A 72,089-nucleotide genomic window follows, 5' to 3' on the forward strand; every position below is an offset into this window, starting at 1 on the left:
CCAAGGCAAGCCATTAGGCCCAGGTGAAGTGACTGCTTCTGTCCGTCTGAATCATTCTCCTGCAGCTCGGGTCCGCATCGCGTGACTGGATGTTGTGGATAAGGTCTTATCAAACTTCTCAAAGTCAAAGAGTCAGTTGGCCACGGTAAAATACCTCACCAGATGAAGTGTTGACAGTGTTGTCTCTTTCTCTCTCTCTCTCTCTCTCTCTCTCTCTCTCTCTCTCTCTCTCTCTCTCTCTCTCTCTCTCTCTCTCTCTCTCTCTCTCTCTCTCTCTCTCTCTCTCTCCCTCTCTCTCTATCTCTCTCTCTCTCTCTCTCTCTCTCTCTCTCTCTCTCTCTCTCTCTCTGCTCAGTTATTTTCCTACACGGCGCTGGATATGCTAAATGTTCTTGTTTTACATAATCATAAGCTTGAATTTTAAATCTCAAACACATTCAGGATACAAAATGGATTTGGGCGACGACATCTAAAAAGCTCTCTCCACTCGTAGTTTATATATTTAGACTACTTAGGCTCCTTCTCGCTTAACCCTCGGAGAAAACGATGTGATGCAAGACAACACACAAGGCAGGGCTCAAAGGAGGGACGCGCAGGGGTTCTCACAACAGACTCAGTGGCAAGTAAAAAAAACACGAGAGGTGCCCTCCTTTGATGGAACACATCACAACCGTCGCCTTGATGAGAGGGCCGCCCCACTGGGCCGTCTGCACACAGTGAGCGGCCTTGTCACTCATCCGTTGACCCGCCTCACAACATCAGCCACGCGTGTCACGCCGCCGCCGCACGGCATCCGCAACGTGCATCAAAGGCAAATCACGCAAGGCTGACGAAAGTCTTTAAAGACGGGTTCAAGTGAGTCGACGACAGACAGCCTTCACTGGCAACACGGCCAAAGAGAAGGTACTTCAACTCTGCCCAAGTTCAACACTTTGATTTTAAGGCAATTTTGCTCAGCAACTACATTTTTCAGTCTTTACTTTGAGCTTCTTAAAGTGGGATTCAACTGAGACTTACTTAAGTAGGTTATAATTATGCAAAAGTAGACCTTTTCCTTCCATATGATTAAAAAAAATAGAAAATGTACGAGCTGTCAAAATAAGGACAATTAAATATGATGGTATCATCAAATTGTATTGTATGAATGTTAAGATGTATGTATGTAATGTGTAATGGACTGCATTTATATAATGCTTTTATCCAAAGTACTTGACAACTTATGCCTCATAATTCTCCAAATCACTCACACACATTCACACATGCAAGATGTCAACCTGCTCATCGGGAGCAGTTAGGGGGTTAAGTGTCTTGCTCAAGGACATTTCTTCGACATGCTGCCGGGAGGAGCTGAAATCGAAACCGGGAACCTTCCAATTACCAGACGACCGCTCTTGTCACAGCTCAACGTATTGAACCCAATGTGCAGATAATGAGACTCGGCAGACAGAACTTGTTTAAACCCAGTTTGGGTATATTTAATAATAAAAGAATAGTCAGGTCTTGAGGCAGAGGTCGATACATGGGGGGAATACTCGTACAGTCCAGGGGCGTGCATGGGACAGGAGAGTCAGACAGGCAGGAGTCGATACACGGGTACAGGATAGTCAGCCTGGCAGGGATCAAAACCGGTGCAGGTCCTCATACGTTCCGGGAAAAGGCAAGGAGAGTTGTCAGGCAGGCAGGGGTCAGAGCATGTCTTATCGGGAGCCAGAGAACAGGGTGAAGAGCCAGGTAGGACTGCGCCGGGGAAGGAGGACAACAAGGGTTAGACACGGTCGAAGAACAATGGACTAGAGAACAATACGAGAGAGCAGTATAACACGACTAACTGGGAAATACGAAGTTATATACCTACCTGGGTTCCATCCTAGAGGCTAATCTTTCCTGTGACAAAATGGCATCCAATGTAATAAAAAAAGTCAACCAACGAACTTGATTCTTGTACCGGATCTCCTCTCTGGTAAATAAGAATACCCTGAAGACTCTGGCAGGAGCACTCATTCAAGGGTACTACGACTATCCTTGCACCTCATGGTACCAAAGCACCTCAAAGGCACTAACAACCAAATTACAAACATCTCAAAACAAACTAGTCAGACTACTGCTTGACCTGACTCCTAGAACCCACCTCACCCCTGCCCACTTTGACAACCTAGGATGGCTTAGAGTAGACGACAGAGTACAGCAACTTGCAATGGGCCTGGTCTACAAGATACACTACACGACCAAGGTACCCATGTACATGTCAAAATACTTCCCAAAGGTCAGTGAATACCACGATCACAACACCAGAGGGAGCTAAACAAATCATGTTAAACCCAGATTCGGCTCGAACAAGGGACTAAACACGTTTCGCAATTATGCCACATCAATGTGGAATGCCCTACCCAAAGCTGTAAAGGAATGTGAATCACTACCCACTTTCAAAAACACTCTCAAAGAACACCTACGGGAGACTGCAATTTGAAACTGGCCCCTACAAATGTCCTAACCCAGTTGTACAGTAAATGACCAAGTATGGCTTTGTAAGTATTCCAATGTACAGTGTACAGTGTGTGTGTCCCCCTACCCACCCCCCCCCCTACTCCAATGTACAGTTCCCCCCCCCCCATCCCACCCAACCCCACCCCACCTACCCAACCTCCTCCAATGTACAGTTTCTACGTCAAATGTATATACACTCTTTTCTGGACACTTTTTGTATCACAAACAGTACTGTATTTGTAAATCTGGTATGTCATAAATGTATAGATGTAGCAGTACTGTCTATCTGTATGTCGTGTGTGTCATATATGTTATGATGAATTGAAAATGGGGGACCCTGATGTAAACAAGACAAAAGTCTTTCTCTGGTCTGCATCCCCTTAACAATTGTATGTATTGAGCTGTACTGTACCCATTCTGCAATCTGTTAATAACGTTTTCAATCAATCAATCAATCAATCAAAATAAAATGCCCAATGTTGAAGTTTTGCTGAAATATAGTTGTCACCATCGACTCAATGTTGTTTCAATGTTGCTTTTCCAACATAGGCTATCAGTTATCAAATTAATTCAACGTTGATTCAATGTTGATTCGAAATCTGGCCAAGAGATAGGGGGTTACATGTTGAGTACATGCCAGTTACAAATTAAAAACGTATTGTCAGGGGGGACAAGAGCACCACATAACTTCAAATGCTTTCCCGCATGTCTGAATTCTGGCATGAATGAAAGGGTGATTCCCAAGCATCCAATGTTATTGCACTTTGATGCTATGCAGCTAATATCTCCCCATGCAATCTGTGTCTTTACCGCCCCTCCTATATCATTCAATGTTTACAGCTTGTCAGGAAGGCAGATATGCGTGACAGACATATCATGATCTCTGATCATTTGGAAGATGAGCCCCTCTCCCCCCCTCTCTCTCTCTGTTCCAGGAGTCACCACTAAGAGAGAAAAATAAGCTACACTTAACAGTGATCAATACTAGCCCTGACCAAAGTAAAATGGACCTGCAACACTTGTTGGAACAAGACTGGGGTCTGCATTGGAGTGCTCATGCAATATGAACCCAAGGAAAAACAGCAACTCGGAAGGAGCACTTGGAGGACACACAGCCCAGGGCACTCAAGAGCAGTTGAAGTCAGCAGAGAAAATGATCCTCTTATGAGGATAATAAAGGTTTTTCTCTTTTGTGTTATGCTTGTTAATACATGCCAATGAATGAGCAGTGGATGTTATTGAAAAAAATAAGATTAGAAGTTGTGTTAGAAGAGGGGAGGAGGGGGCAAGAAGATGACTTAACAGTGAAGGATGTTACCCCTGGGTTCTTTACCCAACACAGCATGGTGGAGACATAAGGCTTCTCAAATGAACCACACTTTAAAATACGCACACACACACACACACACACACACACACACACACACACACACACACACACACACACACACACACACACACCTACACACACACACACACACACACACACACACACACACACACACACACACACACACACACACACACACACACACACACACACACACACACACACACACACACACACACACACACACACACACACACACACACACACACACACACACACACACACACACACACACACACACACACACACACACACAATATAATAACACACTGCTTGACACTCATAATAAACTTAGGGCCAATCTACATACTCATACCCCCTCCCCCGACACTCAACTAACGGCCTCGGCCAGTCCTTCATACTAGCGGCCATCAGGCTCCACAACAGTGGGCAGGGACCGCTGCCAGACATCCAACTACTAGGAACCTCCATCACTCAGTGTGTCTGACTCCCACCTAAAATGACAATATAACGTATGTATATCACGGCATACTTACCTCATGCATACCGCACCTTATGGGTATACTGTATACTTCATCAGAGGATATATTTAGAATATTTGTTTTTATTATATATTAGATTAGATTTAGATTATTAGATTATATATATTGTAACTATATTTATTGTAGGGCAAATATGACTGAGAGGGCATACATACCCTCATCTTGCACATTGTTGCCCATAATGCGCATGTCCAGAGTTAATTATATTGTTATATTGTTTACACTGCCTTTTTTATTACATTTCTATTTTGACACTTTACTATAATTCTATGACCTGTACCATGTTTTCTACTACCTGTACCTCCCCTCCCCCCTCCCCCATACTGCTATGATACCTGCATTTCCCCAAGGGGATCAAAGGAATATCTTATTTTATACACAGGTCAAGCCAGCATTTCTGATGCTTCTTGTCTGTGTGTGTGCGTGTGCGTGTGCGCGTGTGTGTGTGTGTGTGTGTGTTTGTGTGTGTGTGTGTGTGTGTGTGTGTGTGTGTGTGTGTGTGTGTGTGTGTGTGTGTGTGTGTGTGTGTGTGTGTGTGTGTGTGTGTGTGTGTGTGTGTGTGTGTGTGTGTGTGTGTGTGTGTGTGTGTGTGTGTGTGTGTGTGTGTGTGTGTCAAAAAGCCCCCTCTCGAGGTCCAGCATGCTACTAAAAAAGAAGGACCTGTGCCTATTAACTAACCCTGGCTCTGCTCCTGTGAGCCGCTCCCAGCCATCTCCCCCCTGCAGCAGAGCCCAAACCAGGGCCCACTGCCACAACGACCAACTCGGAATTGCGCGCCTTTGATGTTCTTACGGTGTGTTTTTGGAACCTTTCTTTGTCTTGTCATATTAATGTACTAGGTTGCTGGCAGACTATATTATATGTCTGGGGTAATCGTCTCTTAATGAATTTGATGGAGCTTTATTGTGTTCCTTCCATTAAACATCCTCACTGCATTGATCAGGTGGAAGCGTACAATTCCCCTTGCTCTCCCATGGCGGAGGAATCGCTCAGGAGAGACTGTCCTATAATTAAGAAGCTGCTCAACTGGCCTCCTGAGTTTGGACTGCACAAGCCTTCAATAGGCCATTACTTTGATCTACGGGTCACAGAGGAACAGAACTCAATACGGGGGCTTAGACGGCATTATGGGCCATATCAAGATGAGTTTGGCGTCTCACGGAAAACCATGACTTTTCCGTATCGACTCTTAATTTCTCAGTGCGTCGGAGGAAGGAGATAAAATAGCTCAGGACTGTCACAGCACATCAATTCAGTAACACAGTCGAGCGGCCGTATGGTGATGGAACACGTGGATAGGAAGCCTCCAACTCCCAAACAGCTCCATCCAAATCCCCATAAAAAAATAACTGCATTCCTCCACATTTGAATTTCAGAGTGGTATTTGCTGATGGGTTGCCATACTTCAAACGATAAACGGAGAATCTTCCACCATAAGGACATATCTCTGCAAGGCATTTGGAGCTTTATGAAGAATATATGTATAGGTATATGTTGTACCAAGGTTGAACTTTAGTTTATATACTTTTGCTGTAGTAACAAGTTTACTTACTTTTTGTAACTCAAGATATTTCCATCAGTTACAATTTTCTGTGTCTGTGGTGGAAGAAGTACACTTTCACCTAAGTAAAAGTAGAAATACCCAGATCAAATCGTAGTCTTCCATTCAAAATACGGGGGACAGTACCCCTGAAATCGCCTTTTTGCATTTTTTCGACGATATTGAGATTTTGTTATATTTTGCTTCCTTGTTTTCTCAAAAACTGGTTTTTATTAGGGATGTCCGATATTATCGGCCTACCGATATTATCGGCCGATATCGGCATTAAAATGTGATATCGAAAAATATCGGTATCGGTTTTCATTTTTTTTTTTTTTTTTTTTTTTACATTTCTATAACCTTTATTTACCCAGGCAAGCAAGTAAGAACAAATTCAGATTTTATTTATTGTCAAAAGTATGCATAATCTTGTGTTAATTCCACAACAAGAGATATGTAATGTTAATTACCTGAAATTATTCCATTTTTTTGGGGGGGGAACCCTGCATATATCGGTATCGGTTGATATTGGTATCGGAAATTAAGAGTTGGACAATATCGGTATATCGGTATCGGTAAAAATGCCAATATCGAGCATCCCTAGTTTTTATGCATTTTACTTACACACAAAGTCTTGGAACTGCATTTCCCTAGTACCTACCACATTTCTTCCTATCCATATCCTGCTTCTAATTACAAAAGGGTTTATAGTACATTTTATATTATATATTTATATATATTTTTATTTCCTGATGTATGGTTTTGTGTAACGGTTTTCTCCCATCCCAATTTCAACCTCACCAATTCTCCCTTCAATTCTCCCCTCCCCTGTCTCGAACGTTGCTAGACTATGCCTCCCACTGGTCGACTGCAGTGAGGACCAAGCCTTGCATCACGTGTCCCCTCCGGTACACGAGGAGGCAGCTGTCGCATCTTTTCACCTGAACAGCGCTATCTCTCAGTGGCGAGGAGTAACGCGTGGGAGGCTCACGCTGCCCCCGATACTTCCTGATTCTGCTGTACAGGCGCACCGACCGACCTGTAGGAGTCGCTGTCCACAACGTCCAATCCCCACCCACCGGCTTTCCCACCCCTAACACTGCCAATTGTGTTAGTATGATGACCGGCCAAGCCGGTAGCAACGCCGAGAGCTGGGCTCGATACCAGCATCTCCTGCGTTAGTGGCGAGTGCCTTGCCCACTGCGCCACTCAGCCGCCCCTGTCAACTAATATTCTATATTGAAATGAATAATCGACGGGAAAAAAAAATAATTATTATATTAGATTGTGAAAAAAACAGCCCCGGTGGGCAGTCGTTAGTGGTTAACATACCATTGTATTCGTTCTGTACACTACACAGCCGTTCGGTACGGTACGGTACACACTGAAACTTGTTCGGTTCGGTACGGATACGTGTACCTTTACACCCCTAATGGTGAAGGAAATCGGGGATTTTCATTTGGTTTATAACCTATAGATATTAGATAGTATAACTATAAACGCTGAGGAGGACAGCTGCCATGTATGTATGTGTGTGTCTCCAGTCAGACGGCGCAGACAGAGGCCTTTTATCAGCTGAGCTCCCAACCCTCAAAGATAAGACATTGTCCAGGGTCATCCACAGAGGTGCTTTATATCAACATTCTGGAACCACACAGACTCTCCAGAGGGGGGGTAGGGCAGAACACAGGCTGGCGTCGTGTCACTTAGTAACGAGAGAAAGGGCGTGGCTATGGGGCTGGACGCCGTTGCTAGGGGAAAGATGTTATAGCTGTGAGTTTCTTCCGGTTTAAAAAAGAAGACTAACCAGACAAGCAGACAAGCATTTCGAAACAGCAGCTGAGCCCCAGCCCTCCGAACAAGGACTCGGGGGGAGGGGAAAATACCTCCTGAGCCACGAGATAGCTAGCTTCGGCTAACAGGGAAGGCTTTTGGCTAACCACTGGGCCGCAACAACCAGCGAGCTGATAACAGGAGAGATCGATAGAATTAATGAATTTAATAGACTTTTCAAAGAACTTTCAGAACTGTTACCATCTTGAGGATATGTTTAGAATACAGAATACATGGCGCTGGCCGCGACCACGCAAGAGAGTTTATACCTGATACAGTTAATGAATGGGATGGAAAACAATGGTCAATATGCACCAGTGAAAATATTTGAAGATAATCAAGGTGCAATTGCTTTATCAAAAGATCCAGTGTGCCGCCAAAGGTCCAAACATATCGATGTTAGATATAATTTTGTTCGTTCAGCAGTAAATGATGGTAAAGTCATACTTGAGTACTGTCCTTCAGAAGACATGGTGGCGGACGTTATGACTAAACCGATGACCAAGTTCAAGATGGAGAGATTCATGCGATTCATGGGTGTGTGATCAATAAAAGTGCCTGTCAAAGTACCTTGTTCATTACGGTATTGTACAGTCTGAGATCAAGTGGGGGTGTTGAGTGTTGATGTTTAATGTTGATAAGTACCTTGTTCATTACGGTATTATACAGTCTGAGATCAAGTGGGGGTGTTGAGTGTTTGATCTAATTTGCATATTCACACTGTGTGATGTCATACGCATGTTTATGTGTGTTACATTCACGTTCCATATAAATGTAAGAGCGGCAAATAAATCTTTCTCTTTCCGGCAAGTGAACCGATGCGAGCAGTCATGCGTATTCTTTATTACCAAAGACAATTAATCTAGCTAGCAGTTATGGCTGCAACAACCGCCAACATACCTAAAAATTAAGTACAGTACCTGAGTAAAAATACTTACTTACTTTCCACCACTGGTGTCTAAGTATATCATAGCTAATGATTTGCCCTCTCTACTGCTTTGATGTGTACAGTAATTGTAAGGAGATTCTAATGGGGAATCAAGCCCTATTCATCTTTTCAGGTATACATATTTTGTAATGTTTGCTCAGAATTCTGTTTTGGAATTCTAGAACCCTATAGATTTCAATGACCAGTGACCATCATCATTCCAAATTTCAGTTCTCAAAATTCTAATGTCACATGTCAAATTGTAAACCTGAAAGCCTTAAAGTATAATTGGGTCTAGCGTCATCACCAGGGGCGGGGCTAGGGGGTGGCTACTTGGGCTCAAGCCCCGAATGTTTTCTGAAAAGCCCTGAATCTACTAAAATGTTGGACAATTAATCATTGTTACATGAAAATATGTTTGCACCAGATTTAGCAGAAGCTAATTTCCATCTGTAGTCTATCCATTTGAGTATTTGAGTGAGTTAAGTCTTGGTGTTATGGTAGACTCAGACCTAAGCTTTAAATCACAATCAACAAGTTGACAAAAAAATCATTCTTCCACCTTAGAAACATAGCTAAAGTACAGCCATTTATAAATCAAAAGGACGCTGAAAACCAGATCCATGCCTTTATCTCAAGCCGACTTGACTACTGTAATGCACTCCTTACCGGCCTCCCGAAAAAATACGATGATAACTATTTTATTGCAATGCACTATTGCATTATTTTATTCTATTTTACTAACTATTTGATTGCACTGCACTATTTTACTTTGTATCAAACCGTAAACAAACACGCCTATTAACACTTTCAGCGCCAGATGGCGCTGTTTACTGTTACTGTTGAAAGGCCAGCGCCTTTTAACATGGGGATACGTGGCTGTGTTTGCAGGCCTAAAGCTATATTATATATTATAGCTATAGATCTAATAATATAGTCGATCGTCATTGAGTTTCTTCCGGTCAAGATGCAAAAAACAGATCATTTTTCCATCCATACATTTCCGTTTTATACTGTCGTGAATATGAGTGTAGTTTCAGGGTGGTTTGGTGTCATTTCCAAAATGCTTCGTAATGGCCAGCAACGTGTATTCTAGTAAACGCGTTATCGTTTCTTCCCTGGACTAGCTACTGTTCTCAAATCAAATTTAGATTATCGGTATTATGTTTCATCATGGATGCATGAAGGGGGGGGGGGGGGGGGCCTCCGTGCTTTGATCGCAACCAACGGAACACGCCACACACACACAAACGCCCCGATCAGCATGAAGGAATTTTTGGATCAACGCAATATTGATACCATAGTCCTTACCTTGACCAGGATCTGTGCCGAAAAGAATATTCCAATTATCTGATCGCCATTCCAAGTACTGATGTCGATCAAGGTGCCAACATAATCCAGCATTGAACATGAACCCGACCCTCGTCGATGCATGCGTTATAAGCGTTTGGCTTGACCGAGTAGTTAGACCCCGCCCGCAGGCCGCAGCTCGGCCCAGACACCAAGCCACATCGTTTCAAATGGAGTGCAATAGCGGCCGCAAGGCGTTAGGCGGCGGTATTGGACTTTTGAGATCTCAGACCCATCCCCAGTGATAACACAGGCTGCCGGCATGTCTTTATGAATGGAAATATTGAATAAAAGAAACAACGATGAAAACCCGACTATACTCTGGTTTTCAGGGGGTCCTGGCGCTCAACGTTCGGCGAGTTAACCCTAGATCTTAGATCCTAATATGAAAAACGATGTGATTTAATGTTCTATGTCTTACCTTGACTTTGTCTATTTTGCTGCTATCTATTTTATGCTTTATGTCTGCACTTTATGCATTGCTCTTGATCTGCCAATGTTGTGCTCATTTTATGCCTGTCTTTTTTCACTGCTGTGAAGCACTTTGAGCTGCAATTCTTGTATGAAAGGTGCTATACAAATACAGTGTATTATTATTATTATTATTATTATTATTATTATTATTATTATTATTATTATTATTATTATTATTATTATTATTATTATTATTATTATTATTATTATTATTATTATTATTATTATTATTATTATTATTATTATTATTATTAATTATTATTGTTGTTTGCTTCATTAATTAAAGGGTGTGAATTTAAGTGTCTCTAGTGCCTTTTGTCAGCTTTAAGGTGGCGGTATAAGTTAAAGGTTGTGGTGTCGAAGTAAAACAAATCTGTCTGGGCTGAGCCCCGGATTTCCTACAATCCTAAATCCGCCCCTGGTCATCACTACTAATTTCAAAGCAATATTATCACGGTTATGTTTGGAACCCAATGTGCAGGCAAGGAGACACGGTAGGCAGAACTGAGCAAAACCCAATATGTGACTAGGCACAGACTTTAGGTCCTTTAGAGAGGCAAACGTGAATATTTTGTACATGATATGAAAGTACAGGTACTTACCATCAAAATAAGCCATCACTTGTACAATTTGGGTGGTTACTTTTCAACCTACAGTATGTCAATCTATGTCTTATGAATCATGGTGATATCACAGTGCTACTTCCTGAGAAAATACCATTAACTTAATCAAAGGCACTAAGTGGCACATTCCTGAAAAACTACTCGACCCAGAAGCCATTGTAAAGCATTGTAACCCTCCCTTTTGACACCTATTGCCAGGCCATCTACAACAACACCCATTATAAGTATAACTGATTAGTTTAAAAACACTCAAGTGAATAACCACAGGTAATGTGGTTACAAAACAACAAAATAAAGCTGTATTAACAATAGCTCAGATTAATCATACCAAGTCGCTTTGGATAAAAGCGTCAGCTAAATGACAAAATGTAAATGTATTATTATTGTCATGTGGGTGCTGTGGCCTGTGGTATGTTGACTCCAGAGTGTTCACCCTGGTCTTTTTGAAACGCTGCTTTCCTCTCATCCCCATGCAGACATGCTGAATTGTGTCCAGGTATGGCGATGTTACACATCGCTGCGGGCATGACCCCCCCGCATTTCACTGTATGCTTGTATGCCGTGACAAATAAAACTCTTGACTTGACTTGACTTGAAGCAAGCACCTCATTCATTTAAAATAATGTACAAAATAGATTCCAATAATGTACACAATTCCAAAGCTTAGCAGACTTATGAAGTTAGTAAGATAGACTTATCAGAGAGAGAGAGAGAGAGAGAGAGAGAGAGAGAGAGAGAGAGAGAGAGAGAGAGCCCCCCCCCCCCTCATGTGAGTGAGTGAGTGAGTTAACCGTCTGTAGTGTGGTAGTGAAAGGTTAACCTTCTGTAGTGTGGTAGTTGTGTAATATGTATGCATACACGTTTGTTTCCCCATCTCTTAATTACATCAATATGTCATAACTGTCTCATATTTGTAGGTTCTCTCATTTTGTTATCTGCCAGAAAGTTAATAAAGCTAGTGTGATGTATGCATGAAAATTGTTTTTTTTTTCAGCTGGTCTTAGTTAGAACAATAATTGTATTGTATATAAGCAGTGATATTGTGTTGTTATAAGAAATATGAATATAATATAGGTAAGGGAGGTAAGGGATATGTACATATATAGATATAGTAACGAAGAGTAGGCTAGGGATATGTACAGATATATATATAGTAACTAAGAGTAGGTAAGGGATATGTACAGATATAGTAACTAGTAAGAGTAGGTAAGGGATAAGTACAGATATAGATATAGTAGTATATTATTATCTAGTAAGAGTAGCTGTGAATTTGGGCTTTGACACGTTAGCCTAGCTTAAGGTTGCCACCTTTCACTAATAGAAATAAGGGACACCTTTCATCGAGCGTGCGCAAAGCGAATTTTTGGCAGTTTTTTTGGGCGAAAATGGGCGGATTTTGTAAAAAAAAAAATAACTTTATTTCGGTTTCAGGGTTAGGGTTAGAGTTATGTTATTTAATTATTTAGGGGAGCCAGCCCCCCAAACTCCTGAAATGCATAGAAAACAAACAGTCAGCACTGTTGTAGCTGAGGCTGTGTTTAACCGTGTGGTATACCTGTGTCACCTCAGCTGCAGTAACCTAGAGGGGAGGAGTGGGATGATAAAATTGAAATGAAATGAAATTGAACAGTATGACTTTTATATTGTTGTCTGAACACTATTTATTTATTTATTTATTTATTTATTTATTTATTTATTTATTTATTTATTTATTTATTTATTTATTTATTTATTTATTTATTTATTTATTTATTTATTTATTTATTTATTTATTTATTTATTTATTTATTTATTTATTTATTTATTTATTTATTTATTTATTTATTTATTTATTTATTTATTTATTTATTTATTTATTTATTTATTTATTTATTTATTTATTTATTTATTTATTTATTTATTTATTTATTTATTTATTTATTTATTTAAGTATTTCTGCATTTATTTATTTAAGTATTTCTGCATTTATGTATTTATGAATTCTATTATTTATGTATTTATTAATGAACAATCAACCATATTAGTCAACTGAAATAGCCTAGAGTAGACTATGCCCACATCAGCAGCCAATATGTAGGCGGCCCCGTTCCCCGTACCTGGCTAACTGAGTTAGCCGGATAATTTCCAGTATAGCCTGACTTAAGCCAGACCTTTCCATTCCCCGACGCTCGATTGTCTAAATCACCATGGTAACAGATCAGAAAGTTTGAGCCTGGTCGAGAGCAGGGTTAAATTCAGTTAGCTGGATGAACCATGGCCACGCCCCCACAAAGAAATGCCAGCTCGCTTCCTGAAATGATTCTCACAGTATAGTTCAAGTTCTTTAATAGTTGTCATACAGAAGTACAGAATACTTTCATACAAAATGCTTCTTACTGTTACGCTCCAGAGACTGTGCTAGACAAGATAGTATCAAATAACATAATAACATAATATAGCATGAATTTAGAAGAAGAAAAATGAGGTCACAGTGTTCGGTATAGACATATGTACAATGTTCTGAGTTACCATATAATATACAATACACAATACTATGCAGTGTACTAATGTACAGTACTATCTAGTGCAAAGCAGAAATGGGATGAGGTACAATTTTAGGTACAATTTACAGTAAGGTGTCCGAGTTGTAGTGCAATCCTTCATCCATAAATATAAAGTGTGGGGAGTGGGTGCTACAGTGTGTTTGTTTAAAGTGGGTGTGTGCTATAAAGTGTGTGGAGTGGGTGCTACAGTGTGTTTGTTTAAAGTGAGTGTGTGCGTGTGGATGTGTGTGCTATGTGCGTTTGGTGGTTGTTGTTGTGTAGTGTTCATTCATTGTTCGTTTAGCAGCCTGATGGCCTGGGGATAGAAGCTTCTTCTGAGTCTTTCTGTGCTCGCCTTGAGACTCCGGTATCGCTTGCCTGACCGCAGCAGTTCAAAGAGGCAGTTGTTCGGGTGACTGGAGTCTTTAATGATTCTCTTAGCCTTGCCCTTGCAACGCTTGTAGTAAATGTTCTGGAGGGTGGGGAGCCCCCCTCCAATTGTGCGTTCGGCTGAACGTGTCACTCTTTGTAGTCTGCTTCGGTCTTGTGCAGTGCTATTCCCAAACCAGGAGGTGATGTTGCCGGTCAAGATGCTCTCTATTGTACATGAGTAGAAGTTCTTAAGGATCTTCTGGCTGACTTGGAACTTCCTTAGGCGCCTGAGGAAGTAGAGGCGTTGTCGTGCCTTCTTCACAACACTGTCAATGTGTGTGGTCCATGTCAAGTCCTCGGATATGTAGGCTCCGAGGTACTTAAAGCTGTTGACTCTCTCAACCGGTGCCCCGTCGATGCTGAGGGGGCTGTAGTCCTTGACCCCCGACCTCCTGAAGTCCACAATCATCTCCTTTGTTTTGCTGACGTTCAGGGAGAGGCTGTTTTCCTGGCACCATCCCGCCAGGACCTTGACCTCTTCCAGGTAGGCCCTCTCGTCGTTGGCAGAGATCAGGCCCACCACCACTGTGTCGTCAGCAAATTTGATGATTGTATTGCTACTCCGCTGAGCCACACAGTCGTGTGTGTACAGGGAGTAGAGGAGGGGACTCAGAACACAGCCCTGGGGGGCCCCTATGTTGAGGGTGATGGATGAGGAGGTGCAGTTGCCTGCTCTCACCACCTGGGGTCTGCCAGTCAGGAAGTCCAAGACCCACTGGCAGAGGTCATAGCCCAAGCCCAGGTCCCTGAGCTTGGCTATGAGTATGGAGGGGACTATGGTATTGAATGCCGAGCTGTAGTCGATGAATAGCATTCTCACATAGTTCCCCTGCCTCTTGTCCAGGTGTGATGCTGCTGTGTGCAGCACATGGGCTATGGCGTCCTCCGTGGACCTGTTGGGGCGGTATGCAAATTGCAGGGGGTCCATGTTGATGGGGAGGGAGGAGCAGATGTAGCCCTTTACTAGCTTCTCAAAGCACTTCATGGCTATGGCTATATGGCTATATAGATCTGCATTATACCATTCTGAATTATGTTCTTGTGCTTCATTCTTCTAGAGGGGGCTTTTGAAATGTGAAATAGACCCAAAATGCTGATACTAAATTCACGTTGTCCTAAATAATGCACGTTATATATACCGTGGCGCTCGCTAGGTGCGATGTACACATTATGGTTATTTTAACAACGCGCAGCATTGCAAATGTGAATCCCGTGGGGATATTTTTAATGATTGAAACCTATCGCTCGTTTGGCTCTGATTCTTTTCATATTCTCCGCTGTGGATGTTTAACGGAGCGCATGGATTGTGTTTCATTCAAGCATAAAATTTAAGTGTCTATGCATGGATTGTGGTTTTTGTGGATTATGAATTACGAGGAATCTGAGGATTGTTGAATTGTATCATCACTCACACGTTATTGTGATATTGTAACTGGGATTAATGCATTTGAGAATAAAGAGATAAAACTTCATTCAAAAGAAGAATATTCTAAACACGGGTCTCTTGTCCATTAATGGATACACAATGAATATATCCCGTCTGGCACAGTGGTCCAACGGCCAGTGTTCACTCCTGGCAAGCGGGCGACCAGAGTTCGAGACCCCGCGTTTCAAATATAATTTTTTTGGAATATAATATTAATGATTATACGCAAAAGTAGCCTAGTTTTAAGTTAAAATATTATAAATCTACATGCATTGAGGATGTCATTCTTTATATAGCTCTCAACGTGCACCAAATTGAAGTATTTACATTTCAAAAAGAAAACTAGAAGAAGTAGGATTCGAACGCGGGTCGTCCGTGTGAAAGGCAAAATGCACGACCATCAGACCACGGTGGCAGACAAATGAAACATCAACCATACATCCATCAATGGATAAGAGAGCCGTATCCTTATTCTGAAACTGTTGAACTAATTATTTTCGCTAGCAAGATCTCATTTGATTATCCATTCCATGAACCTACTGCCAGCAGGGCACGTTTAAAGAAATATAATCTGATTGATTGGGGTAATGAGGGACTTAAAATTTGCCTATAGATTATGCATTTAACTTGTCGGCGAGGCTATTGAGCCGTACTGCAATCTGTTAATAAAGTTTTAAATCAATCAATCAATGCCGTTAGAAAATCAGGATTTCTGCTCTCGACACTTGCTGTCTTCTCAGCTGAGGCGGGCGCGCGCACTGATCCTGAGTATCAAGTCTGGTTCGAGTTAACGAGACTGAATCCACCTTCGAGGAACAGGAAAATCCCGGCTTCAAACATCGGGTTAATTGAATCTGGATAATGGGACTCTTGATCGACTTAGTTGAACCAGGTACGAGGAATAGGGCCCTGGCTGCCAGGGCAGGTAAATAGAGATACTGACATCTAGTTAAAAACACAACCAGATAAATAAGATGTAATATCCCATACCGAATCAATCTCAGGAGATGTTTCAGTCATGAAGAACTGTGAAACCTGTGCTTGGGTCCTTTGAATTCTTATATTTAGGGAATATTTTTGTTCTCCTGAGGCATGCTGTTTGACGTCAGTCAGTCCACCATGCGCCACAGAAAACACACACCTACATACTTTGCAGTTTGCTTTATAAACATCTCCACTGACGCTATCAAGCCAGGGGTTTGCCAGTTCCCACTCACGTCTGTACTTCTGGAGGCGTTTTGTCTTTTTAGGATGCGCCGGTGGAGTAGTGTCTGCTGTGGACATTTTCAAAACAGCCCGGTGATGCAGTGACTGAGCTGAGCAGAAGTAACTTGAGTTTAAGTTTAAGTTTATTTGGATCCCCATTAGCCACAGCAGTGCTGGGGCTATTCTTCCTGGGGTCCATAACACGTAAAATACAGTTACAGACTTATACACTCACAACATTCACATGAGGATTGAGGATTGGCACAACCGCACAGAACGTATTTTAGCAACGTGAAAGCGCAAATTCTCATTGGTCGTGAGCTGCTGTGCGCACGCACATCATACCAGAGTTGGCAAGTCTGTTTATTTTCCGCAACTTTTGGACACAATTTTGCTTGTTTTTGTAGGTCGGCTGGCTCATTTCTCTCACAATACTGGCAACCTTTAAATACGGGACAAGGTGCGTCCCGTATCAGTTCAATACGGAACGCGTCTTTTAGTTTCCAATTACGGGACGATTCTGTATTTTACGGGACGGGTGGCAACCCTAGCCTAGCTTGGCTGCGCGTTAGCCTAGCTTAGCACAATGCATGGAAGCGGACTGTGCGGGTTAGCTAGGCAAAGTCATCATTGGATTCACTCTCGCTCGCCGGCTCAGTCTTCATTGAGACCAAGACAAAATAATAATAATAATAATGGCCTAATATCTGTCCTCTTCACCGTGAACACAGAATTCTCCAATACGATTGATAGCTGCTGCTAATGCTGTGTTGTCCATAGCTTTTCTGCTCTCTGTAGAGAGAGACACACACACTGAGATGACAGACGCTCGTGCACACAGACCACACCCCTCCGAGGCTCCAACTCAGATGTAGTCTTTTCCAATGCGTCGGAATACATACTGTCGGACAATCTAACAATAAAAGTTGTATTAAGTTTTGCAAATAGGGAAACAGATATAGAACATTTCAAAGCATTTCTGAGCAATGTTATCTGCAGCCACAATCCGACCTAGACGGTGCCGAGTCACATGGGTATATTTAATAGGGTGGTCGAATGTACAGGCATGGGTCGGTACACAGGGGAAATTCTTGTAGTGTCCAAGATATACAGACGGGGTGAAAAATAGGAACAGTTGTCGTCAGCCGGGTGTAGGTCAGAGCAGTACTTTGTGAACCAGGCCAGTGTCTACAGGTCTTAGCCGGCAGGTCAGTGTCTCCAGGCTTTACCATGCAGGCTAGGAGAGAGGATGAGAATAGAGATTCGAACAAGGTTGTGAGCAAGGCCAATGTCTCCAGTTCTTCACCTGCAGGTCAGTGTCTCCAGGTCTTAACCAGCAGGCCAGCGTCTCCAGGTCTTCACCGTACAGGATAGGAGAGAGGATGAGAATAGAGATTAGGTCAAGGTCGATGAACAAGAGATCCAGGCGAACAACTTAAGCAACAGAGTAGATACAAGAGCATAGTAACATGAATAACGTGATACGAGAGTTTACGATCTGACAGCTTCTTTACGTTTGGGGCGGGTTTATATACTGTAAATCCTCTAATAGTGGAGGGCATTCAAATAGAGGACGGGCCTCTTATAATGGATGAGGGGTTTGTAGGGCTGTCCCAGACTAAGGATTTGGATAGTCGACTATGATAGGCCAAAATTTGCCATTAGTCGACTATTAGTAAACAAATATATATATATATAATATCTTTTTTTATCATTCCATTTGGGCTGTGGGGGGTGCTTAATGTCTGAAGGAGTCGACTGAAGGCTTCTTGTCCTCTGCAAAAGCATGCAATTGGTCCACTGATGGATACATCTTGATATTTGTCTAGTCTAGTGTGTTCATTAGATGGGTGAAATCCTCTTTCAGTGCTTTCTTAGGCAGTTAGCCTCTGGTATGCATGCCATTAGCGTTAGCCACGCTTCTAGGCCTCTTTTCTTTTGGAAAGAATGATCAAAAAAAATATTATTATTATTATTTTTTTTTCGACTAAGAGGTTGGCAGTCGACTACGGCTCTGTTTGACCGATTAGTAGACTAATCGACTAATAGGGGTCAGCCCTAGGGGTTTGATACATGCAGACAAATACATTTATTTTTCGTGCCGTGATATAGAATGAGATAAACTCTTGCCAATGCAAATTAAGTGCTGCTTCTCTCTACCGTTCCCGCTATACTCTGACTACATTAACGTTTCCCTACTCTCACTTTGTTGGCGTTAGCTAACGTTGTCATAGCTAGATCTGTGGTGTCGGCTGGCTGACGTTGGCTTTGTTTGCAAACAAACGTTAACGCCGCACTGCATGTTATCAACTCGATTAGACTCAGGTAGAGTCGAGAAGGTACCACACGCTAAATTGTCCGTGTGGACCCCGCAACCTATAGACAGTTCCAACTTCAGTGTGTGAATTACGTTAATCCACCAGTTTCACAATTACTGTGTTGCACTCAATATTTAAATAATGTTAGTCTAAATAAATGTAGACAGACAATGTACGTATTTAAAAAATAGAATGAACAGAGCAACTCTTGCCAATGCCGGTTATAATAACACGGACGATATAGCAGAATAGCCTAACGGTGACGCATCTCGCGCTCATCACATCTACAAGCAAATGTCTCGCGAGTTGAAAATGGCACCGACCAGGTGAAAGTTTGATGTTAAATTTAAACAAACAGCTTTAAAGTATGCAGAGGAACATTAAGGAGAGCAAGCGGCAAGGCATCAATCTGAAGAGGATAAGATACTGGAAAAAGCAGAAAAATGAACTGCACTTAGCCGACAAGGAAAGAGCACGGCTAGCTGGTGGTGGGCGGAAGAAAGTTAGTCAGATTAAACTGAGATAAATCTGTTTACACAAATAAACGTACATTTTCACTTATTGGACTGGTCAGTTGTAAGATGCAATATTGATTGTGGATTATGGATTGTCCAAATGTCGGGTTATAATACGAAAGTGTCCTTTATAGAAGTTTACCGGTGCAGTTACATTACATTTCTCTTCTTCACTGGCGCTCTCTGTGATCTAGTCCAGTGGTTCCCAAAGTCGGGGTCGCGACCCAAAGGTGGGCCGCGAGCAGCCACGGGAGGGCCGCGAGATGATTTCCAAAAAATAAAAAATAAAATAAAAAATCCAAAAAAAACGTTTTTTTTTTTTTCTTCTTTTTGTCAGGCCACGGAACTTAGAAGCAGGCCAGGACAGTGTTTCTGGTTGTATTCTAAAATTCGATTCTATTGTATTCTAAAATGTGACTATATGGTTTTATATTAACTTAATAAATAAACAAAAACGAAAAATCGACTTATTTCAACGAACATTTCAAACTAAATAACAGATTATGCACATAAAACGCTGAAAACAACCGAAGCAACAATAGTATTTTAATGAGGCTATTATTATTATTATCATTATTATTTTGCAACAAGTTAGCCCTCTCATAAATAGCACATATAAATGAATAACTAACTTGAACTAACTTAATAGGATTGAAGTGATATTTGGCTTAAAAAATCGGTCGCCTGGCAAAAAAAAAAAAAGAGAAAGCCTGACGATGTGCATTGGGCCCCGGCTCTCTGACGCCTTATTTTCTCGGTCCCGGCCTGAAAAGTTTGGGAACCCCTGATCTAGTCGATTCATTATCACTCACCCTCGCGCTGCTGCCGTCAGTTCAACATAATTACGCATTCCTTACATCTCTGCGGCTTCAATATCAGCATCCAAATCATCCATCAGACTTATAGCTGTTCTATTTCACGGTCAGGTTCCAACAAACTGTCTTCTTTAACTCCCAGCAGTACATCCAATAAAGTGATCAAGTGATCAACATCCGGAGTTTCCACGTCAATTTCAATGTCCATCTGATTCAAAACTTGTGTAGTAACACCTCTGATTGCGCCCCGCTTTCGTCTCATTCTTTCAATTTTAGTCCGACGTTCGTCTTCACCCATTCTAGAGCTATCCAAAACGTTCATATCTCGTGGGTTTCGGTAGTTACTTCGAAGCAGAGAATATTATGTACAAGGCGGAAGAGCCCTTCGGAGCTAAACCAATCAGAGAGGGTCTTCGCTGTACGCAGGCTAGCCAATCAGAGAGCGTCTTCGCAAACTGCGGCTACGAAAAAAAATCACGCATTCCTGCCTGCTTGCCTGAACTTATAAATGCGCAAATAGAAACATGTATACCGACCTGGCATGCTTCGGAGTTCAGTAGCCTGACTGCGGGCACAAACAAACAAATGTAAAAATAAAAAAAAAGCATTTGCCAGTCTGCCAGGGCAGCCAGGCCGCGTGTAACTGTTCCGCAACAGTAAGTGACTTCCGGGGTAGGCCTGATTGGCCCCGACAGGCACGTGACGCGCAACTTTCTCTGCCGCGCGGCAGAGCTTGCGGAATGATGTAACCGTCCAAATCCGCTATGACTTTCATTCAGCGCTTTAGCTCACCTCGCAGAGCAGTGGTCCTGCGATCCTGCGGTCCGTTGTTGACGAGTTTGAATCCCATCAAATTTATTTTTTTTAACGTGATTTTTTTTTAACGTGTATTCTTTCGCCGGTTAAGGTTAGGCATGGTTAAGGTTAAGGTTAGGCATTGTTTCGGAGTTGGTTAAGGTTAGAACGGTTAAGTTTAGGCGCTGTTAAGGAGCTGGTTAAGGTTAGAGTTTGTGTTAGAGAATGGCAATATTCTTTCTATGGTTAAGGTTAGGCATGGTTAAGGTTAAGGTTAAGGTTAGGCATTGTTTCGGAGTTGGTTAAGGTTAGAACGGTTAAGTTTAGGCGCTGTTAAGGAGCTGGTTAAGGTTAGAGTTTGTGTTAGAGAATGGCAATAGACAGCCTATTTCCGCGCGACAGCTCTCAGCAGCCTCGTTGCGCGTCCTGAGTTTGCCGCGTCACGTGCCTGTCGGGGCCAATCAGGCCTACCCGGAAGTCACTGTTGCGGAACCGGTACACGCAGCCAGGCCATGCCAGTCTGCCAGGCCACCGGGAAAACTCCCGGTGCTCCCGATGGCCAGTCCGCTAGTGCTGATGGTTGTCTGTCTCCATGAAGAAGACAACTTGTCAGTTGTCAGAAGTGTTCTACTACTGTAATTCATACTTTCACACTTCTGAGCTAATGATCTCCATTTACAGAATATATCGAAACATTTCCATCAAGAAATGGAAGATATACACCAATATATCCTTTTTTCTTTTTCAATCAACACCTTTTCTCTTATGAGCTTCTAGTGTTACACTGTGAGATGCATATATTCATTAAATGCAATAATCTTTTTTATACCTCCCATTTTGTTTGTGTGTGTGTGTGTGGATGGTGTGGGTGGGTGGTGGTTGCGAGGAGGGGTCCATTTATTAAATGTGCAATCTGTTCACCAGTACTGTAATGTCATATCAATGCCACCATCAACTCTGAAAACTGTATTGTTTAACAGAATGTTTACTCAGAGAGAGAGAGAGAGAGAGAGAGAGAGAGAGAGAGAGAGAGAGAGAGAGAGAGAGAGAGAGAGAGAGAGAGAGAGAGAGAGAGAGAGAGAGAGAGAGAGAGAGAGAGAGAGAGAGAGAGAGAGAGAGAGAGAGAGAGAGAGAGAGAGAGAGAGAGAGAGAGAGAGAGAGAAGGTAATACGATCCACAATGCATTGCAACATAACAATCAAAACAAGGATGAGGAATAACGGTCCACTGATTCATTCATTATGCTTTCTCTGGCAGTTCTGTTGTCCCTGAGTAAGATGCAAATAATGTTCTGTGAGTGAATTGAAGTGAAGGAATTTCATATTAGAGGTACGATGGATAATATAATAGACATAGAGCCACTAGTTTCAAGTTTCTTTAATAGTTGTCATACAGAAGTACAGAATACTTTCATACAAAATGCTTCTTACTGTTACGCTCCAGAGACTGTGCTAGACAAAATAGTATCAAATAACGTTAGGTTATGACTATAACCAAGTTCTGTTAATTAGGGGTGACGCTTGGCATCACTACTGCACTATCTTGCGTACGTGCACGCGTACTGAATAAACCACAAATGTACCTCTAATACCAGTATTAGTCTGACCACACCCCTCATCAGCTTACCTTCATAAGCAGGTGTGTGGTCACCTGCTCTCCTCCTTCCCAAGCTTTCACCACAAGGTGAGGTCAAGGGCTGCAGCGGCCGTCTGATGCCAAGCGTCACCCCTAATTAACAGAACTTGGTTATAGTCATAACCTAACGTTCTGTTTCATTAGGGGCTCTGCTTGGCATCACTACTGCACAAAGGGAGGCCAAGCGGAGCCGCTGGCTGACAAATACACCCCGCTGACAGCCCCCCAAAACCATCAGAACAGGGAGGGCCGAGCCCCCCCGACCCCCCCTAATGGAGGGTATCCCCCCTATTAGAGGCTTCACGGGAAGGCGACGGACCCGACCGTGCGAAGAGGCACTCAAGCAACTTAACGCACAGGGTGAGCAGACCGTGGCTTGACCCCACGACTACACACACGCACAACCCGCATGCCACCCGGGAACGAACGGAGGAACAACCTCGTTACTGCCCCCAGAATCACGGGGTCAAGGGCAAACCCAACCCCGTGGCAAGGCCGTAGCAGCGGAGCGTGAAGGAAGACCCAGACCCACCAAAAGGACTGGACTCCCTGGAATGGGGGCCCGGAGAAGTCCATGATGCCAGCATCAAGACCCCACCAGGTGGGCACGTAGTGCCCCGCCCCCCACATCGCCAGCGTATTCGGACAAAGGCCCCCCAGTTACTGCACCTGGTAATCCCAGGCGGTATCCCAAGTACTAACCAGGCCAGAACCTGCTTAGCTTCCGAGATCGGACGAGATCGGGCGTGTTCAGGTCGGTATGGCCGTAAACCGAGCGGGCCCCGTCCCCCCAACAGTACACCGCCTGGCACACTAACCCTGCAGAACAGACAGTCAGCATGGCCGTAAGCACACAAAAAAGGTTAACCAACGGAAGCAGGCAGCGCACCGGGGAAAAACCAGGCAACAGGCTGTTAACCCTAGCCTGGAGACTGCGGACGAGACAGGCGCCAGAGGGGACAGCTGAACACAGCCGCCCCGGCGGAAGGAGCGTAAGCTGGCGGTGTTGCATGACCAAGCCTCCATTTAAAAACCCCCACCCAGAGGGGTCGAGGCAGAGAAGGCTGACACGATTGGCAGACGTCATGAACGTGCAGGGGCACCCTCAAACGGTGAACCCGGGAGTTGACACTGCTCCAACACACCAGGGAATCAACCACCTCGGTGTTACCCAATGCGGTGGTTGTTCCTATAACCCCTCAAGAAAAAACTCCAAAACACACCTGCGGGTATACACCGGCTATACCGCAGTACAAGTGTTTCAGTTTCCAAAAAGGGTTAACCCAGGCCTACGGGTCGCAAACATCACTTCGGACCGGGCCTGGCGGTACGGGAAGCACAGGGTCACCAGAGGAGGTCAAAAAACCACCCCCACAGGCCCCTCTTCGCCATGCGTGAGAGAGGAGCGAAAAATAATGGAGAACCAGCCCCTAAGCACACCGTACCTGGTATTCCCCGGCGGTCTCCCAACCAAGTACTAACCAGGACCAACCTGTGTAGCGGCCGAGATCCGACGAGATCGAGCGCGTACAGAATGGCATGGCTGTAAGCCATGACGACAGTGCTGAGTAAAAACATACCCAACCAGGGTCTCCATAGCGCTTAACCCTGTGACACCCAGACCGACCTGGCATTTTTCCCCCTGAAAAAAGCCCAAGTCCCTCAGGGTACCAGAACAGCAGATCTGCATCCCCGGCGGACAACGGGTTCAACTGATCTGGACCAGCGTGACCAGAACCAGTCCCGTGCCCTAACCACGCCGACATGCCTACTCCAGGAGAAGGGCAGATATGCGTGTTGATCTTAACATGAAAAGAAGGCGCCACCCAGACGTTCGGACGAACCGCGCCTGGTGGCCCACCCCAAGGGCGTGAGACCCCACTACATATGTTCAGATCCATCCCGTCATCATCCCCCAGACATGAACGAGAATCCGTCGACAACCCACCCAGGTCATGGGATGTGGTCGTCGGAAGAGGAAAAACCCCCATCTCAGTTGCTTTATAAAAACGCTGTTTCAACCACAAGCAACCAAGGCGTGCCAGTCAATCGCCTGTTTACAGCGAGCTAGCACTATACGTGCGTCGGGACACACCCCCATCAATGAACAGGCTATTTAGACCTGTCATTGAATCCCCAAGGCGCCCAGGGGAACGACAAGAGGGGTGTGACACTCCCTAACTCCAACACTTCTGGAATAGAAAGAAGGAAGCATCAACAGTATGTATCCCAGTCTACACAGCCGGGGTAAAAAATGTTCACATTTTTACATCCCACCACCCTCCCATAGGAAAGAGACGGGGATCCCCAGAGAGACTTCCCACGCGAGCTGTACAGATTGAAAAGAATATATTGCACCTTGAGCCATGTAAAAAACTGGTTTTAGGGCCTCCGGGGAAGAGGCACTGAACCCATACACACTCAATAAACGAATTGAATCGAATATACATACAATAGAAAAGGACCCTTCTAGAGGGTCCACTCACTTTGACAATCTGAGGAGGAAGGCTCTGTACTCTGATTGAGGCTTCCTCACATGGAAGAAGGAGTCCGAACTCACAGAAGGCCTGAATAGGCGCTTGGTGAGGAGGAGCCCTGACCACCCCCCCTGAAAACAGATCCATCACATGGACCTGAACAGCACACGGAAGTCCTACCAACAGAGACGCGCACGGTGACGTACTCTATGGCGGGGGAATTCCTGCGGTGCACACGCCCAATATACCAGGCCGTGGGACCAGGAACTCCCTCCCCCCCCCCCCCCCCCCCCGTAACGTGCCGAACCGCCACGTGACGGGAACCTTGAAGGACAGGGGGTGTACCCCTGACCGACAGAACAATGGGGAGAGGAAAGGTTACCAGTTCACCCCTTTACGACCCCACACCCATGATACGACGTAACGACAAAAAGAGAATATGACACAGTCATAGTCAGCTCTATGAAGCGTTTCACAGCTCCACACAGCGCATGAGCTAACCTGCTATCTGATCTTTACTAAGGAAAAACACAGAATAGAGAGGGCTCTAAGAACCCCGGTCCAACATAGACATGTGCTTCTGTGGCCAGTACAACCCAGTTGTAGGTCACATGACACACACAACCCATCATCACCTACAAAATATGGCAAAAACACTCAACAGAGGAACGCCGTTTTTTTCACAATGAGAGAATACATCATTCTTGATTAGTATCGACCACAGGCCTTGCTAAGCACACATGACAGCAACCAAACCAATTTCCCTTTAGGAAATAAGTTTCTCCAGCTGATTTAGCACAACCTCAGCAATCAAGCTAAGAGTTACATCGTATCCCTACCACACAAAAGACACAATTAATGCACAACATGTCTGATAGGAGGTGATAAAGTCCCCAGGGAACCGGGGGGGAAAACACAATCCTCCTATTTTACCCTCAATACGGCCAGTTAAAACAGGAAACCTGTTAATGTGTGAACACACTGTTCATTGTCATTACAGTCTGAGAAAGAACATTCTTTTACTCACTTGTCACCAAGCATAGCTTCATAGGTTAGTTACCTTAGTTGTGAGTACACGGCCGTGTTACTCACACAACAACCAGATCATTACATCCCGTTTGCACGGAGAAGCTAACTGCCAGTGACAAAAATAGCTCACACATAACCCGCAACGTATCCTAAATGCATTGTAGCAACACACGTTTTGGGAAAAACACCGTTATTCACAATACATTTAGCAAAGTAAAACCAGAAGACGTGTTATGAGGTCTGGTCAACCCCGTTCCTACCCGGAACGCAGATCAGCGAAGTGCAGTCACAAGACACCGTAGAACACAGCCGTCCTGTGTTGTTCGATCCGGGCAGCGTCGCCGCTCCAACCAGTCGCTACAGTCCTCTTTGTTGACGCAATCCCCGTCCAGGCTCAGGGCAGGGTCGACGAACATCCCCTGTCAAGGATGACGTCGTGGTCAAGAGTGTAAAACATGTTAAAATCAAAGCACGTTCAACAGAATAGCATCAAGCTAACGGCTGCTCCAACCGTTCGGGTGCTATTGCTTCTGCTCGCGAGACGCCGATCTAACGACGCACGCGATCAGAAGCGAGCTCACGGCGGCGCGCGAGAAGCTAAGCTACCCCGCGCCAGGCCATGGCCATAGCAGCAAGCTAACGTTACCTAGCGACCACGACATGCTAGCCCCGCAGCTAACAGCTGACTGGCTAATAGTAGGCCTTAAGCAGGCCATGCAGCGATCCAGCAGGCTAACGCAGCAGTTAACAGCTGACCGGCTAACCGTAAGCTATGAACATGTAAACAATGACATAACACTCACCCAGACAGGCCGCCGTTCTGAACCTCTCCTCACTTTTTAAGAGAAAAGAGAAAACAAGATGTCAACACCGCTTCACAACGGTGACATTACCACATCCGACGGAATCAGCACAGTACCAACTGGCCTGTGTAGCTGACTTTGAACATGAATCTGCCGCTATCGCACATTACATGCACATATCCCCTCGTGAAGGAATACTCTCATTTGGATATGAAAGATGGGGCCTTAACACGGTGACAGAGAGAATCCACTCGTCCAGAACACACAGGGATCACCAGTGTCAATGGTCGCGGCCCACTAGTTAAAACTATAATGGTCTCCAGACCAAGGCCTTCTGTCGCCTAGGTGGCTGAACAAAGGACCCTAGTCTGGGGCCGGTTTCCATAAACTTTGTCAAGTAGCCCCCATAGCACTAACAGACAAGTGGAGCCCGCCAGCAAACACTACTCACCCAACCTGGAACGCACCGCTTCTCACAACAGCGGCATGTCCGACAGTTCAGCTGTGGCCTGACAGGTTTCACCCCAACAAACACAGCAAGGAACTGCAGTTGAGAAGCATGCAGCGGCGTGCTCCCAATACGAAAACCGGTGGAGGGTTTTTAGAATGATCATCATCTTCCAGACACTCCAGTACGAAGACAATATCGCCGTATTTTCTCGAAAATAGTGAGAGAGAAAATAAAGATATGATGTCAACGTATCCTTGTTTCCCAAAGCTGCTCCTAAACCTTTCTTCCATCATGGTGTCAAGTGTGGGGATCTACCGAGGCACTTCTTCCTTGTGGTGAAAGCGAGAAGGAGGAGAGCAGGTGACCACACACCTGCTTATGAAGGTAAGCTGATGAGGGGTGTGGTCAGACTAATACTGGTATTAGAGGTACATTTGTGGTTTATTCAGTACGCGTGCACGTACGCGAGATAGTGCAGTAGTGATGCCAAGCAGAGCCCCTAATGAAACAGAACATAGTATAGCATGTAATTTAGAAGAAGAAAATGAGGTCACAGTGTTCGGTATAGACATATGTACAATGTTCTGAGTTACCATATAATATACAATACTATGCAGTGTACTAATGTACAGTACTATATAGTGCAAAGCAGAAATAGGATGAGGTACAATTTAGGTACAATTTACAGTAAGGTGTACGAGTTGTAGTGCAATCCTTCATCAATAAATATAAAGTGTGGGGAGTGGGTGCTACAGTGTGTTTGTTTAAAGTGGGTGTGTGCTATAAAGTGTGTGGAGTGGGTGCTACAGTGTGTTTGTTTAAAGTGAGTGTGTGCGTGTGGATGTGTGTGCTATGTGCGTTTGGTGGTTGTTGTTGTGTAGTGTTCATTGTTCGTTTAGCAGCCTGATGGCCTGGGGATAGAAGCTTCTTCTGAGTCTTTCTGTGCTCGCCTTGAGACTCCGGTATCGCTTGCCTGACCGCAGCAGTTCAAAGAGGCAGTTGTTCGGGTGACTGGAGTCTTTAATGATTCTCTTAGCCTTGCCCTTGCAACGCTTGTTGTAAATGTTCTGGAGGGTGGGGAGCCCCCCTCCAATTGTGCGTTCGGCTGAACGTGTCACTCTTTGTAGTCTGCTTCGGTCTTGTGCAGTGCTATTCCCAAACCAGGAGGTGATGTTGCCAGTCAAGATGCTCTCTATTGTACATGAGTAGAAGTTCTTAAGGATCTTCTGACTGACTTGGAACTTCCTTAGGCGCCTGAGGAAGTAGAGGCGTTGTCGTGCCTTCTTCACAACACTGTCAATGTGTGTGGTCCATGTCAAGTCCTCGGATATGTAGGCTCCGAGGTACTTAAAGCTGTTGACTCTCTCAACCGGTGCCCCGTCGATGCTGAGGGGGCTGTAGTCCTTGACCCCCGACCTCCTGAAGTCCACAATCATCTCCTTTGTTTTGCTGACGTTCAGGGAGAGGCTGTTTTCCTGGCACCATCCCGCCAGGACCTTGACCTCTTCCAGGTAGGCCCTCTCGTCGTTGGCAGAGATCAGGCCCACCACCACTGTGTCGTCAGCAAATTTGATGATTGTATTGCTACTCCGCTGAGCCACACAGTCGTGTGTGTACAGGGAGTAGAGGAGGGGACTCAGAACACAGCCCTGGGGGGCCCCTATGTTGAGGGTGATGGATGAGGAGGTGCAGTTGCCTGCTCTCACCACCTGGGGTCTGCCAGTCAGGAAGTCCAAGACCCACTGGCAGAGGTCATAGTTCAAGCCCAGGTCCCTGAGCTTGGCTATGAGTATGGAGGGGACTATGGTATTGAATGCCGAGCTGTAGTCGATGAATAGCATTCTCACATAGTTCCCCTGCCTCTTGTCCAGGTGTGATGCTGCTGTGTGCACTAGTGAGTTGAATTGGTTAAAACTATTAACTATCAGGAGGAGGAATATATACAGCACTTTTGTTGTTGAATTTTACTCTCTAAACATTTAAATGAAAGTAGAAGAGTAGTTACTTAGTAACTTTCAAACAAGAATGGTTAAGATTGTGTGCATGTTTTATGCGAACTTAAAACAATAACAATGTCCATGTTGTCTTAACACTTTGATTGCCAGCGTGGCGTGCACTATTCATTGTTGAATGCCACCACCCACTTCAATGATAGCGCTCTAGACGCATAATCTATGTCTTAAATTATGTGTCTAATCTGCCCGTCGCTTATCAATGACTTATTTGCAGTCAACATTGTCGAAACGGATTGTTTTTTAATCAGTTCATTTCCGTTTTATAGCATTTTGAAAAGCCCTCGTTTTCTTGAAAGTTTCAGGAAAATATATAGATTCCGTGATAAACAGCATTTACTGGAATATTCTGAAATACACAAAAAACGTTGTAATTTTTCGGCCTATTTATGAATCGTTTTCAAATAAACGCTAGATTATCGATAGTATAATATGTGTACTTATGCACGCTATAGAAGCGGGCTGAAAAATATATTCTCTCATTTCCTGATCAGCACACACACACACACACACACACACACACACACACACACACACACACACACACACACACACACACACACACACACATACACACACACACACACACACACACACACACACACATGGGCCAAACGCTGAGATATAGGTGAAAACAGATCCGATTACCCCAAGACTGGTAAAATAAATTGCTTACCTGAGATCAGATGTTCTCCAAAAAGATTATTCCAATTCCTGATCGCCATTCCAAATATCGATCGCGTTTATTGATTCAGCGCTGGGTACTGTAAATATGTATTCCACATTGTTTTGCGGCTCTGCAATCACTTCGGTCTCTTCAGATGGCTTGACGGAAAAGTAAAATGAGGAAACTGGACCCCCCCCCCATCAGTCTAATCCAATGGGGTGCAGTACCACAGGGAGAGACGATAGGGGGCGGTATTTTCCCAATGGAGCTCAGAGAGAGTCTGCAGCACTAGCGTGAGGCTCGATTGATGAAATATGAATTCAAATCGCTAATAAAAAAAAATACGACAAACAAACACGATATAGCGTTGGTGGCATTCAACAGTCGGCATGAACTAACGACAAAACGCGTCCGTGGCACTCAAAGTGTACAGAGTATAAAGAGAACGACTATGTCATGCCACAATGGAGTTTGGATATTTGCTTTTAGTAGCTTAAGGATATCACAATTGTCTTGCATATTGTATGCACATATTTCACAATATATCCTGAGATGCATAATATTCTTCTTTTTTTGTGTGTATATCCACTCTAAACATGATTCATACAGGGACGTGCACAGGACTTTAGAGGGGCAGGTGCTCAAAGGCTGAAAAGGGCACTATACCTGTGTGTGTTTTAACTGAGCGAAGCGCGTGCGCCCGATTTTTAAGGGCCCTTTTCGGGCAGGGGGGCCCCCTTTTTATGCTTTTAGGCGGGTTTTGGTGATCAAATATTGAATATTGAACTATAATAATCAGTGCAGGAGCTCACTTATCCTTGAAAGACACTTTTATCACTGACTTAAAAGGCCCATACATCTCCATAAATGTTCAGGGGGGTGGGAATAAGTGCTTACCCTACAGACCCCAAGAAGTGCTGTATATTCTGTATTGTTTAATATAAATGCATTTTTTTATTCCAATCCCGATTCTTCGTGTCCCTCAATGAGTGTAATACCAGCATTCAACTGTATGTGCGACAACGGTTTCTATCATCATCATCATCACCCACGCTATGCATAAAATATATAGGTCTGCGGAGAGGCATGCTGAGGAGGCCGTGCAAACTGCAATGGAATATGGGGCATCTCTCTCTTTACCTAATATTTTGATTCTATCCTGAAATTTTTCAGTTGGAAGGGCAGTCTATATGCGTAACGGTAAAACAAAAAAAAATATGTAATTTTTAATTTTTTTTTCCATTTTTTTATGAGGCTCAAAAGGGCAGGTGCTCAAGCACCCCGTGGGCTCTATGTGTGCACGTGCCTGGATTCATATATATATTATTCCTTTGATCACAGTCAGTTCAAACAATATTTGTGAAATTGAACACCTCTCTCTAAGTTTAGAAATCAAGGAACCTACTGGAACCTACCTTGCTGAACCATTGACCTATCTCAAACTATGCCCTCTTTTCTTGATCATCCAATCACAATCCCTTGGGAAGCAACAATTGTGATTGGAGGATCAAGAAAAGAGGGCAGGGTTTGAGATATGTTAATTACACAGCTTGTTCATTCTCATCCCTTGGAAACACCTCCGCTAACATCACAACGCAGCAAGACAAACGTTCTGGTTTATATCAGCCGCCCACCATGTCATTATACACCGGCCAGTTCTGCGACCGTTTTATTGTAATATTAACTGCCTTTTATTGTGCTTGTACTTCCTGACTGTAATCTAGCTGTGGGTAAACACAGTTGAGAGTTACCAGGAACAGTGCCAGAACCAGAGGAGTGGAATCAGGCCAAGAAGACCAACTGTCCAGCTCGTCAAAGGCATCACTGTGAAGGCATCCAGGGCTGAGGCCTATTGGGACATCAGTGGGCGTCGGCATAGAGAGAAAACTGAGGAGTTGCCGGCACCACGGTGAAGTCATATGTCACTGAAGCAGTTTGAGCCAGAGCCTCACCAGGGGCCGAGAGAGAGAGAGAGAGAGAGAGAGAGAGAGAGAGAGAGAGAGAGAGAGAGAGAGAGAGAGAGAGAGAGAGAGAGAGAGAGAGAGAGAGAGAGAGAGAGAGAGAGAGAGAGAGAGAGAGAGAGAGAGAGAGAGAGAGAGAGAGAGAGAGAGAGAGAGAGAGAGAGAGAGAGAGAGAGAGAGAGAGAGAGAGAGAGAGAGAGAGAGAGAGAGAGAGAGAGAGAAAGCGAGAGCTGTAGAATGTGTTAAGTATTTCAGAACACCATTAAGTGTGTCTGACTCTTAACCAAACCAAAACCTGCACGGACTATAACGTATGACATATATCATGCCAGTTAGGGTACAGAACCTCATTTGCACCTTGTGTATACTGTTTATTTTTCTCATATCTTTATATTGAGAGTTAATTATATAGTTTACACCGTTTATTTTTCTTATATTTTTATATTCATATTTTATTTGATTGACTATTTTCTTCTAGAGACAGAGTTGTAGAATGTGTTACATTTTTATTCATCTTTTCTGAATCTGATGATTTCAGAACCGTTTGTTTCATTATGGCACAAAGCTCAGGCCATTTCAGAGCGTGAAAGTGTAAAGAGAGATTGGCATGGAATGTTGATGTGGAATACAGAGCTTGTGAGTTACAGCTGCTAAAGAGCAGTGTAAATATACATGTTCCCACACTTCTATCCTTATCTGTACTTTCAGCGTTTCCGTTAATGTTTCGACCACTGCGAGAGAAGGAAAAAAAGGCATGTTTAATCAAGCTCCCGTTCTATATCAAGGTGGGAAATGTTACGGTACAACGCTGTGAACTCCCATCCCGACTGGTGTTACATGCTAGCCAAACAAAACCACAATATGGGGAAACGGTTCTCTTACAGCTCTGCTGTGCAACAAAATCAATAGGATTTAGGATGAGATTACCTCTCGCATCAAAAAGCCCTTGTGTGAACCGTGAAAGTGAATTCTGCAAGGTAGTCCCTGCTCACACAGGGCTAGGTGTGGTGCTCCCTGGGGAAGCAGCAGTTCCACAGGCTAAAAGAGGTCAACGTACAGGTCACCCTATCTCGCCCTCCATGGCGTGTGATGATTCACCAAGAGGGTCTGCTGACAAGTCTCTGATAGTGAGTTTCACTGGGCAGAGGCTGGGCCACCCTCAGTCACAAAACAAACATAATTAGCCAAAGCATGTTGCTCTTAGCTTAAACAAATGTTTTGTTTGCCTAATAAGAAAGTTTTTGTAAATTTTCTCAAACAAATCAGGTGTGTGCGTTCACACATACTGTCTCAAACTTTCAATCTGATGACCACACATGATAGATATGAATATGTCTGTGGTTAGTGCAACGCTTCAAAGCTAGCACTATGGGTAATCCTGAACAACAATTGGCAACTTGTCTACCAGCCAGCCAGTTATGTACAATGAGCGGTGCAGACATGTTTCCAATATTCTACATCCTCAAGGGTATATAGTGCAACATATTGCCCACCAACTCTGGTTAATTTTATATTATATTAGCTCTGCGCTAATTTATGATACATTCATAATTATCTATTGTTAGTGCTTCGCTTCAAAGCTAGCGCTATTGAGTAACCAGGGCAGCTAAGTGAAGAACAAAGGAGTATCCTCCGCTCAACCTACTCATGTACCACACAACTAAGCATACATTCAAGCAGGGCAGGTGGCTAGTATATTTGTATATTTTATACCCAGTCTAATCACCTGTACATTGTATATTGCTGTTGCATTTTACTGCTACATTTGTACTCTGGTTGGATGCCAAACTTCTTTTTGTTGTACTGTACTTGTGCTGTATAATGACATACATTTTAATCTAATCTAGTAGGACAAGAAATTTTTCTTAACCATGAGAAATTCAACGATGATGCTCCTCAACCAGGGGTCTCCAGTTGCTGTAACAAGTACAGACCATAACTACTTTTCCAGGGACCTTGAACTCTATTTTCTACACAGATTCTTACACCGATTGTGAGAAGGTAGAAAATGACAGACTTTGACGAGGACGTGAAGACTTTGATGTGTGCCTTAGGTAAAATTCTCGGACTCTAGGACTCGTCAACTCTCTCAGCATCACAAACACACCTGAAATTACCTCAACCATTTAGCTCTGCTCAAATTGATAACAAAGACAAATGAATGGGCACTTGCATTTGCATTTGCGATGTGACCTCACAAATGCATTTCTAATTTGGGGGGGGGGGGCTCTGACCTGGGTCAAGGATTCCAGAGGTTGACTAATAAATAATGTTGCCAATTGATCACTTTCATTTATTTAGTGCATCCTGGTGCTCTTCTGCTCATGTATTTATTTAGTATGTGGCTGCTGGAGCACATTTATCTTTTGGCGTTTTGTCACTTCATCAAAAGCCAGTGGAATCGAGAGTCAGAATTTAAGCAATTAAATTCCTTGGAGTGCACCTGACCAACAAATTAGGCTGGTCGAACAACACAGAGGCCTGCTACAGGAAGGGACACAGCAGGCTGTTCTTCCTGAGGAGACTCAGGTCCTTAAATGTGTGCAATAGACTGCTGCAGTAATTTTACCAGTCTGTAGTAGCCAGCGTCCTCCTTTTTGCTGTTGTATGCTGGGGTCTAGATCAACTCAAGGGACACCAACAAACTGACCAAGCTGGTGAGGAAGGCTAGAAACTAGAGGTGGTGGCAGAGAGGAGGATGAGAAGGAAGCTGGCCGCTATCCTGGAGAACCCCTCCCACCGCCTCTATGAGAAGCTAGCCAAGATGAGTAGCACGTTCAGCCACAGATTCATACCCCACTGACACTCCACTAACCGCCTCAGCCAGTCCTCGTGCCAACAGCTAGAGGACTAACGGCTGCAGAACTCGAGAACTATTAGGAAGGTCTGACCACTAAGTGTGTCTGACTCTTAACCACCAAAACCTACATGCACTATAACATATGACGTATATCATGCCAGTTATGGTACAGACCCTCACTTGCACCTTGTGTATGCAGTTTATTTTTATATTCATAGCTAATTATATTGTTTACACTACTACAGGGTTACAGGGTTGTTTACTGTCTATTTTTCTATATATTCAGATTTTTTATCTTCGTCTTTCTTCTATTACCCTGCCCATACCTGTAGGCCTACCTCCCCTCCCCATGCTGCTATGACGCCCGTATTTCCCCAAGGGGATCAATAAATGAATATCTTAAAAACCGAATGGGGATTTTAAGGGAGTGCAAAGGCAATGAGACGATAAATATAATTTACCAGCGGTTTGATATTTTTACTAACATTGAAATCATTGGTTTAGTCCTCTGTAGAACCACCGTGACCCTGACAACCCCTCTAAATATAATATCCCTCCCAAAGTATCCTTTTCTTTTTATTCACATTTTCTACTGCAGATGAGTAAATTTGTGCGTTTCACACCACTCGTACATCTCTTTAGCTACAAAGAGTCCCGTCCTTGACTGAAAAAAGAAAAAGGAATTCACTCTCCATTGGAAGCAAAGCATCTGCCTGCCCTAATGCTTAGCATCTAAAGCTCTACCGAGTAATTATTTTCAAATGTTGAAAGGGTCCGCATAATAAACATCCTCGATGCCAATAAACGCACAGTGCAAGATGCGTCAACTCTTAATGGCGATCATAAACGCAAAGCTGGTCCAGGAAGGACACAGGGAGGAGAAGTGCATTAAACATGACAGTGTTCACATACCAAATCAAATTAGCCTCCATCAGATAACGCATTTCTCCTATTTTTGCATGTGCATATTTTGCATGAGGGGAGATATTCGTGTGTCTGATTGTCCTTCAGACAATCTTCAGACGAGGGTAGAAATTGAATTAACATCGTAATGTTACAGAGGACAATTTTCTGCAGCGCATTAATAGGATTCATTATTTTCCAAGCACAGAGGCTTATGTAAACGCTTATCATGGAACATGTTTGTAATGTTTGATGTGTTTTATAAACAGAAGAGACAGTATACCACACATGGAGGAATGTCTTTTGGCAAAAGAGCTGCCTTTTCACCTTAATTTGATCAGAAACTCCCAGTGAAGGTTGGTGAAGGACAATCAAGCTGTCCAGCTAGTCGGCTCAGAGCTTTGGCAGGGCCCAGACACTGACACTGGAGTGCCACAGTATTGCTGCTCTGCTTTGCCCGTCTGACGAAGAGGACACTTTATTTCAGCAAGCAAATCATAAAAAGATATTTTGAGGAAAATCATGCTTTGAAAAATAATTAATATGCCTGTGACTTTAATGTGGTTTCAATTAAAAAACAAACACTTGAAACTGTAATAACCAAGCTAGGATGTAGAGATGTGGACCCAAGTGCAGACAAACAGGCAGGATGCAGATGATGAAAAAAATAAATGGGTAGAACTACAAGTAAAACTACATTAAACAGACTGACGTGACGTCTGAGCAAGGACTGACTGGGGGACTGGAACATATATACACACAGGGGTGATTACTAATAGATAGCAGCTGGGGGTGACGACAGATGACAAACAGCTGTGTAGGACTGGTAGACAGGAACACACACAAGGACATCTGATGGGTCTGCAGGGGGAAGGAGAGAGAGAGACATGCAGGGGAGACAAGGTTAGTGGAGGAGCTGGATGTCACAGCACAGAAACAGTGGATTTCAACTGGGGTCCTTTCCCACCCCATACGGCCATATCCAGTGGTATCCAACATGACAAGGAGATGCCAAAGGGGAGGAATGGATGTCAGTTTGTTCCCAGTTCACTGTGGGGATGCCTGAGCACTGACAAGCTGAGCAGCTCGTGGCTTTGATCTCATTGTCGCTGCATGATACAGCAGCACATACCCACTGTGATAGTCTCAAATCATGTGTTTTGAATATCAAAATGAACAGAGGTGACAACGCTCTCAGTAGTATCGATGTTTTCTTTTTTTTTGTACATAGTATCAAAAGGATTTGGGAATACCATTACAGAACTAGACCTGCAGGTGGATGGGGAAGCCTGCTTTTGGCTTTTGAGACGATGAAACGTGGAAACCTGACTAGAGGCTTCTCGGTTACAGTGGGTGACAATATTGTCACAAGGAAAGATGAAATTACCTACCTGGGTTCCATCCTAGAGGCTAATCTTTCCTGTGACAAAATGGCATCCAATGTAATAAAAAAAGTCAACCAACGAACGCGATTCTTGTACCGGATCTCCTCTCTGGTAAACAAGAATACCCTGAAGACTCTAGCAGGAGCACTCATTCAAGGGTACTACGACTATGCTTGCACCTCATGGTACCAAAGCACCTCAAAGGCACTAAAAAACAAATTACAAACATCTCAAAACAAGCTAGTCAGACTACTACTTGACCTGACTCCTAGAACCCACCTCACCCCTGCCCACTTTGACAACCTAGGATGGCTTAGAGTAGACGACAGAGTACAGCAACTTGCAATGGGCCTGGTCTACAAGATACACTACGCGACCAAGGTACCCATGTACATGTCAAAATACTTCCCAAAGGTCAGTGAATACCACGATCACAACACCAGAGGGAGCTCCACAAATCATGTAAAACCCAGATTCGGCTCAAACAAGGGACTAAACACGTTTCGCAATTATGCCACATCAATGTGGAACGCCCTGCCTAAAGCTGTAAAGGAATGTGAATCACTACCCACCTTCAAAAACACTCTCAAAAAACACCTACGTGAGACTGCAATTCGAAACTGGCCCCTACAAATGTCCTAACCTAGTTGTACAGTAAATGACCAAGTAAGGCTTTGTCAACATTCCAATGTACAGTGTAAAATGTGTATGTGTCCCCTACCCAACCCCCCCCCCACCTCCAATGTACAGCCCTCACCCAACCCACCCAACCCCACCCCACCAACCTCCTCCAATGTACAGTTTCTACGCCAAATGTATATACACTCCTTTTCTGGACACTTTTGTATCACAAACAGTACTGTATTTGCAAATCTGATATGTCATAAATGTATAGATGTAGCAGTACTGTCTATCTGTATGTCATGTATGTCATATATGTTATGATGAATTGAAAATGGGGGACCCTGGTGGAAACAAGACGAAAGTCTTTCTCTGGTCTGCATCCCCTTAACAATTGTATGTATTGAGATGTACTGTACTGTACCCATTCTGCAATCTGTTAATAAACTTTTCAATCAATCAATCAGGCACTGCCTCTGCTTCTCTGTCAGGAGTTGCATGCTGTGCTGTATTGAATGGGCCAGTGATGCCCAGGTGTTGTGACATGGATGTCCACGGGCAGGAACACGACATGTGTCACTTGGGCCAAAGATGCAAATAAAGTTTTTCGGATTTAAGAAAATGCTTATTTAACGATGTCACTAAGAGCGGCATTCATCTGCACATTCTTCTTCGTGATAATCAAGTTATTTCAAAATCACTCCACAAATATAACTGAATTGCATTTAATAAAAATTACAGAATAGAACGTATTTTCACTCTCTGCAAAAAATGTATTACGTTGAGGGCGTGGGCCCTAGAGTGGCCCTAATGTCTGTGTTACCTTGTCATTGACCTTCTTTAAGCTCGCTGTCGAGTCAATGCAACACAACAAGGAGACGGCAGTCAAAGTAGTGTATAAGAAATATTTAACAAAATAATTACCATGGATGAAATGAAGAATAAACTAAAGCAATGACAGACAAGGACACATACTACACAGACAGGATCAGCACCTCACACAGGGGAAAACAGGACAGTTATACAGGAGGGGATGACGAGACAAGACACACCTCGGTTGATTACAAATGGATACACCTGGGAGGGAAACAATAAGGACTACAAGACCAGGACAGGAAACTACAACTAGACATAACACATCACACACTGGGAACACCTGATCAGGGTACAGACACACCCCACACGTAACAGTCTGTCATGGCGAACACAGGGTTTCATCCGAGCTTACTGCCTCACTGCCTAAACTCCCAGTCTCTACACAATGCTGTGTCATGGCGAACACAGGGTTTCTTTTTTTTTAAACTTTGACCAGTCAGCTGGTTCTTTTAGCGTTTATCGCTTTTTCATCGCATTCATTCGACCGACAGAAGCAGGCTGAAAGGGTTCAGATGGGGGGGAAGACACTCTGGGAAAGGCACGGCTGCCGTCCGGGATTCGAACGCGCTCAGTCCCAGATCCGTGACGAGCACGGTTGTCCACGGCGCTGAAATAGCACTCGCGGTACGTGGTGAGCTACTGGAGCTCCCGCGAACACAGGGTTTCATCCGAGCTTACTGCCTCACTGCCTAAACTCCCAGTCTCTACACAATGCTGTGTCATTGCGGTCACGAGAGCTTCTCTGCCACTTTCCATTTCACTCTTATTGAAAGGGTTTCGGGTCCACTAATGTGGCCATTACGCCCCAAGCAGTTCCCTCCGTCACATAACGTCAACATTACCTCTTACCTTTAGCAAATAATCTGTATCACAGCATATGATAAAGCAGTTTCCTGCATGGTACTTGGTGTGAACATTTACTCATTTATTCACACTGGTGAAACAGATTTCTTATGCTATATGAAATGATTAACATCGTTATCAAAGTCTCTCTCAAGATAAGTCTGCTCACTCCCCAAACCAACTTGATAATGTCAACTAACAAGACCTGACCCCTTCTACACATGCACCATCCTGGTAGTGTTTCTGCCACAGGGTCCTTAGTTACCATGGCAACTACACACGTTATTCATTTTAATTATCTTTAAAAACTCACATTTCACCTCAAAATACAGTAGATTATAAAATAACATCCCGTTAAATAGTTTTCTGTGAATATGTTTGTTTTGTACATGAAATTGCTTTGTTGTCATTCAAATTGCAATATTCAGTCGACCGTTTGTAAAATGCAATGTTTATAATCCCAGCACTGTTTGCATGTGGCTTTTTATCAAGTGGCGCTACGCATGTGACTGCATGTGCAGGTGACATGCCATGCCAAAGTAAATGATCTGGCAGGTAACTTCAATTAGGGAAACCCATAGGAAATGCTTAATTTGGCATGGCAAATCACCTGCAAATGCAGTCATGTTACAAATTATGTAGCTCCATTTAAGGAAAAGCCACATGCAAACAGTGCTGGCATTATAAACAGCACTTTACAAACGGTTGACTGAATATTGCAACTTTGCACCAACGGCATTACTAGGGTAGTGTAATAACGAAGCCAACAAAGCAATTTCACATCTTTACATCACGTCTTTACATTAACGTCGTGCCAATTCGTTTTCTAGCCAATGGTATTTTCTCCCAGCCCCTTAGTGTACTTTGCCGTTGAGCATACTACAGTACATACTATAGTAGAGGTTGGGTCTAGCAGCTACCCATCAAGGTGACGTCTCTTCAATTTGGCCCTCGGGATAGACTTGAAATGAGGACCTAATGATGCAATTATGAGAGGTAATTTTCTTTACTCTCAAGGAAACAGAGTTAATTAGGTCCAAGGGCATTAACATTTGGACACTTGACCCAGTCCCCTGCTTTGTATAATAGAGGAAAGGCAACAAGAAAGGCTTGAATAAATAAAGTGAGAGAGGCATTAATGAAAGGTTGATGCAACCTTTATGTGTGCAAGGTTTGGTAATCCGTCTTAATGTAGGGGGGGGGGGGTGCTCTGTTAACCTACTCAGGTTAGATCACATCTAATAATTCTGCCTTTTGCAGTTTGCCTGCATTGGAAAAGGCTAAGTAATGAAGGGAACGTGTAACCTAATTAAAAGTTGACTTTTGAGTCTGTATGTCAAAAGGTCAGCGATCGCTCTTACTGTACACTGTGCCTCGTAAAATTAACCCTGTCAACTTGGATTAGGGTGGAAATATTCCTGACATATATAAAAAAATAAACAGTGAAAAGTCAGGCAAAATCAATGCAGCTTTTAAATGGCGAAGTCGCAACCCACTCTATAAGTTAGTGTTTCTCATGGCAAGGCCGGCAGAGTGATTAATGTGTCTATTTTTAGATCATCAACAACCCCTCCCCCACCCCACCCCCTTAACTTACTTATTTCTTTATTTGTTTTTCTAATGGAGACGGCAGACTGCAGCACTGCCAACAGAAATACTCTGTCAGCAACTTGATTGCATTTACATGGTAGAGTGATCCGATGCTGGAGCAAATTAGAGTGCTGGGACACGGGCTCTGCAGAAACAACATGGCGCATCGAGAAACGCAATGTGTGGCTGAGTCTTTCAAAGGTAACATCCCAGTAGTCTTAATTATACACATATACATATGTATACACACACACACACACACACACACACACACATATATATATATATATATATATATATATATATATATATATATATATATATATATATATATATATATATATATATATATATATATATATATATATATATTAGTGCTGTCAGGCGATTAAAAAAATGTATCTAATTAATTACAGGATTTGTAATTAATTAATTAATCTAATTAATCGCATTTTAATCGCATAACCATTTTAGGCCTGATATTTTATATTCTATAATCATATTTCAAATTGCATGTGTCCGGATGGCACAATTCACTACTGTATCTACAAAACCTTCTGTTTAATCATCTTCCCTTTATTCATTTGCTTAGATTTTTCAGGTCTGGCATGGTGTTATTCACAGTAAAAAAAGAAAAAAGAGGAATTTAATTGATATTCTCATTTGGTTCATTACAATTTACTCAAGCCTAGTAACAGACACAGTATTTCTGACACATTCCCTGAGATCCATAGATGTCCCAGATACCACGAACATGCAAATGAACCATTTAAAAAAAAGGTTTGTAAATGTTTATTCTACGTTCTTATGGAATGAATGAGATAAAAAAAAGAAATGTAAAGTTTTTTTTTTTTTTTTCTTTTTTCATAACACAACCATTTTATGCCTGATATTCTATATTCTATAATCATATTTCAAATTGCATGTGTCCGGATGGCAGAATTCAGTACTGTATCTACAAAACCTTCTGTTTAAACATCTTCCCTATTAATTAGCTTAGATTTGTCAGGTCTGGTCAATTTGAGCATAGTGTTATTCACAGTCAAAAATGTAATTGATATTCTCATTTGGTTCATTACAATTTACTCAAGCCTAGTAACAGACACAGTATTTCTGACACTGGGAATACATTCCCTGAGATCCATAGATGTCCCTAGAATCAGATACCAAGAACATGCAAGTGGACCATATAAAAAAAGTCTCTAAATGTGTATTCTACGTTCTTATGGAATGAATGAGATTAAAAAAAAATATAAAAAAAAAAATTATAATAATAATAATAATTTGTAATACATTTTGAGTTAATTTTCATAAGGCGATAATTTGCTGTGTAATTAATTAATTTAATTAACGCGATAAACTGACAGCCCTAGGGCTGTCAAAATTAATGCTTTAACTCTGGAAATTAATTTAAATTATTTAAAGCGTTAATATTTTTTATAGATTAATCTATGGAGTGAAAAATGTTCAACGTTCTGAACTTTCAGCAGTATATTTGATTGTTCTTTTTTTGCATTGACTCATGAATTGAACGGGATTCATTCCTGGCAGGCTTGCTTTTTCTAATATTCGGAAATTACTAAACATATTGTACTCTAACCAAAGAAAGGACACTAAGCCGGCGATCATATCACTTGACGCTGAAAAGGCATTCGACCAGATCGAATGGAAATATATGTTCAGTGTCCTCCAGCGCTTTGGTTTCGGTGACAGGTTTCGTTCTCTTATTGGAATGTTGTATGCTCATCCCAGAGCTTCCATTCTTACCAATTCTGATAGATCTGACTCCTTCCCACTCCATCGCGGCACCCGACAAGGATGTTGTATTAGTCCCTTACTGTTCAATTTAGCCCTCGAACCCCTGGCTATCAGTATCAGGAGTCATCCCAACATCACAGGAATAAAGTTGGGAAAGTAGGAGAGCCGTATTTCGCTATATGCGGATGATGTGGTCCTGTATCTTGCTGATCCTGCCTCCTCCGTCCCATGCCTCCTAGATTTAATCAGGCAGTTTGGTACTTTCTCTGGTTACTCCATTAACTGGGAGAAAAGTGTGTTCATGCCCATCTCAGGGAGCCTAGACTCTTCCTTTACTGACAGCTTACCCTTTAAAATAGAATATGACCACTTCACCTATCTGGGAGTAGTTATACCAAAGGACCCCAAACTCCTATTTAAACTGAACTTTGGTGAAATGGTCTCAAAATTGAAGAAAAATATGGAGAGGTGGAGAATTTTGCCAGTGTCTTTGGTGGGGCATGTGAATGTCATAAAAATGGTGGTTCTCCCCAGGTTCCTTTACCTTTTTCAGAGCGAGCCTATTTTTTTGACTGCCTCTTTCTTTAAACAGATAGACACTATACTTCTGCCATTTGTCTGGGGCTATAAAGCACATCGTATTTCAAAAGCACACTTGCAGAAGCCAAAGCATATGGGGGGGCTGGCCCTGCCGGTATTCCAGCACTACTACTGGGCTGCTAATGCAAGGGCCATGACCTTCTGGCAAGATTACTTCATAGGTGATGCTACAGTAGCCATGGACGCCCCCAGGTGGCTAGACATGGAGGCGCATGTGAACCTAAAAAGCTCTCTTCCTGCAATGTTATTTTCTAAGTGTGATACGATTAATAAGATGGCTCTCAACAATTTTATCCTTCGGAACTCACTGAGAATATTGAGTCAAATCAAAAAGGTTTTCAAAGTACCTTCAACCTATGCATATGCTCCAATATGTGATAACCATAATTTTCCCCCTGGTCAATCTGATATTGTTTTTTCATTATGGAAGGGAAAGGGACTGGCCACTATTAAAGATCTATATGTTGATCGTCACTTTGCCTCATTTAACGAACTTAAGTCTAAGTTTAATCTTACAAGCTCACACTTCTTTCGTTACCTGCAGGTTAGAAATTATGTCCGCAGTAATATCCCAGACTTTGAGACATGTCCTGCTGATTACCAGTTTTAGAATCTCATGAGCCGATCACCAGTTTCAAAACACCTGATCTCTGATTTTGTTTCATATTTCTCTGTCCAATCTATGGCTTCCTCCAACCACATTAAAGATGTATGGTCCACAGAGCTTAGTATGGAAATCTCTGATGAGATGTGGGAGGAGGGACTTAGCAGGATACATAAATGTTCTATTAATGCCAGAGTCCAACTTATACAGTTTAAGGTCATTCACAGACTACATTACTCTAAAACCAAACTGCATAGAATCTATCCCTCTGTATTGCCTATCTGTGATCGTTGCATGTCCGCAGAGGGTAATCTTTCACATATGTTTTGGTTTTGTCCCAAGCTATTTAAGTACTGGGTAGACATTTTTGACTGGTATACCAAGGCGTACAAAAGAGAGATTGCCCCAGACTGCCTTCTAGCTTTACTCGGCTGTTCAGCTAACACTGCAGAATTACCTTACAATGAGCAGGAGGCCCTGATGTTTGGTATGGCTGTGGCCAAAAGAATTATCCTGAAGGAATGGAAAGACACGTCGTCTCCAAATTTTAAAAGATGGCTCACTGAGATGGTCTCCTCTCTGCAGCTGGAAAGCATTCGTCACAGTAGGTCTGAGACCTTGAACAAATTTGAAATTATATGGGGTCCCTTTTTGGAATGCTTAGCTAGAACATAAGTGCTTCTCAATGTCCTCCTGTGTATTTTCTGTACTATGTATTGGTGTTGTCAGGATAGTGGAATTTCGAGCTTCGATGCGATACCTTTTTCGATACCACAGGGAAAAAGGTTCAATCTTAAATTATAATTTTTTTTGATAGGTTTTGCTTCTGTTGCTGGTTGGTTCTCCTCAGCTTCTCTCTGGTACTGTAGGAGAGGATAGATATGGCACTTTTGAAACCCTTTGTTTATCTTTAGATCATACATTTGGAAATAACTGTTCATCTCACTTCAATCGTTTTTTGTTGCAGAGCATGGTGTTTTCTCAGGCAGACAGATGTAAACACTGGTCTGTGTTGCATGTGCCTGACGGGCTGAACTGTTTGTATTGCAGTCATGTTCCGACTTAACTGAATGCACGTGTGTGTGTGGACCTTCTGTACTATTGCGGGTATTGAAGTGAACAATGCAACTTCCTTTTTTTTTTATTTTATCTTTTTTTATAAATGATTAGGTGTCGATATTTCGGGAAATGAGTATTGAAACAGTTTTGGGTATTCAGAATCGATATGTCGATTTTTCGATATTTTCGACAACACTACTATGTATGTGTGTATATATATATATATATGTATGTGTATATATGTCAGAGAATCAGCCCCTTGCGTCCTTAGTGTATAGCATATGACATGGTGTATGTTTGTTCATTGATGTGACAGTGTCTGGCAACATACTGTTTGTGTTCTTTTTATTTATTTTTTATTTTCTTTGTGTTTGTGATTTGTCTTGATGTGTGTTTGTGAAACTATAAAAGCTGAAAATAAAATATTATAAAGTACACTCTGAGTCCTGAACGTGCTGGTAATATGTCTTAAGTGGCTGAAAAGGTTGCACAAATTATATTATCTGATATCTGCTTGGAGAATGGCATTCTGTCATAAACTCGAAAGCGCGTTCCCGTTCAGCTCATTTGCATACAAAACAACGCCTCCATAGCTCCTTATAAGGCAATTGGTGACGCAGCTGTGTGAAATGGAATGGCGGAAGTGCTTTGTGAGTCTAGCGAGCCGCGTGATTACGAAACCTATAGCGTCAGTCAGTGCCAATCAGAGAGCGTCTCAGAGAAATGCGGCTAGGTTTCGTAATCACGCTTGCGCCCATCAAAACTAGATTAGATTAATGTATTGGCATCATATACAGCTTGCGGTACACACCTGCCGCAGCGCGCGCTCACACACACACACACACGCACGCGCGCAGTACTGTATATGAATGAATGAATGACATATAATATATATAGCCTACGGCGGGCGTAATGAATGAACGCAGTATGGCTTATTATTCCATAATTAAGCCTATAGGCTACTGTTCATTCGTAGGCGCACACAAGACTTGTTATGGAATATTAATGCAGTCTATTTCCACCGATTAGCTTTAGTTCTTGTTTATTTATCCACTGTCATTTCAGTGTTGGTGTATGTATAGGCTATATAGTGTATTTCAATATAAGTTTAATTGATTAATGATATATTCGAAGGAATGCAGGTTTATAGCTATATCAACCCCCTCCAATGAACAGTAAATGACCAAATATGGTTTTGTCAATATTCCAATGTACAGTTTTGCTTGTACAGTGTAAGTCTATCCCCCACCCACCCCTCCTACCCAACCTCCTCCAACAGTTTCTACGTCAAATGTACTCTCTTTTCTGGACTCTTTTTGTATCACAAACAGTAGCCTACTGTATTTGCAAATCTGGTATGTCATAAATGTATAGATGTAGCAGTACTGTCTATCTGTGTCGTGTGTGTCATATATGTTATGATGAATTGAAAATGGGGGACCCTGGGCCCCGTTTCATGTACCTGGATAACTGAGTTAGCCGGATAACTTTAGCTGGATAACTGGGTTAGCCGGACTTTCCGGTTTCATATACGTGGATTTCCCAGATCACCATGCCAACAGATCCAAAAGTTTGAGCCTGCTCGAAAGCAGAGTTCAAGTTCAAGTTAGCCTGAACTATCGCCACGCCCCCGCAAAGAAGTGACAGCCCGTTTCCTGAAACTATTCCCACAGTCTACGATCTGCATTATACCATTCTGAATTACGTTTTTGTGCTCCATTCTTCCAGAGGGGGCTTTTGAAATGTAAAATAGACCCAAAATGCTGATATTAAATTCACTTTGTCCTAAATAATGCACGTTATATATACCGTGGCGACGGTGGCGCTCGCTCGTGCGACGTACACATGATGTGGTTATTTTAATTGTAACTGGGATTAAGATGTCTGATGAGATGCGCTGTTTGACGGATTTGAGAAATTGAATGAGCCGTTGACGTCACATGAATGAATGAGGATAAAGAAATAAAACTTCATTCAAAATAAGGGATATTCTAAACACGGGTCTCTCGTTCATTAATGTATAAACAATGAATCTATCCCATCTGGCACAGTGGACCAGCGGTAGCGCTCAAGTCTGCCAACCTAGCGATCCGGGTTCAAATCCCGGTGTTTCCAATATGATTTTTTTGAATATAATATTAATGATTATACGCCAAAGTAGCCTGGTTTTAAGTTAAAATATTATAAATCTACATGCATTGAGGATGTCATTCTTTATATAGCTCTCAACGTGCACCAAATTGAATTATTCCTATATTGCAAAAAGAAGGACCCCGGTCTTGAACCCGGGTCGTCCGTGTGGAAGTCAAAAGAACAACCCGTTGGACCACATTGGAGATAAGTTAAACATTGACTATACATCAATCAATGGGCAAGAAAGCCGTCTCGTAATTCTGTATAACAGTTAACTAGTTATTTTCGCTAGCAAGATCTCATTTGATTATTCAATCCAGCAGGCAAGTTTAAAGAAATATAATCTGATTGATTGCGGTAATGAGGGACTTAGAATTAGCCTATAGATAACGCATTTAACTTGTCGGCGAGGCGATTGAGCCTATTGCAATCTGTCAATAAAGTCTTAAATCAATTAATCAATCAATGCCGTTGAGAATCAGGGTCTCTGCCATCGATACGTGCTGGCTTTCCACCTAAAACGGGAGCGCGCATCTAGCCTGACTTGAGCCTGACTCTCAAGTCTGGCTTGAGTTAACGAGACTGAATCCTCCTTTGTGAAACAGGAAAATCCCGGCTTTGAACATCGGGTTAACTGAAGCTGGATAATGGACATGTTGATCGACTTAGTTGAACCACGTACATGAAACAGGGCCCCTGATGTAACCAAGATGAAATTCTTTCTCTGGTCTGCATCCCCTTATGTAATTGAGCTGTACTGTACTGTACCCATTCTGCAATCTGTTAATAAAGTTTTCAATCAATCAATCAATCAATCAAACAAAGGTCTGTCCCATTGTATACCAATCAATGGGATACATAGTGGTTAACACTGTCGCCTCACAGCAAGAAGGTCCAGGGTTCGATTCCCGCTTGGGGACCAGGTTTCCATGATGCCAGGTACCCAGGTGGGGTATCTCCCAGGCCTTTCTGTGTGGAGTTTGCATGTTCTCCCCGTGCTCACAAGGGTTTCCCCCCCGATAAGATAAAACCCAATGGAAAAACATGCACAACAACAGATCGCTAACGCTGTGGCGTCCTTGACGAAGACGGACAGGAGCACTTGGATTGGTCCCCTGGCGCAGCTCACGTTGACGCCTGTCTGCTCCCGGCTGCCCTTGGGGGGGAAGGATGACGGGATGGGTTAATCACAGAGACGAATCACATCGGCGATTCTAAAAGAGACAATGCATGCGTGTGTGTTCCGGTGTGTGTGCTAAAAAAACTAACCGCTGTGTGTACCGCTAAAACATTGAGTGTCGTTGCATGCCGAATAAAGACCTCCGCAACAGGTCCTGCATTATTATTATTATTATTATTATATTATTATTCTTTCAAATGTATATAATTAATCATTAAAACAGATGTGTAACAAATAAGAAATACAAATTCCACAGAAGGCATTAAATTATTATTATTTTCAATCATTTCACAATAATTGCATAATTGTGTTTGAATATCTGAGTAATTAAAGTAATTATACATTTGTCCAAAATAGCTGGTTCAGATATGGTTAAGCAGCTGCCCTGTGATCAGATGAATCCATATTATTTATTTTTCCGACATCAAATGCGTAATTTCTTATCGTACAAATATTGTCATATTTATTTAAATTATGATTAAGTATTTAATTCCAAGGAGGCCTGTAGCGTTGACGTGAATGAATCACTATGAGAACACAGTCTGTCAAGTTATAATAACATTTTAAATTAGTCAATCAATCATGAGATTTGATCGTGGGCTGAGAGCATATTTAAGTGTGCTCCTCAGCACTCTTAAATCTGCTCTCAGCCACGATCAAATAAGATCTCAGGAAAGTTTGGGGACTCCCACTCCCAGCCCTATATGTCTTAAATGGGCCGAAATCTGGCTAAGACGAAATATTTTGTCGTAACTTCGTTCGGGAATGAGACCCAATTGATATTACTGGTAGTTCATTATGGTAAGACATTATCGTCCTCTAAGCCAATCTGCCCTTTAACATAGGCCTGGGTTGTTTTTATTTCTGTTAGCGCCGCGGATATAAGAAAGCGGTCTAGCTGAGTCAATGTTGATGGTTTTGTCGAACATTTGTATTTCACATGCAGGAGAGAAACTGTATTCAAAGAAAGCTATTAAAATAGTCTTTGAATCAAAATATACTTTCTTTGTGTTGATTTTACATTCATTCCATGATTTTACTCAAGTAAATATCTGTTACAAGCTTCGGTATTAAGTAGGATTAATTAAATTAATTAAAGATTAATCTAGATTAATTACAGAAAATTGTGAGATTAATTAGTAATTTTTTTTTAATCTATTGACACTAATATATATATGGTAAATGTTAAATGGACTGCATTTATATAGCCCTTTTATCCAAAGAGCTTTTCACTTATGCCTCGCATTCACCCATTCACTCACACATTCACACACAGACGGTGGTGACGCAACCATGCAAGGTGCCAACCTGCTCATCGGGAGCAGTTAGGGGTTAAGTGTCTTGCTCAAGGACACTTCAACACAATAACTTAGACAGTTATTAAACATACTCTGGAATTAATACCACTGAATTAATACTACTATATCAATACCACTGAATTAATACTACTATATTAATACCACTGAACTTATTTTAATTTTTTTTACTCCCCTCTCTGCTCTTTCATTTATTCACACTCAAGCCTTGTCTCACACTCCGCCCTAAAAGAATGAAAAACCTGCCAAAGGGAGTCAGGAGCACGAGGAGTAGAGCAGCAGGAGCAGATGCTCAGTGTTATGTTCACACTCTGGTTGGGAGAAGGCAAAGCAGCTCTGACAACCTGCTGAACCTGCAGCAGGCAGCGTGACAAGCTTTTTATAACATTACCCTCGCCACGGTGAAGAATCTCATTCGCAGTACTGTACTCCATTACTCATGGCCCATAATCATAAAGCATCTTAGAATGGGAGATAGGAGACAATTTTCTCCTCCCCGTGTCATGACACAGGAGAGCCAGCACTCACATTGATAGGAAACATGAACACAGGCTCTAATTTCCACTAATCTCCAGGATAGGAACCCTTCTAGAGACGATATATTGTATTTCTACTCTCCTGTGTTAAAGAAAAACGGCAGCTTGTTCATATCCGTGCAAAACATAGGACACATCAAGTAATACAAGCACGGTTTCTATAGTGATATGTATCATAGAGCTCAAAAGCTGTGCGAAACTGATTCATGTAATATCCTCTCTCTGGCCCCTGAACCCCGCTGACACAGCAGCTGTGAGCAATGTGTGCACATGCATGGATGTGTGTGTGTGTGTGTGTGTGTGTGTGTGTGTGTGTGTGTGTGTGTGTGTGTGTGTGTGTGTGTGTGTGTGTGTGTGTGTGTGTGTGTGTGTGTGTGTGTGTGTGTGTGTGTGTGTGTGTGTGCGTGCGTGCGTGCGTGCGTGTGCAGGTGTGTGGACGCACCTGCGTAATGTGTGTGTGTGTGTGTGTGTGTGTGTGTGTGTGTGTGTGTGTGTGTGTGTGTGTGTGTGTGTGTGTGTGTGCGTGCGTGCGTGCGTGCGTGCGTGCGTGCGTGCGTGCGTGCGTGCGTGTGAGTGAGTGAGTGTATCCACGCAGGTGGTAAGAGGGAGGAGTGGCAACGCCTGTGAGCAGAATAACAAACCTAGCGTATACGGCACATCTGAAGAGCCGCCACTGTCCTCGTCAGCCACTTATAATGCACCGCAGAGGGAAAGAAACGAGGACACAGTTGGTATCAAAGCTCTGGCTGCAATCTACTCGTTCCTCATCCCCTCTATTGCCGTGCGCGGTGCTACGTGCCAATAGGTGAGTATTCCCACTCTGCCGCTCACTCAGCTTGAAGTTCCTCTCCGTTTATTACCTCGTTCCCACTCAGCCACAAAGTCACTGTGTTGTCACATCTGGAGAGATGGAGTCGCTCGTCCCGTCCCCCGTCCCCCCTCTCTCTCTCTCGTCGTCCTCCCCCACTCCCTCTTCACGCCTCGTCTGGCCCAGCAGGTGTGTGGTCCGGACACTTCCTCCGCAGAGCTCAAGGTGACACACATTTTTGCTCCGGCTCTGATGAGTGTGCCGTGTCCCGGGGCCTCTTGCGACACCAGTCAACCCCCCCCCCCCCCCCCATCACTCTCTACCACTCCAACCGGACAGGAGTCCCCAAACAGCAGGGTACAAACACCACCCCCGAGAGCCTTTTGTTGTTTGAGTGAGACACTAATCTACTGCTCCTGTTGTGTGCGCGGGCTACCGGAGAGCGGCAGGTTGACTGGGTTCCAGCTCTCTGACACAATCATTCACAGCTCATTGTATATAGGGAGTGTTGGGGGGGGGTGTAGAGCAGGAGTGCTGTTCAGACGCATGGCACACGCTTGATGTTTTTCTGCAGGGTCAGCAGAGACTTGGCCAAGCCAGCGTTGTCATGGCGGATAAATCAATGAAACCCAATTAGATACCGAGAAAAGCCAAGGTGAGAGAGAGATTGAAAGGGGCCAAAAAGGAACACAGCTTGACTATAAGAGATCTTCAACCGCTTGTTCTTTTTACCCCCCTGTGCAAGTTTTTGTGGAAAAACCTATAGATTGAATTTCACTTTTCTGGTTCACCAGCGCTCGCTGCGGCCCACTGTAGCACTATGAAAGCCTGTCGAATGACCTATAAAACACGGGAAGCACTATATATAAACAGTGCGAGCTGTGATGCTGAAGAACTCCTCTGACACCGTCATGCCTCTAGAGACAGATCTGTATCTTGTGGGCGTGTGGAGTGGTAAAGTGTAGCGCAGAAACTGTATGCTCTGTGTGTGTGTGGGGGGGGGGGTAATGTGTTGTGTGTTCATAAGAATGAAATAAAAAGTGTTTTTACGCTTTAATTAAATTAAATCCCGACCTCTCCATTGCGAAAAGAGAAAGAAAGATTGGACGGGTTTCGGCTGTCCTAACTGTGGTGGGAAGTTCGTTCCACCATTGTGGGGCAAGGACAGAGAATAGGCTACTTCTCTTTGATGACCCTCCCGGAGCTCGGATAGGAGTGGGTCTGAGGCGGCCAGAGGATGCAGAGCGTAGGGGTCTTGAGGGTGTGTAGTTAGAGACTGGAGGAGTGGGGAGGTTAACTGATCCAGTTGGCATGTAGCAGGACGGGTCGACGTTACCAGTTTCAGGGTCTCGGTGTCTGTAATGGGAGAGAAAGATGACAGAGTGAAGGATATTTCAAATGAGCCAAACAGTGAAACTGTAGAAATGCAGATGAGTCAATTTGTATATATAAAAATATAGAACATAGTTTATTTCTGTGGCCACAGAGCTCAGTTTACAATCAGACACACGAACGTCTGACCAGAACGTGAGAAAGAGCTTTGGTTAGACTTACAATAATTACATGATTGACATGACGTATATAAGATACCCAGATATGACAAAAATGCCCTAGTGAGGAAATTAAAACAAAGGATGGGTTTAGGGACTTTGTTATGTCTCACACAAAGAACTGGAGTCCAGGCCAAATGTCATATCTCCTAAACCTTGGCGTTGTTATAAGAACACTGTTAAGACTGTCGCCTAGTGTCTTTGAGCTGTAGCTAGTTAACCTATATTAACTAGTCAAGGCTATTGACGTAGAATATGTATTTATATGACATGATAATATTTTCCCATTACATTGTTTTTCTTTAAAAAAAGAAATATTATAAAAAAGGAGGAAATCATTTCAGCTTGTGAAATTATTACATTACTGGGGGATGTTTGGAAATGGAAATTCTGACATTTGTTGGTTCTGTGGTTGAACCTTTGATATGATAATCTCACCGCATTCCCCAAGCGGCGAAGGATCCAGTCATGTGTCCACATGGAGGGCGAGAGTAAAGGCAATATGTCTCATGATCACCCCCTGAGCCGGCCAAGTGAGGAGCCCTTTGCTCCGAGCAACCTGCCACCAACATCTGCTGCTTTGGCTGCGGTCCCCGCCGTCCAAGTTGTCTAAACCCAGGCTGCTTCCTCCTCATTTTAAACCTTGGTCATCATACACACTCTTTCTCGCTATTACCGAAATTATGGTTGAGACTTCAAAGGAAAGAACATCATAGTTATTAAGATGCATATATCCTCTTTGTTTTTTAAACAGTGTATCGCAACAGGCGGCTGGGTGGCGCAGCGGTCTAAGCGCTCGTCACCAACGCGTGAGACACCGGTATCGAATACGGCTGTCAGCGTTGCCTCCGGCTTGGGCCGGCCGTCATACTGACTCAATTGGCAGAGTCAGCGGGAGGGGAGTCGATGGGTGGTAATCTGGTCGTTGGGGGGCACATGCGAGCAACGATCAAGACAGAGGAGGGGGGAATTGGCACAACTAAATTGGGATGGGAGAAAAACAGAAAAAAAGGAGAAAAAGTGGATCAAAAAAATAAACTGTGTATCACATTTGTAAACAATACGGGCCTTGTCCTGCTAATTACCCAAGCTGAAGAACAGCCGACACAGGTGTTTTCATGAATCTTACAAACAAGTTTGAAATTATTTTGCGTGGTGAACAGGATCACTGCAATCAGCGACAGTGTACTCTACATGCAAAGATGATATGCAGATAATTACTGTCTTTTTTTATTGACAGATTTTCAACTGGAAAGTGTGAATCCTTTCTGAATTAATGAAAGGAAAACATGATCTCAAGCGTACGATAACATGCCGAGTTATTCATGAGCTGTACGGAATCAGCCTGGAAGCGTTGTGCGGCTCATTGTTATCATGTTGATGTTGTCAGGCGCAATAAAAAAAGGAGAGTGTTGTTAGGAGGGGAACGTGTTGTTAGGAGGGGGGAAAACAACCATGACAACCTCCATTAAATTCTGATTAAAACGTCTCATTATCACGAATCATGTATTGTGTTTCGAATTGGTGAGGCTTGTGTGTGTGAAAACATAAAATGATTGACTTAGAAAGGACTAAATCAATATTGTTGTTACTTTTCACAAGAAACCCATGGACCTTTCTAGCGGAAACAGGTGAGTGTGCCATGTTCTTAGATATCCTTGTTGATATGGCAGCACGATAATATAATTATAAATTTGGATATAGTGTAGAGGAGTGCCTTTGTTTTCTCCCATTATGATTTGAATCCCGCAGTGAGTAGGGTAAACCGGGGTATGAACATTGGGTCTCATTCTCCAAAAATGTTCAAAGAGTTCTTTTGGAAGACTTATCTTGGAACCACTGAGACAGAATAATAATAATAATAATAATAATAATAATAATAATAATAATAATAATAATAATAATAATAATAATAATAATAATAATAATAATAATAATAATAATAATAATAATAATAATAATAATAATAATAATAATAATAATAATAATAATAATAATAATAATAATAATAATAATAATAATAATAATAATAATAATAATAATAATAATAATAATAATAATAATAATAATAATAATAATAATAATAATAATAATAATAATAATAATAATAATAATAATAATAATAATAATAATAATAATAATAATAATAATAATAATAATAATAATAATAATAATAATAATAATAATAATAATAATAATAATAATAATAATAATAATAATAATAATAATTGTAACTGAGGGGTTACAAAACCCTGACTGTATTAAAGATTGTGATATATTAAACCACTACTAGTTATGTACTTTAATTACTGGCCATACAGTACATGAATATATATATGGTGAACACCCACACAAGAATACGGCATTGACACATAAATTATATTGGAGGGTTATTTATTATTATTAAGCAACGTTAGGTTACAGATTGAGAATTAGGCTCGCGCTTGTATGGCGAAGAACATACGTAAAGTCAGTCAAGAGCATAAGTCAATGAGAATAGTAGGAATACTATGATGGGTCTAAGCTGATGCCACCTGTGGTATAGCAATTACATGGGCCACACCGGTACCAACAGGAGACACTGGGTTCCCTCCGGGGTGTAAGGCCGGGAGGGGTAGAGGAATGTTCGGGTACCCAGTCTGGGTCAACGAGGAATAAAGAGGCTCCAGATACAGGAGCCGGTGCTTGTACTCCCTTGATCAGCAGACAAAAGCAATAGTTGTAATCCAATATGCTCGACAGCATTGACAACAGCTAGCCAGCCCCTTCCACGAGGCGGGCCCGAGTGGTGATCCTCACAAGGTTAAATCCCAAACGACAGTGGAATCAACGGTGCTCTTCTCCGGTGGTCACGGTCCCAAAGCAATATAATCCAACCAGAAATGGTTCTGCAATCGCCGGTGCCAATTCTCCTGTGTACATGTCCAACGGTTCTCGCCTAGGACTCCTCGGGTGTGGGCACGTATTTAGGCAGCACAGCCTGGATAAGTGCACTAGCTAAAGACACGACGAACCGATGGTAATGCTGGTCACGGAAGAACTGTAGCCGCACGATACACAATAAATGATCGACTATTACTTCACATTAGATTAAGTCGAACTCAACGTTACTGCGTTAAACTCTGACACTTTAACATTCTATTCGCACGCGGTTCTCAATGCTCTATTTAGATGCAAGGTTGCTCACTTCACTGCACGTTGACTCGTGGTGAAGGTATTAAGGTTTTGGTAAGACTACTGCTGTTTACACCTGCGCCGTATTTATACGTAAGGTGAATATCTAGTCCCAACCTCAGTTCTTGTCTCGTATTACTACGCAGACTCTGGGCATGTACTGACATGCCCGGAGTTGCCTTTGAACTTGCCGTTGGGGGCTTGGTCGTTGGCGCCTGGGGCCGCTGTCCAATAGGAGAGCGAATATTACTCTGGTCTGTACGCAGGTAAAGGGATATTCCGTGTATATATACAAATAATATACAAAGTATATCAAACAATACATATATATATTCAGTTTAATCTGGCCCTTCACAACAGCCGCCTCCTAATTAGTCCGCACCTAATTAGTTAAAAGGAAGACAGATTAATAGTCCTGTCAACTACTCAATGTCTGTTGTGGGGGTTAGGGCAATCTACAAAGTCAGTGGGTCATGATCGTCATCAAGGGAGTCAGGGAGCCTTGGCAACTCTATCAGCCTCGCCATGGGTCGGGTGTGGCGGTGAGGCAGGTCGGCCCTCCTGGGTATACTGGGCTGTGCTCGCCACTGGCGATAGTCTGGTCGAGTCCGCTGGAAGCGATGTACTGCTTCTCTTCCGTTCAGTATCCAATAGCGACGTCGGATCTCAGCGAAGACTCTCTTTGCCCCGGCGTGGTGCACATCCTCGTCGTATTTCTTATGATGAACTCGGTGACTTTGTGTCGGCTGTTGAGGACTATAGGAAACTTGACGTCATCCGTTAAGTCCGGGGCCCGTCTCAGACGACCACCCATCCTGATGAGGCCATGGGTGTCGCGCTCGGGGGCCAAGTGGAGCAGTCTGCTGTCTGACGGGACTGGCTTTGATCCCTGTAGGCAGTCTAGCTCGTCGGGGAACGAGTCTCTTTGGGCTCGCTGTAGCAGAAGGAGTTCTGCTTCTTCGTAGTTAGCTGCATTAATGTCGGTAGTGGGGGGAACCTCAGGGTGGTGCCACAGGAATGTCTTTAACTGCGCACTCTCAAAGGTGGGGCAGTCGTCTATGTTAGGGTCAGTGGGGACTGGTGTGTGTGTCAACCCACAGAACATAGATTTCTTGATCTCTGCCTCCTCTTGACTAGCCTCCCGAGGGGTGGGGTTAGGCCACTCTTCTTCCGGGAGCTTGAGGAACTCAGGACCGTCACTGTAGATATTGTGACGTGTGAGGTCATCTAGGGACATCCCCCGTGTGATGACATCTGCTGGGTTCTGTTTCGTGTCCACGTACCTCCAGCACGCTGATTCTGTTAAGTCTTGGATCTCTGTGATTCTGACTCCCACGAAGACCTTGTATCTACACGAATCGGATTGGATCCATGTGAGTACGGTCATGGAGTCTGACCACAAGATTGTTCTTTGCACCGGGATGGTGAGTTCACGTTGGATTAACGTGGCGAGTTGCGCGCCTACCAGAGCTGCGCAGAGCTCTAGACGCGGGATCGATTGTTGCTTGCGGGGGGCTATTCTTGAGCGAGCCAGGATGAAGGCTGTGTGTATTTCTCCTCCCTCCTCTCGGGCCCGCAAGTAAGCCACCGAGCCGTAGGCCACTTCTGAGGCGTCGCTGAAGACGTGCAGGTCCATCTGGCACGTCTCCAGCCGCACTGTGGGTGGGAAGTAGCTTCAGCGTATGTTCACATTTTGGAGCGAGTTGAGTTCTCTCTCCCACTCTCTCCAGGTGGAAGCGAGGTGGTCGGGTATGGGGTCGTCCCAGCCCTGTTCCTTGTCCCACAGCTCTCGTACAATCATTTTCGCCCGGGTGGTGTAAGGTAGGATACACCCCAGCGGGTCATATTGCCTTGCGAGTGTTCTGTAAACGCTCCGTCTGGTGGTCGGTAGAGGGGTCGACCTTCCCTGCTCCGTGGTCAGAGGTGTGTATCTGTAATGGAGCGAGTCTGTTTTGAAGCGCCAGACTAGGCCTAATGTCATTTCTTGTGCTTCACCTGGGATGGTCGCCATCCAGGTCTCGCTGCTTGCTGCCTTTGTCTCTGGGTAGAGGCTGCGAAGTACTTGAGGGTCACTGCTGGCCCACTGCCGGAGATCAAAGCCGCCTTTGATCAGTGAGGCGCGGAGCTTGAGTAGGAGGGCTTCAGCTTCTTCTGGCGTCGAGACGCTTTGCAGACAGTTGTCCACGTAGAAACTCCTCTCTACACTTTGTCTTACCTCCTCGTCAGCTTCAGGGTCTTCCGTCACATGTTTTTGCAGTGCGAACGTAGCACAGCATGGGCTGCATGTGGTTCTGAAGGGGAGGACCTCCCATTGGTATATGGATGGTTGCTCATCCCCGATCCTCTCTCTCCATAGGAACCGCAGCAAGGGCTTGTCCTCTTCCACTAGTCGCACCTGCAGGAACATCCCTTTGATGTCGCCGCTGATGGCCACCTTGTCTTGGCGGAAGCGTAGTAGCACGCCTAGTAGAGAGGGGCCGAGTGTTGGGCCGGGCAAGAGTTCTTTATTCAGATTCTGTAGTCCGATCTGGTAGCTGCAGTTGAATACAATGCGATCCTTGCCGTTGTGGTGGACCTTGTGGTGGGGCACGTACCATGATTTGATTGTCTGGTCGGCCTCTTGAATGTCAATTTTCTTTATGTGTCCCGCTGTGATCAGCTTGTCAATCTCAGCGCGGTACACAGTGGCTTGAGTGGGGTCTTTGGCTAGACGCCGCTCGGTGTTCAGTAGATATCACTCTGTCGCTTCTTTTGAGGCGTGGAGGGTGGGCATACCCTCTCGCCTCAAGAGTGGAGTTGCGTATCTCATCACTCCATTGACCTCGACTCTCTTTGTCCTCTGCTCGAGGAGGGTTATGGCATAAGTGTCTTCCTTTGAGCGAACGAGTTTCTTTTCATTCTTAAAGGGCATCGCGTCTAATGTCCATAGCCTCTCGACGTGCTGTAAGAGGGTGGTGTCTTCTTCTTTTATTCTTGAGTGGAGGCAGCGAGTGGCTGTCGGTCGGTTGGAAGACCCGGAGAGGGGGCCTTGTAGTGTCCAACCCAGGCGGGTCTCGACCGCTGCTGGACAGCCTCTGGGCCCGATGTGGACCCGGTCCGTTGGGACGATGAGGTGTGCGTGGTCGGATCCTATGAGCTGGGTCGGGGTGGCGCCGTCGATGAGCGGTATAGGTAGTTGACGTAGGTGCACGTATTTTTCCATCAGCTTTGGGATGGGGTAGGTGTACTGTGACAGGCCTATGTCTTGGCTGGTGAAGGCGTTAGTAATTCTATACTGCTTCTCGGGCTGCCCGACCGCTGCTATCGTGAAGGAGACATTTTCACCCTTCATGGTCTTCAGGTCTCTTCTAATGGTACGTGTTACAAAGGGTCAGATTAAACTGAATATATATATTTATCGTTTGATATCCCTTGTATAATATTTGTATATCGTTTGATATCCCTTGTATATTATTTGTATATATACACGGAATATCCCTTTACCTGCGTACAAACCAGAGTGATATTCACTCTCCTATTGGACAGCCCCCCCCCCCAGGCTCCAGGCAGTCTCGTACTCAGACAGGTGCAGTGGGCGAGTTTGGGGCATGTTGGAACATGCCTTTGGCAGTGTAGTGATTCAGGACCAAAGTGACCAGGTTGGGACTAGATATTCACCTTACGTATAAATACGGCGCAGGTGTAAACAGCAGTAGTTCATCAAGTAGTTCAAGTTCAGTGTCCAAGCCTTCACCACGAGTCAACGTGCAGTGAAGTGAGCAACCTTGCATCTAAATAGAGCATTTAGAACATGTGCGAATAGGATAGTAAAAGTGTCAGAGTTTAGTGAAGTAACGTCAAGTTCAACCTAGTTTAATGTGAAGTATAGTGCACAGGAGAATCTACACCGGCGACTGCAGAACCATTTCTGGTTGGATTATATTGCTTTGGGACCGTGACCGCTGGAGAAGAGAACCGTCGATCCCATTGTCGTTTGGGATTTACCCCTGTGAGGATCATCACTCGAGCATAGGAAGAGGCTGGCTAGCTGTCGTCAATGCTATTCGAGCATCTTGGATTACAACTGTTGCTTTGTCTGCTGATCAAGGGAGTACATGCACCGGCTCCTGTATCTGGAGCCTCGTTATTCCTCGTTGACCCAGACTTTGTACCCGAACATTCCTCTACCCCTACCGGCCTTACACCCGGAGGGAACCCCCCAGTGTCTCCAGCTGGTACCAGTGTGCCCTATGTAATTGCTATACCACAGGTGGCGTCAGTTTAGACCCATCCTAGTATTTATACTATTCTCATTGACTTACGCTCTTGACTGACTTTACGTGTGTTCTTCGCCATACAAGCACAAGCCTAATTCTCAATATGTAACCTAACGTTGCTTAATAATAATAAATACCCTCCAAATAGAACTTTATGTGTCAATGCCGTATTCTTGTGTGGGTGTTCACCATATATATTCATGTACTGTATGGCCAGTAGTTAAAGTACATAACTAGTAGTGGTTTAATATATCACAATCTTTAATACAGTCAGGGAATTGTACCCCTCAGTTACAATTGGTCCTTCGAGCCGGGGGGTATCAGTGTAATATTTAATATAATATTAATATTAACCATGGCCAGCGGTGAACACTCCCCAAGCGGCTCTCCCAAGCTAGAACGCCCGCAGCGCAAACGTCAGCCACCTCCCTATCTGGAGGAATACGCTGTCGTTCTACTACCTAGCTTATCTAAACAGACGTTAAATACGGATAAAGCGGATAGTCAAGGCATGTCAAATCCTATCGACCAGGCGACCCGACCAGTAGAGACCCCAGTGGGTTCAGACCAAACTGACTCAGCTCACGGGGGGACCAGGTGGGACATGACATGACTATACCTCCAGACAACGTCACCGGGATAGTCCCCGGAGCGCTCCAGGATAAAGAAAGCGCTCCAGGGACAGAACCCGACACACAACCAAGAGAAGAGAAGCGCGCCCAGGAGAAGGACCTCGGGGCGCGCCAGGAGAACAGATCTCCAACGAGCTCTGTCAGAAGCCGATCACCTCCGTCAGTGTCATCCCCCAGCCAGGCGGACCAGATACTGGCGCAAGCCTTGATCGCCACACTGGCAGCCTCCACCGAAAGAGACCGACTTCAGGGTGAACGCGACCGGCTTCAAGCAAAGACGCTTAGTGAGCGCGAACACTCTGCCATGGAACGCGAGCGCCTCCAGGCTCAACAGACGAGCGAGCGCGAACAACGAGAGCGCCTACAGGCGCAACAACAGACGAGCGAGCGCAAACAACGAGAGCGCCTCCAGGCGCAACAATTAAGCGAGCGCGAACAATCTGCAGCGGAACGAGAGCGCCTTCACGCGCAACTCCAAGCGCAAGCCCTTAGTGAGCGCGAACACTCTGCAACCGAGCGAGAGCGCTTCCAGGCGCAACAAAGGAGTGAAGACGACCGCATAAGACTGGAGGAGAGACGCCTTCAGACGGAAGAGAACATTGAAAGAGACCGCGCCAATGCACAGCGCAACGCCGGCAATGCCCAGCGCGAAGCAGAGCGCGACGCCGCCCATGCCCAGCGCGAAGCAGAGCGCGACCGGCTGCAGGCGCAGATTATAGAACAATTGATTGCCAGGGCGACACCCCCTCTCTCCGCACGGAGCTCCCGGAGATCATCACAACAAGGGTCTATGGCACCTTCCCCTACCCGACGAAGCGACCCGGGACCCGGCCAACAGGGGGATCCTGTCTACGTCTCCGACTCCCCTACCCGACGAAGCGACCCGGGACCTGGCCAACAGGAGGATCCTGTCTACGTCTCCGACCCCCCTCCCCGACCGGTCCATACGAGACCCAGCCACCGGGAAGAACCGGCCTACGTAGCCGAGAGACTGACTAGAAGACTCCAGGACCTAGAAGAGGAAGAGGAAGAGGAGGAAAGTCAAGCCCACCAGCAGCACCGTACTCTGGACCAGGAGGCCCAGTACAGCCCCGACATCAGCCCCGAGTCACTGCACTACAAACCCCCGACCCAACTCACGGGTGAGTTTGACGTACAGTCAGCACCGAGGAACAGCACCTGGGTACCCGGCCTCTGGTACCCACCGAGTACCAACCCACGACAACACGTACGGGGAGACTCGCCCAGGAGGCCTCTTCCCCTACGCTCACCAATGTGCCAGCCATCCATGGCATCGTACCTTGGCACACCGACGTTCCCAGACTTTACGCGCGAGGACAGAGCACAGTACACGGAATTACGGATGTGCTTGGAGACTATGATGTCCGACGTCCCCGATGAGTCGTACAAATATGCCATCCTCCTCAAGCATCTCAAGGTGCCCAGAGCGCATAATATAGCGCTGGCATATTCCAACTCAAGCACCCCATACTCCGCGGCTCTAGTGGCCCTCGACCAGCGTTATGGACGCATATGGGACTACGTGATACAAGAAATAAGAGATATCAACCGCCTCCCCCCAGCCAAAGACAATAGAGCATTGGATGACCTCTCTATCAAGGTACAATCCCTAGTAGGGATGCTGGGGTCCCAAAAGGAGAAAGGGAGACATGAACTATATGTAAACTCTAATGTGGAGCGAATACTGGAGAAGCTCCCTCCAGCCCGCCAAGAGCGTTTTCGGCGGCAGAGAGACCACCGCGACCCCAACGGCCCAGAAGTATCCCTCCTAGACCTAGCTGATTTCCTCGCCAGGGAGGTCAGCAGTCTAAGACTGGACACATTCGTGTGGAGTGACTCTAGCCCTAGAGATGGACCGCGGAGGTTCAATGACAACCGCCGGTCCGTGACCGTTATGCACCAGGCCGAGTCAGTGCCGCAGCACGAGAACCACAGCAACCCCCCGACCAAGGGGGAGTGGAAGATTGTATGCCAGTACTGTGAAGAGGAACATCGGCTGTATCAATGTGACACTTTCAAGAAGCTGACCACTGACGAGGTGAGTCAGTGGATCAAAGCCAACCGCCGCTGCTTCCGCTGCGCGCGCAGCCATATGGCAGCTGAATGCCGTTTAAAGAAGAAATGCAGCAAGTGCGACGGCGCCCACTTGGAGGTCCTGCACGACATCAACAAGCGTCCGCCAGGAAACCAAAGTGGGCCCGTCACGGTGATGTATCAGGCCGAGGCGGTGGCACCACTACCGAAGATCCATAGGACTGCCCCCTGGTGTCCTGACTGCTACAGCAGACACTGGGAGTCACGGTGCTACTCGGACTACCGCGAGTCGGCACCACCACAGACAGTTGACAACCCCCCGGCAAAGGAAGTATGGAAGATCGCCTGTACGTACTGCCGCGGAGGACACTGGCTGGACCAGTGCGACGTGTTCCCAAAACTGACCATCGCCGAAATGGAGCAGTGGATTGCGTCTGACCCCCCACAAGCCGGTCACCGCCGATTCCTGTGCGAGGATAACATGAGAAGAATAGCCCGACGAGGCAACCGACCAACAGGAGTGCTCCACATAGACCCCAAGCATAGCGGGACCCCCCGAGTGCTCATCAAAGTGGTCAGAGTGCTCCTGAGTTATGAGGACAAGGTCCTGGACACTTACGCCGTCCTAGACGATGGGTCTGAAAAGACTCTCCTCCTCGCTTCCGCCGCAGCCCAGTTGGGCCTGCGGGGTGCCAAAGGAACAATGACAATCCGTACCATTAGAAGAGACCAGAAGACCATAAAGGGTGAAAATGTCTCCTTCAAGATAGCAGCGATCGAGCAGCCCGAGAAGCAGTATAGCATCACCAACGTCTTCACCAGCCACGACATAGGCCTGTCACAGTACACCTACCCCATCCCACAGCTGATGGCGAAGTACGTGCACCTACGTCAACTACCTATACCGCTCATCGACGGCGCCACACCGACCCTGCTCATAGGATCCGACCACGCGGACCTCATTCTCCCAATTGAGGCGGCCCACATCGGACCCAAAGGATGCCCAGTCGCGGTTCAGACCCGACTGGGGTGGACGCTCCAGGGCCCCCTCTATGGACTTGATAGTCAACCCACGTTTACACGCTGCCTGCACACAAAGGTGAGCGACACAGGCCACTCTCTCGTACAGCCCGTTGAGAGGCTATTGACATTAGATGAGAGGCCTGTGAGAGAACCGTGGGCCCAAGAAGAGGGAATTCCGAACTCCACCCCCCTCAGCTGCGCTCCAAGCGACGTAGCTGACCTCGAACCCAGCACCCCAAGCGACTCCTTGATGGTGCGGCCGGAACCGGCCCCTCCTCAGACGGGGTACAGACCGAACAAGAGGAACAGACGGAGGATGTGGAGACACAGCCAAGCACAGATCAACCAGTCTCAGGCCCGCTTCCTCCTAAGCTCCCTACCATCCCTTCCAGCCCGTCAGAAGCGGGTCAAGGACAGGGACAACTTAAAAGTGGACACAGTCGTTATGATCATAGACCAGTCACTACCCCGAGCTGCGTGGCCGGCCGGCCGCGTAAGCAAAGTGATCACTGGTGCCGACGGAAAGGTCAGAGCGGCAGAAGTTATTGTCCAGGGACGGACCTACACCCGACCCGTGGCGAGGCTGATAGAATTGCCGAGGCTCCCTGACTCCCCTGATGACGACCATGACCCACTGACTTTGTAGCTTGCCCTACTCCCCACAACAGACATTGAGTAGTTGACAGGACTATTAATCTGTCCCCCTTAACTAATTAGGTGCGGACTAATTAGGAGGCGGCTGTTACAAAGGGTCAGATTAAACTGAATATATATATTTATCGTTTGATATCCCTTGTATAATATTTGTATATCGTTTGATATCCCTTGTATATTATTTGTATATATACACGGAATATCCCTTTACCTGCGTACAAACCAGAGTAATATTCGCTCTCCTATTGGACAGCCCCCCCCCCAGGCTCCAGGCAGTCTCGTACTCAGACAGGTGCAGTGGGCGAGTTTGGGGCATGTTGGAACATGCCTTTGGCAGTGTAGTGATTCAGGACCAAAGAAACCAGGTTGGGACTAGATATTCACCTTACGTATAAATACGGCGCAGGTGTAAACAGCAGTAGTTCATCAAGTAGTTCAAGTTCAGTGTCCAAGCCTTCACCACGAGTCAACGTGCAGTGAAGTGAGCAACCTTGCATCTGAATAGAGCATTTAGAACATGTGCAAATAGGATAGTAAAAGTGTCAGAGTTTAGTGAAGTAACGTCAAGTTCAACCTAGTTTAATGTGAAGTATAGTGCACAGGAGAATCTACACCGGCGACTGCAGAACCATTTCTGGTTGGATTATATTGCTTTGGGACCGTGACCGCTGGAGAAGAGAACCGTCGATCCCATTGTCGTTTGGGATTTACCCCCGTGAGGATCATCACTCGGGCCCGCCTCTAGGAAGAGGCTGGCTAGCTGTCGTCAATGCTATTCGAGCATCTTGGATTACAACTGTTGCTTTGTCTGCTGATCAAGGGAGTACATGCACCGGCTCCTGTATCTGGAGCCTCGTTATTCCTCGTTGACCCAGACTTTGTACCCGAACATTCCTCTACCCCCACCGGCCTTACACCCGGAGGGAACCCCCCAGTGTCTCCAGCTGGTACCAGTGTGCCCTATGTAATTGCTATACCACAGGTGGCGTCAGTTTAGACCCATCCTAGTATTTATACTATTCTCATTGACTTACGCTCTTGACTGACTTTACGTGTGTTCTTCGCCATACAAGCGCGAGCCTAATTCTCAATCTGTAACCTAACGTTGCTTAATAATAATAAATACCCTCCAAATAGAACTTTATGTGTTAATGCCGTATTCTTGTGTGGGTGTTCATCATATATATTCATGTACTGTATGGCCAGTAGTTAAAGTACATAACTAGTAGTGGTTTAATATATCACAATCTTTAATACAGTCAGGGAATTGTACCCCTCAGTTACAGTACGGATTGTCATTGTTTCTTCGCTCCCCCGCAGACCCAGCCGGGCTGCAGCGGATGCGAGGAGGAGAGTCTTTTCTGACCCATCGTCTAGGACGGCGTAAGTGTCCATGACCTTGTCCTCGTAGCTTAATATCACTCGGACCACCTTCAAGAGCACTCAGGAGCATCCGCTCTTCGCAGGGTCTATATACATGACGTTCGCTCTCGAGCTGCTTGGGGGTACGGGTTTCTTCTTGTTGCTGTCGTGTAGGACCTCCAAGTGGGCGCCGTCGCACTTGCTGCATTTCTTCTTTAAACGGCACTCAGCTGCCATATGGCTGCGCGCGCAGCGGAAAGCAGCGGCGGTTGGCTTTGATCCACTGACTCACCTCGTCAGCGGTCATCTTCTTGAAAGTGTCACATTGAGACAGCCAATGTTCCTTTTCACAGTACTGGCATACAATCTTCCACTTCCCCTTCGTCGGGGGGGTGCTGTGGTTCTTGTGCTGGGGCACTGACTCGGCCTGGTGCATAACGGTCACTGACCGGCGGTTATCGTTAGATCTCCGAGGTCCATCTCTTGGGCTTGGTCCACTCCACACGAACGTGTCCAGTCGTAGGCTGCTGACTTCCCTTGCGAGGAAGGCGGCCAGGTCTAGGAGGGATGGCTCGGGACCGTCGGGATCACGGTGGTCTCTCTGCCGCCGAAAGTGCTCTTGGCGGGCTGGAGGGAGCTTCTCCAGTATTCGCTCCACATTAGAGTTAGCATATAGTTCATATCTCCCTTTTTCCTTTTGGGACCCCAGCATCCCTACTAGGGATTGTACCTTGATAGAGAGGTCATCCAATGCTCTATTGTCTTTGGCTGGGGGGAGGCGGTCGATATCTCTTATTTCTTGTATCACGTAGTCCCATATGCGTCCATAACGCTGGTCGAGGGCCACTAGAGCCGCGGAGTATGGGGTGCTTGAGTTGGAATATGCCAGCGCTATGTTATGCGCTCTGGGCACCTTGAGATGCTTGAGGAGGATGGCATATTTGTACGACTCATCGGGGACATCGGACATCATAGTCTCCAAGCACATCCGTAATTCCGTGTACTGTGCTCTGTCCTCGTGCGTAAAGTCTGGGAACGTCTATGTGCCAAGGTACGATGCCATGGATGGCTGGCACATTGGTGAGCATAGGGGAAGAGGCCTCCTGGGCGAGTCTCCCCGTACGTGTTGTCGTGGGTTGGTACTTGGTGGGTACCAGAGGCCGGGTACCCAGGTGCTGTTCCTCGGTGCTGACAGTACGTCAAACTCACCCGTGAGTTGAGTCGGGGGTTTGTAGTGCAGTGACTCGGGGCTGAAGTCGGGGCTGTACTGGGCGCCTATTGTTTAATAACAGCGCAGCAGTGCTGCTTTTGCTTCCGCGTTTTCCCTGATTGGCTGCGCCATGCCCCGCGGCAGGCGCGGCAACCGCAGAGCGGAGCGGCAGAGCGAGCGGAGCGGCAGAGCGAGCGGAGCGGCAGAGCGCGAGCGGAATTATGTCATGTCCGCCATGATTTTCATTCGGCGCTTCAGCTCACCTGGCAGAGCAGCGGTCCTGCGGTCCGTTGTTGACGAGTTCGAATCCCATCAAATTTTTTTTTTTTTTACGTGATTTTTTTTATTCTTTCGCCGGTTAAGGTTAGGCATGGTTAAGGTTAAGGTTAAGGTTAGGCATTGTTTCGGAGTTGGTTAAGGTTAGAACGGTTAAGTTTAGCCGCTGTTAAGGAGCTGGTTAAGGTTAGAGTTTGTCTTAGAGAATGGCAATATTCTTTCTATGGTTAAGGTTAGGCATGGTTAAGCTTAAGGTTAAGGTTAGGCATTGTTTCGGAGTTGGTTAAGGTTAGAACGGTTAAGTTTAGGCGCTGTTAAGGAGCTGGTTAAGGTTAGAGTTTGTCTTAGAGACAGCCTATTTCCGCACTGCCGCTCTCCCGCGTTGCCGCGGTCACATGGTCAAATTGTCACATTCTTGCACTGCTGCGCTGTTAAAAAACAACACGCGTACTGGGCCTCCTGGTCCAGAGTACGTTGCTGCTGGTGGGCTTGACATTCCTCCTCTTCCTCTTCCTCTTCTAGGTCCTGGAGTCTTCTATTCAGTCTCTCGGCGACGTAGGCCGGTTCTTCCCGGTGGCTGGGTCTCGTATGGACCGGTCGGGGAGGGGGTTCGGAGACGTAGACAGGATCCTCCTGTTGGCCGGGTCCCGGGTCGCTTTGTCGGGGAGGGGAAGGTGCCCTAGACCCTTGTTGTGATGATCTCCGGGAGCTCCGTGCGGAGAGAGGGGGTGTCGCCCTGGCAATCAATTGTTCTATCATCTGCGCCTGCAGCCGGTCGCGCTCTGCTTCGCGCTGGGCATGGGCGGCGTCGCGCTCTGCTTCGCGCTGGGCATTGGCGGCGTCGTGCTGTGCATTGGCGCGGTCTCTTTCAATGTTCTCTTCCGTCTGAAGGCATCTCTCCTCCAGTCTTATGCGGTCGTCTTCACTCCTTTGTTGCGCCTGGAAGCGCTCTCGTTCGGTTGCAGAGTGTTCGCGTTCACTAAGGGCTTGCACTTGGAGTTGCGCGTGAAGGCGCTCTCGTTCCGCTGCAGATTGTTCGCGCTCGCTTGCTTGTTGCGCCTGGAGGCGCTCTCGTTGTTCGCGCTCACTCGTCTGTTGAGCCTGAAGGCGCTCTCGTTCCATGGCAGAGTGTTCGCGCTCACTTAATTGTTGCGCCCGGAGGCGCTCTCGTTCCACGGCAGAGTGTTCGCGCTCACTAAGGGCTTGCGCTTGGAGTTGTGCGTGGAGGCGCTCTCTTTCCGTGGCGGAGTGTTCGCGCTCACTAAGCGTCTTTGCTTGAAGTCGATCGCGTTCGGTGGAGGCTGTCAGGGTGGCGATCAAGGCTTGCGCCAGTATCTGGTCCGCCTCGCTGGGGGATGACACTGACGGAGGTGATCGGCTTCTGACAGGGCTCGTTGGAGATCTGTTCTCCTGGCGCGCCCCGAGGTCCATCTCCTGGGCGCGCTTCTCTTCTGGTTGTGTGTCGGGTTCTGTCCCTGGAGCGCTTTCTTTATCCTGGAGCGCTCCGGGGACTATCCCGGTGACGTTGTCTGGAGGTATAGTCATGTCATGTCCCACCTGGTCCCCCCCGTGAGCTGAGTCAGTTTCGTTAGAACCCACTGGGGTCTCTACTGGCAGGGTCGCCTGGTCGATAGGATTTGACATGCTTTGACTATCCGCTTTATCCGTATTTAACGTCTGTTTAGATAAGCTAGGTGGTAGAACGACAGCGAATTCCTCCATATAGGGAGGTGGCTGACGTTTGCGCTGCGGGCGTTCTAGCTTGGGAGAGCCGCTTGGGGAGTGTTCACCGCTGGCCATGGTTAATATTAATATTATATTAAATATTACACTGATACCCATCCGGCTCGAAGGACCAATTGTAACTGAGGGGTTACAAAACCCTGACTGTATTAAATATTGTGATATATTAAACCACTACTAGTTATGTACTTTAATTACTGGCCATACAGTACATGAATATATATGGTGAACACCCACACAAGAATACGGCATTGACACATAAATTATATTGGAGGGTTATTTATTATTATTAAGCAACGTTAGGTTACAGATTGAGAATTAGGCTTGCGCTTGTATGGCGAAGAACATACGTAAAGTCAGTCAAGAGCATAAGTCAATGAGAATAGTAGGAATACTATGATGGGTCTAAGCTGACGCCACCTGTGGTATAGCAATTACATGGGCCACACCGGTACCAACAGGAGACACTGGGTTCCCTCCGGGGTGTAAGGCCGGGAGGGGTAGAGGAATGTTCAGGTACCCAGTCTGGGTCAACGAGGAATAAAGAGGCTCCAGATACAGGAGCCGGTGCTTGTACTCCCTTGATCAGCAGACAAAAGCAATAGTTGTAATCCAATATGCTCGACAGCATTGACGACAGCTAGCCAGCCCCTTCCACGAGGCGGGCCCGAGTGGTGATCCTCACGAGGTTAAATCCCAAACGACAGTGGAATCAACGGTGCTCTTCTCCGGTGGTCACGGTCCCAAAGCAATATAATCCAACCAGAAATGGTTCTGCAATCGCCGGTGCCAATTCTCCTGTGTACATGTCCAACGGTTCTCGCCTAGGACTCCTCGGGTGTGGGCACATATTTAGGCCGCACAGCCTGGATAAGTGCACTAGCTAAAGACACGACGAACCGATGGTAATGCTGGTCACGGAAGAACTGTAGCCGCACGATACACAATAAATGATCGACTATTACTTCACATTAGATTAAGTCGAACTCAACGTTACTGCGTTAAACTCTGACACTTTAACATTCTATTCGCACGCTGTTCTCAATGCTCTATTTAGATGCAAGGTTGCTCACTTCACTGCATGTTGACTCGTGGTGAAGGTATTAAGGTTTTGGTAAGACTACTGCTGTTTACACCTGCGCCGTATTTATACGTAAGGTGAATATCTAGTCCCAACCTCAGTTCTTGTCTCGTATTACTACGCAGACTCTGGGCATGTACTGACATGCCCGGAGTTGCCTTTGAACTTGCCATTGGGGGCTTGGTCGTTGGCGCCTGGGGCCGCTGTCCAATAGGAGAGCGAATATTACTCTGGTCTGTACGCAGGTAAAGGGATATTCCGTGTATATATACAAATAATATACAAAGTATATCAAACGATACATATATATATTCAGTTTAAAATAGTTTAAAATGATTCAGTTTAAAAATAGTCATCAGTAAGAAGTAAAAAGTGTGATAACCGACACGTGAATTTGATAGGCAGTGTATAAAAGTAGGCAGGGTAAGAATAGTGCAGGTAAGTACAATTTGTGTCAGGATATCCCTGATGTTTCTATAATAATATTTCCCCTTGCCACTAGTTGGTAGCAGATATCTATCTTCAGATATTTGCCTGCATTACCCCACAGTGAAATGCCTGAGCAAAGAGATAGGTTTTAAGCTGTCTTTTAAAGATGTCTAGCGAGTTGGCTTCTCTGATGTTTTGGGGTAGTTTGTTCCACAGTTTTGGGGCATAGTTGATAAAGGCTGCATTACCGATCCTCTTTTGACTGTTTCTGGGAGCCTCTAGTAGTCCAGCAGCTGATGATCGCAGTGTTCTTGCTGGTGTGTAATTTATTAGAGTGTTGGCGATGTAGCTAGGTCCCTGTCCATTTAGAGCTTTGTATGTAAGGAGAAGGACCTTAAAGTCAATTCTAAATGTTACAGGAAGCCAGTGTAAAGCAGCTAAGACTGGACTAATGTGCTCTCTCCTTTTGGTTCTAGTTAGCAGTCGGGCTGCAGAGTTTTGGATTAGCTGAAGCCTCTCTGTGGTTTTCTTAGGGAGACCTGTGAAAAGTGCATTACAGTAGTCTAACCCAGGGGTTCCCAAACTTTTCAGGCCAGGACCCAGAAAATAAGGCGTCAGAGAGCCGCGGCCCAATGCACATCGTCAGGCTGCTTTTTTTTTTTTTTTTTTTGCCAGATGACCGATTTTTCTTTTTATATCCACTTTTTCTCCCATTTTCTATATTTTCTCCCATCCCAATTTCGTATCATCCAATTCAACCCTCCCCTGTCACGAACGCTGTTTCTTGCCTCCCACAAGCCGGCTGCAATGTGGACTAAGTCATACATAGCACAAGTCCCCTCCGGTACTTGAGGTAACAGCAGTTGCATCTTTTCACCTGCGCAGCTCGATCTCTCAGTGGCGAGGAGTAACGCGTGGGCCCCCGACACTTCCTGATTCTACTGCGCAGGCGCACCAACCGACCTGTAGGAGTCGCTGTCCACAACGCCCGATCCCCACCCTGCAGTTTCCCACCCCCTAATACGGCCAATGTGTATTAGTACGGACGACCAGCTAAACTGAAAGCAAATGTGGAGAGCGGGGCTCGAACAGGCAAGCCCAGCGTCTCCAGATTTTGTGGCTACGCCACGTAGCCGCCCCCCAGATAACCGATTTTTTAAGCCAAATATCACTTCAATCCTATTAAGTTAGTTCAAGTTAGTTATTCATTTAAATGTGCTATTTATGAGGGCTAACTTGTTGCAAATAATAATGATAATAATAATAGCCTCATTAAAATACTATTGTTGCTTCGGTTGTTTTCAGCGTTTTATGTGCATAATCTGTTATTTAGTTTGAAATGTTCGTTGAAATAAGTAGATTTTTCGTTTTTGTTTATTTATTAAGTTAATATAAAACCATATAGTCACATTTTAGAATACAATAGAATAGAATTTTAGAATA

This window comes from Notolepis coatsorum (assembly GCF_963971535.1).
Source record: "Notolepis coatsorum genome assembly, chromosome: 13".
NCBI lineage: Eukaryota > Metazoa > Chordata > Actinopteri > Aulopiformes > Paralepididae > Notolepis > Notolepis coatsorum.